Here is a 72,089-nt window from a genome sequence, read left to right on the forward strand (position 1 = left end):
CTGATGCATTGGTTCGGCCCCTTTATCCAACTCATCTTCTAACATGCACATGGTCTTCTTAGGAAAGGTTGAACTGGCAACACACTAATTCATAGTGTTCGTGTTGATCTTCAAGTGTGTGCTAGTGGTCATGCACATCAACTAGCTAAAGTACATGTTTAGCCCCAGTTGGACTTTCTTCTTGTCTTCGCCTTGGCGAGTGTCTTGAATGGGTTGTTTTGCATGTGTATGCACAATGACCTGCATGCTGTTGAATCCCTTGGATGCAATCAACTACACTCCTCACCATGTATTCTCTGTGTTAGCTCTTGGGATGGATATTTATCTTGTCCAGATGCAATTTCTTCTGTGAGTGCACGTTGTGTCAACTGCTATTCCTGATCCTGCTACAACTCATTCGTCTCTCTACATAGCTTCATGTTCTTCCTAAGTTGTTGCTTTAGGACATGAAACTCCTTATTTTTTACATCTTCTGCCTTCATACGATCTTGATGTCCTACCTTCACTCCATAATCAGAGTCTCCAAATTTTCTTTCATCATCAATGGACCTGCTTGAGCTTGCAAACTTGTGCCGCCTCCGTGTTGTCAACAACCCTCCTCTTGCATTCGTTGCATTTGGTATGTTGTCTTCAACTATTGTTCATGATGCTGCTCACTTTGATGCTGTCACTTGATGTCCTTATCTACAAACAACTTGATGTCTTCGTGAGTAGGCAAGCTCATAGACACTTGATCGACTACATCCCCAAGCATGCTCTGAACAATGTCCTCATCTCTGCTCTCCTGGAAATCATTGTACATGTAGTACTGAGAGATAGATGAAAACCTGTGATACCTAGAGACATGGAAACACTCATAGAAAGCAATCTGACAATTGAAAAACAAAATGAACATGAGAACTAACTTGCAACATACCTTGGTGGACCATCATGAAGGTTGTGCAATTTCAGCTGGGAGGTTAGGAGATTTACTGCCATGATTTCTCAAGGCACAGTCTAGGTTTTTGGGAGACTAGATGACTACTAGAACCACGCAATGCATAGTCTAGTCTGGCTGCTAACTTTTGGGATTGCGCAATGCGCAATTCTAGGTAGGAAGGACTATTGGCATAGGGACATATTTGTGCAATTTCTTCGGCCAAGTAGCTACTGCCTTCCAGAAATGCACAAAATAGTCCTGGAGGCTAGTGCTGGGTAGGAATGCCCAAATTTGGAGAGGAAGGTCAACCTTCCTTTCCCAAATTGTGTAATGCAGCCTTGGTGAAGGTAGAGCTCAGGCCAAGGTCATCCCGACCGATGAGCGACTGAAAGCAAGTAAGTAAGTAACTGCATAGTGACACTAAGTGATAGCAGAAGTGATTGACATTGCATGAAAAACATGAGTGAAAGATTCAACGAACATATCAACATGCATGTGGGCGAGGCAGTTCACTGGTTGGGCGAACGTCTATGAAAAATAGTTTCATGCATGCGATAGTAGTGAGATAGCAATGAAAATTGAAACAAAGTGAGTACAAGATATTATATATGTAAAGGACAACAATAATTCAAAGAGATCAAGCAAATAGTACTCCTACATGTGAAAATGAAAAAGGTGACAGAAATGCAACATAAGGCATGGGAAGCGGGCTTACCCTAAAACAACTGAGCTGAATGTGACGAGTGCTCCTAGATGTGATGTGGGATGTCAGAGCTGCAAGGTCGATGTGAGGAATGAGCTCTATAGAATCCAGTTGATGAGTTCGGATAACATCAAGGTTGTGACACACATGTCATGAATCTAGGGCAAGTAACACTTGGTGGGAGGTTTCAGAATTGATCCTTGCATGTAGCCTCCAACCACTAAACATAGATCTATGAAACAAGGGATGTCTTTGCATGTTGCCTTGGAAGAAGCAGCCCATGCATGCAAGTCTATTTTTCTCAGTCCCAGAGGGAAGCGATCAACTCAGCTGCACATGAAAGAGATTGCTTGATTGCTGGAGAGAAATGTGCATTTCTAGCTAGGAGTTAGGTTAGATGGCCAAGAGATTTGCGCAATTTCTAGGTAGAGCAGATGACTACTACCCAAGTTTACGCAATCCCTAGGTTGAACAACCTACTACTGGGAAAATTTGCACAAATCCCGCTGGGAAGTTTGGCTGGCAGGATTGCACAATCCTCGATCCCAACAGGCTATTAGAGAGGATTGTGCAATTTCTGGAGGTAAGGCTGGTTTCCCTCCAAAAATGTGCAATTTTCAAGGGGGAGCTTCTTAGCCTGCAGCTGGACTGATTCCAGGTGAGTAGCCTATGAGGGAAAAGTTCAAACTATGATCGATAGCGTGCCTTTGAACAAGAAAGACACGGAAGCTTGAGGACTTGACAAAGAAAGGAAATCTTCTATGAAGGTTGGTGGGGAGGCTCCAAACTAGGCTCTGGAAAAATTTTGGAGGGTGGTTGTAGCTGCTACAACAAGACCGACGGGTTATAGAATTGCACTTCAGCCAACACTAAAATTCCATGATGTTTTCCATGTTTCATTGCTTAAGAGATATGTGCAAGATTCTGATTATGTGATTGATTTGTCTGTATTGTAGGTGGAACGAGAGAGTGAGTTCTAGTGAGATCCACAATCCATATTGTAGTGGCAATAAGTTATGCTCTAGAACAAAGCAATAGAGCCGATTAAAGCGCAGTGGAAACACTTTAAGCCCGATGAAGCTACATGGGAGATGGCTGATCGGATGTGGTCATTATATCCTTCTTTATTTGTTGGTTGAAGCAAAGGAGTTTTTGATATGTATATGTATATATGCATGTATGTCATTGTAAATACTACATCGAGTTGTGTTATAATGCAACAATAAGAAGTATATTTTTTCATGTTTGTCATGGTCTTCAACAATTGTCATTGTAAATACTACATTGAGCTATATTATAAAGCTCCATAGGTAGTATTTTTTGTTGGTCATAAGTTTCATAGAACATTGAGGACAATGTTTCCCTAGGGTGGTGGGTTTGTAACAACTTTGAGTTGATTTTCTATGTAAATAAATATAAACCAAAGTCATGGGAAAAATATTCCAAGTTAAATGGAGGGAAAAGCACTATGGTGGGCATCACTTGTGGTTTATTAATGACTATGGAAATTGGAAGAGCCAAAGACGAAATAAATGAAAACTTAATATGAGCAATAAAGGAAAATAAGAGAAAAGGAATATGAACAGAAACAAATATGCATGCAAGGGAAATTAGAGAGAAATTAGAGGAAAATCAAAGAAAAAGGAAATAGGAGAAAGGAAAGGAAGAGACTATACATCAATGATAAAAAGGAATCAAAGAAACAATTTAGAACTTTTGACAACTTTTGGTTGATTCTAGCTTTGATCTCGTTAAGAATTAGAGATGTAAGAGAAGAGAGAGAGGAAGAACTTGGACCGAAGAAAGAAAAGAAAAGAAAGGGAACACAAGGAAAGGGTTGGAAAAGCAGTGACAACTATCTAAAATGTTGCATGTATGATTTCATTGCTTAGATTCAAATCCATGGTTCATGCATTTGGTTATTTGGTTTTTTTGTTGTCATTAGCATGGGATTTCCCTATACTAATAGTGGTTTTCAGCCTTGCCTTTCCATTTCCTTGATAGCCATGGTCTTGTGGGTTCAATTTTTTGGTTTGTCTTTGGATGTTTGGTACAATTTCGATCCTGGTGAGGTGGTATTGGGAAATTCCCAAGGGAGAAGGGTAAAGATGAGATTTCTCCTGGAACTCTTGATGAATGGGTGGATATAGGAAAATTCCTCTGGATGTGGCGATGAAAGTTGGAGGAATACAAGCTTGTTTGGTGTTGGTGATTTCTAGATTGGTTTAGGTGAAATCACTGTGGTTGAGGGTTGAGGTGGTTTCGCCACCAGAAACTCTATTTGGTTCTATTTTGTTTTAACACATATAATACCACATTCATGCTTGGAAGATGGCATGGGGTTGCTTGAATGAAAGAGATATTTGGTTCAGTGCAATCTATGGTTAGGTTGTACTTGGAAATCCCTAGGTTGGAATTTTCATATGTTAATATGAGTTATTTCCTTATTGTGATCAACAAGAACATGTATTAGTTATTTTGTTTATTTTATGGCTGACTTTTTATGGATTTATTCTATTTATATTTAGGTTATATGCATGGTTAAATGACGTGCTCTTATTACAAATTTTTCTTATGATTCAATAAGTTCATGAATGGTTATATGAATGCATGGGCTAACAAGTGTTGTTGTAGCTAGTTTGAGAGGGCATTAAGCCTTCTTGATGAAACCTTTGAGGAAGTTAAGGACACTTAAAAAAATATGCATTCATGACCTGTAGATTATCATGTTTACCATATGTTTGAAAAAAAAATTATGATATGTTTGGTTTGTTTGTGAAAGATCTGGCCTTATAATTCATCATATTGACTTTTCATCACCTTAGACTTAATTCTGAAAAGTTATAGGATGTTCTGGGTAGTGGCCTATAAGCTAGGCTTGAAAATGTGGCACTGGTTTCACGGTTGCAGGCATGGAACTAAGGAATTTTGATTGCAACTTAATGGAGGGAGTCTTGTGTGTGCCGGTGGATCTTTTCAACCACACTCATAATGGCTTATGCATGCATTCGTGATGTGAGCTTAGTTAAAAAGAAGTTCCAACTCAAGGTTTGAACACCAGGGGTTATGGTATGACACCTACGTGCTCTAAAGTCCTTGAGAGGTTTTAGTAAGTTTCTGGTTAGTAGAACCCACTTCGACAACTAGAACTTGGATGTTGGGTAATGTCATAGTAATTATGAACTCATGTTTACCTAGAGAGCTTGTAAAAGCAGGTAAATGTGGGATGGGTTTGTTACATAAAATAACCGATCCCATATGTTGATGGCATGTAATTGAATCCTAAGAATACAATATCAAAGTTTATATAGAATTATCAGACAATCTCTTGTATTCCTCAATTTTTTCAATAGATATCTAATCTTCTATATGTGGTATTCTCCTAGGATAAAGTAATTGAGAGATGTGGCACAAATAATGATACTACAATAATAGATTTTGTATTATTTTATCAGAGTTTAGAAAACATTTCACCTGACAAGACTCCCTCATTAATTCATACAACTCAGATAATGATGACATTATTAAAGATGTTGGTGATACCACTAAATATAATGGTCAATTTCATGAGATACTTGATGTTGGTTAGTTATGGTTGCATGTGGAGAGGTTTTTGATTAGGCATAAAAATATCGGCTAAGAAGCTGAATTAAGCTAACAAACACTAACCTTAAAAAATGATAGTATAGGTCTTGTTAAAGAGACTAATAATAATTAAGGTCAAAAGTTTTGAAGAAAAAAGTTGACTTTTAATCGTTTAAGGGCATGATTATAGTTGAGCTAATGCTAGTATGATAAATTAATTCTAATTAATACCCTTAAGATCATAAGCCTTAGTATAAAGACTGAATCTAAATTGTTGATTACTCTTGGTACAATAAGTTGGATGAAATGAATGATGGTGGTATGCGCATAATAACTAGTTTCTAACCATAGTTAAACTTGTTAAGGGAATTGAACTCTTTTGAGAGTTGGTATGTTCATATGCACGTAGAAATTTTGGTTTTCTTAAAATTTATGTTGAAAATAAATATGCTTATTTATGTCAATGGATATTGAGACATGTGGCTACTATGTAAATTGAGATATTTTTAAAGTTGCAAGGTAGCATGCTTGGTACAACTAGACTAGGCAAGTGGTATAATGTTTTCATTTATTAGTTCACTAACGGTTGAGTGTATGTGGAAGCACACTGCAAGGCTCAGTGGAAACAAAAGGAAATATCTATCGTGGTGTGGTGTAGGAGGATAGGCACCAATTCCTTCAAGAACAAAGAAGAGGGACAACACTCCAAAGGAAGAGAACCTTCAAGAATTTAGGTGTTGAGCTCAAGGTATTGGAATATGAACTAAAAATTTGTAGGGTAGAACTTAGAAAGATCACCAAGAAACAACAAGATCTGTCTTAGTGAAATTTTGAGTCGCAAAACCAGTTGCGAGAGATGGAATATCATACTCAATCCTTATGAAGGAAAACACGGTATTGGTAGGAAGAGGCCTCGTGAGGCTAAAATGGATAAGAAGATATTATCTTGTTGGCTTTATGGAGAAGAACATAAAAAAAAATATTGTCCCCACAAGAAGAAGAAGAAATAAATTAGCTCATGTGAGCCACAGGGACACAAATCAATGATGCAAGATACCGAGAGAGATGACGGTGAATTCCATAAAGCTCCTTGAAACATACATATATGTGTGGAAAATGCCCCTTGTGAAATTTTTGGGAATATAACATTTCAAGGTTGTTTCTAGCCTTGTAAATAAGTCTGGAACTAATTTCGTATATGGATCTACATATGTACATGTATGATGGTTGAAAGCGCCATGAAGACTTGAGTCACGAGGACAAAAATTGATTTTTGGAACTATTTTCTTTCAACGAATATGGTTGTGACTTTAAATTATTTCCTTTATGGATTTACCTCACTTTGCTTTTACAGAGCACATAACCTTGTTGTCTGGAAATTTTTTTATTTCTTTTGCTAATTGAATGCCATTTTTGTATTGATTGATCTCACCTTCCTTATTTATCACTCTTGGATTTCATGCTTGGGGTTGAGGAATTTTACTGAGTGTGGTAGTAAAGCCATGGAATTTTGGTAAACCAGACCAAGGGGGATTAAGTAAGGATACAAGGAAGAAAGGCCGTGCGGATAAATAGAGCTAAGGGATGAGGATAACCATGGCTGGAACATTACCTAGAAAATCGTTACACTTGAAACCAACAACATGGATTAAATAGAAAATGCTATGAAGGACAACATGGTTGGTTGGTCCATGAGAAATAATGCATAGTTAGATGGTAGCCATGAGGATGGTACAAGGGAATTTCTCTAATTGTAATTCAATGCACTTATATAAATCTATGATATAATCATGAATAGCCCAATGTTTATATATATATATATATATATATATATATATATATATATATATATATATATATATATATATATGTATATATATATATATATATATATATATATATATATATATATATATATATCTATCTATATATATATATATATTCCATTGTGATTGAAAAATATTGATAAGTTTCATTCTTTTAAAAGAATTAAGGTTTATGTTCATTTCATGTAAATATAGATGGTATGCAAGATTCCTGGTTAATGAGGAATGAAGTGAGAAAAGGTAGCTCTAATTAATCTACTATTTTAATAGTATGTGCATATGATTAATAAATTATTCCTATGTTATCTTATGAGAAGGAAATACTGAAGAATATATTTGAAGAATATATCAGCAAAAAGCTAGCAGTATGATCTATGACATCTGGGAAAGGCCACTAGAGATAGTATTGCCTAATGTCTGTGGATAGAGATGGAGATACCTGTGAATTTTCAATATTTTAGTATGCACATAGTATTTTTATATGCATGTTGTGCATATGTTGTGTTCTACATGTTTATTCGTTGTGTGTATTGCGTGTATGTGTATGTGTTGTGGTACATAGTGTATACATGCATGTGTTGTGTAATGTGTCGAGGAGGATAAGTATGGGACTCTCTGGGCCCTTTCATTGTGTAATGTGTAAGGAATAGGTAGGTATAATACGTATTGGGCCTATAAAAGTGTAGAATACACCTTTATTCTTGTTGACAAAATACTATTGGGTTGGTAGTAACTACCTGCTTTGGTAGTACCCGTATTCACGGGTAAGAGATTAGGATTATTTATATTTATTTGTTACTAAGTTCTCTCATTGGAGATGATGATTCATATAGTAAATTTGAAATCGAAGAGAAGAGAAGAGAATGCACTATCTTCTTATCAGGTTAGCAACCAATCCAGTGTCTGTACATGGTCAAAGGGAAGACAAGGCACTGTGTGCTTACCAGGATGGCAACTAATCCAATGTGTGTATGGGAAAAGAAAGGATATTTTATGCTTTCCAAGATGGACAACCGTCCAATGTGTGTAAAGGGAACGACAAAGGGAAGATCAAGAAAAGTATCAATATCTCATTTATTTTTGAATTTTGAATTATGAATCAAAATTCAATATTTTTATTTATGATGATTTGGGTTTTGAGCTAACCTGGTTTTGTTGTGATAGGAATTAAAGTAGAATTCCAATTTCACCTAATGAATAAAATGCTAATGAAGTATGATTTAAATTTATTATATTTTCCTCATGATGAATCTCATGAAATATGTGTGCCTATGATTCCTATGATGTAGGAATGAGTATGTGATTGCTCAGTTCGAAAAAATGAAGTTGATCGCAAGGTGATATGAAAACAATATGCTAAAGTTAGTGATTTCATAAACAAATCCATTTTGGGACACTAGCAATGGTGCTCGTTGATCACCATGTAGCATGTTTTGACCCATATGATAGTTTGGAGTTAGAGATACGCCTTGGGTTTGATTTCCTTTTGATGTGAGGAAGACTTGATAAGGGATGGATTGCCCAAGGGACTATGAAGCAGAGAAGGGGATGCCTAAACTTGGAAGGTGGGTGACTACATAGAAAGTTGATAACCAGATTTCTTGAGGGACTAAGAATCAGATAAGGGAAGGCCAAAAAATACTTGTGGTTTCTTGGTCATGAGCATAGCTTATTGGAATCAGAAGCACAATTTGGGGTGTGCCCAGAAACAATGAGTCGAGAACTATTCATTAAGGAAACAAAGAGCTCAAGATAACAACACTGAGAATTGGAGGTAGGCAACACTCTAAGGAAAAGAACAATCTAAATTGGTCTGAACACACCTAAATTATCCAAAGACTACAAAGAGGACCATTGAGAATTGGCTAAAATATAACTTAATGTCTATCATACTTTTATTTGATGGTTGAAGGAAATGCATAGAATATTGTAAATAATGTAAACAACTTAACATATAAAGCTCCATGAAACAGTACGACTGTTGTCAAGAGAAAAATGCAGGAGAAGAGGTAAAAGTTTGGCAGAGAGAATGGAAGAGGAAAGAAGTAGTAGAAAAGAAAAGGGAGAGAATTATAGCTGCAAAGGAAAGATGCAGAGGAAAATGCAAGGAATGAAAGGAATAGGTAGCCAGGAAAAAGGGAGAAGTTCTGAGTCGCTAGAAGAACACAACGAAGAAGGAACATAGGTTATTCAAAATGGGCTTGAAAAGACATTATGTCTATGTTATATATTTTTATATAATGAGAATTGTTCGATCAATGTCGATCTCTCCACCACCACACACACACACACATGTACTTATATTCTCACTCTTGTGTGGATAAAAAAATATGAGTTGTCAACACTCACGGACTTTATGTTTGGGAAGGTGAGATTGGAATGCATATGCATATGTATAATCTCACTTTGGTTAAAGATAACTATAGACTCTGTGCTATGTCAATAATAGCACCTATATATGTATTAACGAAGCACTTGTTCTACAACGTTATATCTATATATATATATATATATATATATATATATATATAAAATTAGGAGGCATGGTGAGTATTGAGATCATATATATATGTATATATATATATATACACACACACACACACACACACAATCATTGTGTAAATTAAACCCAAGTATAAGATACTACAGGGCTAATTCTATTATACTAAAGATCTCTATTATATTAAGGGTAGAATTTTGTGATGGAATTTGAGAATTCTCATTGAAGAGTATTGAGAATTTTACTAGATGTTTATTATAAGTTGCATGGTTGTCTCCAACATGTAAAGAATTGGTATTTTCCATTTGTTGTATCAAATATTCTTATTAATAAAGTTCAGTTTTTAGTTTTTTTTTTTTTTTGAAAAAAATAGGTAGTATCTAATCATTGTTGTAGGGTAAATTTCCTATTCGGAAATACTCTTATAGTCCTTGTATACGCATATGAGCATGTATTGTGTATTGGCTCTTGCATGAGGAATTAAACAACCTATAGGTTCATAGGCATTATATATCAAAATATTAATAGTAGGACCCCCAAATGATTGCGGTTCAGATCCTCTATAATAACATAGTAAACGGGGATTTTTTATAACAATGATAACTAGTTTTGTCTGCACACCACATCATAATGGATCATGATAACTAAGTGTTCCATGGTGTTGTAACAAAGATTGTTTTACTGTTTATAATTGACGGTAGATTGAGAATACTAAAGGTGGCACATAATGTTTACATTATTTTTTTTATCACAACAACATGATTTTAATACATTGGAGTAGGGGTCGGGGTCTAATCCCATCACCACATGGATGTACTGCAGAGAAAAGTAGTTGGACCTCTAAGTCAGGACACTGTGAACCATGTGTATTGCAACAATTGATTATAGCATATGAACATAACACAATACAATAAGTTATCATGGTCGGTGGTCAGGAGTCAGATTTTTAGTTGCCAAGTCAAAGTTTTGTGGAAGAATGTTGGTCAACCTCTGAATCGAGACTCCTTGAACCACATTTACCATTAAAATTACTTATGATATGGTTTGTAGACACGTTCCTCCATACACCATGGGTTATAAGTGCTAGTTTTTGGCGCCATGGTTGGAACGAAAAGCTTATATATATATATATATATATATATATATATATATATATATATATATATATATATATATATATATATATATATATCTATCTATATATCTATCTATCTATATATATATAGATAGATAGATAGATATATAGATAGATAGATATATATATATATATATATATATATATATATATATATATATATATGTAGATATATGTATATATATATATATATATCCAAGGTGCATTTCAACCATATGATGATGTGCAAAGGGTTGCAAGGCATTTTACGCATGGACAAATGCCTTTGGATACTCAGAGTTCGGCCATGGTGGTAGGGTGTTGTGTCATCTAGCAGAAAGGTGGAAATATAAATTTATGGTAGGGTGTTGTGTCACGTGGTAGAAAGGTAGGTAGGGTGTTGTGTCATGTGGTAGAAAGGTGGAAATATAAATTTTAATTAGTTATAGTTTTAAAAGAGGATAATTTAAGATGACAAAATTTTATATCACTGAAACATCTCACCAAAATGAAGGTGATGGTGATATCTACGTTGTGTTCTTGGAACGTGAATGAGAGACACAAAAAAGAAAAATTATCTTATTTGTCTAATTTTACAAGAGATATTGGATTAACAAGTGAACACTTCATTGAGGTTAGGGTGGGGTGTTTTCAAGAAGGGTCACAGAATCTAGACATTGTTTACTCCATTCCCTGATATACCCAAGGTTCGACACCTAGCAAGAAACCTCGTCCATGATCTCAAAATCATAGAAAGATTATCCCTATACCACATTGCCAATTTCCATATTCCTAGTTTCTCTTGAGGAACTACATTGAAATATGTGGCGATAGAGTCTTGAGTAAAGAGCCTAGGTGCTTGTTGACCCAACAGACTACTGCCACCACTCCTCCTTCTATACCACATGCATTGTCTAAGTGGCATGGAAAACAAGAGTAGATAACACTTGAAACAAAAACTAAAATGACCATTGTAAGGGAAGTGACAGGAGAAGATCCCAAATTAAACCCAATAAAGGACTAGGACTAACCAGACACCCCAACCATCACTGAAAATAGACCGCAAAGTCCCAGACTCAGAAACCTTGTGTGATTGTACTTCAGGACTAGAACAACTACCTAAAATACCAATAGTTTCCAAGGCTAGAAAACAGATCGTAAAACTCAAACCTTGCACCATACCCAACACATGCTAATTACACCAACTTGCATGAGTTATAAAAAACTTAAGAAAGTCAACCTAACACAAATTGATCATCCAATCTTTGTTTCCCAAAACTAATATTAAAACCTAATATATATAATTAATAGGCACTAACATTATATAATTATTCTTAAGCTTGTTTTAAAGTTTTTTTATTTATTTAAATAGTATGTTATTATTATTTTTTAAATAATTTTAATCACATATCATATTTGTGAGGTTTAAATCAAATGATTTAAACAACTGTGATGTCCCCAATAATTGTAAATATTTAATTACTGCAGTTAAACAAACAAGATATTACTATTTAAATTTACATATTTAATATTTTGATTGAGTTATGCATAAGGAAAATGTCTAGATGATAACAAATATTGTAACTCTCACACGTCAGGTAGTTATGACAGGTAGTTACCTATCCCTAACTACTTCCTTGAATATTTATTCTCAAGGAAGAGATCAAGAGGGTATTGGTACCTGAGATGAAGAAAGGAGAAATAAATGAGAGATTTCCATGTGGATATGTCAGACGGGTCCAAAAGCTAAGTCTGGTTAAGACCAGATAGTTGTGACATGATAAGACTGTTAGTCTTAAAGGAAAACATCCTGCATGTGAGTAACAACTCGGGGGAGACTTTGGCCTGAAAGCGAGTCTCAAGGTTGGGAGGAAATTCGGCAACTTATGGTTGAACTAGATTCAAACAGTCAACATTAATTACTACCGCAATCATATAAGTATTTGCAATTTTCTAAAAGTTAATTGTGTTGTCGAAAATAAAGGTAGCTATATTATTTGGAAAGGAATATACATATTGATTCAGTAAAGTCCTAATGACTACCAATAGAAGTATATAATCAACATGATAGCTATCTAACAGAACTATTAAGTTCTAAAGAAAACTCAGTAAGGTCTATAATCTAGAATAATAGTTTTCTTTTAAGGAAGTCCTTATTCTAGAGCTTTAATACATAAATCTTAAGTAAGCAGTAAACCTGAAAGAAAGAACCCTCAGAACTATTTAGAAAAGTTTCTAAAACAGAGGGATTACCTTTCCAGAACATAAATGTAAAAATACTACATACATACAACCTGCTACAAGAATAATAAATGATTTCTTTTTACACTTTTTGATACATAGTTGGCTAAATACAAGAAACAAATAAATAGATTAAATGCTAAGGCCAAAACAAGCATAATGAAACATTCTAAACTGAAAATCAAAAGAGTTTTCCTTAAGAAAAAGGGGAAACTGAAACTGTGAATAAGATACAATAGTAGGTTTTGTCATTCAGAAATTAGTTGAGTTTCAAACCCAGAACTCTAACCTTAAACAAGTATGGAATATCTCAATAATATCATAACAGGACTGCTGATGAATTACCCAAGATTATTATATAACTAACAAGTGTTTATCATGTTGGTACATAGGTAGAAACCCCAACTGTAAGAAAAAAAAAATGCTGGAACAACATCTATGGACCATATAATCTATACCTAAGAAAATGCAATGGGTAATGGGCCAATGCTCGCTTTAAAAATAGAGAAGGAAGAGCTAGTTCGATTAGATACCAGAGATATCTATAAAAAAAAATAGACCTGTGCTAGGGAGAACATGTCTCTTTCCAGTTATGCAAACCAAGAGAGTATTATAAATTCAAAGCTCAGAAAATTCATAAAGAGAGTTCTACATATGGTGAGGAAACTTGGATGCAAAAATTGCCGAGTTATAAATTAACACAAGTTTAGATATAGAATAATTTACAAAAATTATAACCCATCAGGAGTCGCAACCTTAATAGAATAAATGGTGGCAACATGCTTAGAACTTAAGATAAATATAGCCGCAAGGGATCTTTACACAGAGTCTAGGAGCGTAAAAGTGCTAACAGAGATAAAATCTATGAACAGTCTAAGAACTACACATTAAGCTGGCATGAAAAGCCATTAAACCTCTAAGATAGACCAACTCTTCAATCCTAGAGTTCCATGACAATCTATCAAATTACCAAGAGGTCGGAGGGAGTAATGAGACTGCAACTCATAGACTAGTTTGAAGAGGTAAGGTTTTGTCCCCATGCAACCATACTCTTGTAGAAGGAAACCCTCCAGCGAAATGTGGGTGAAACCTATCAGTAAACAAATGAATTACTTGTTAAAATAAAAATATTTAACGAATTTAACTCGCAAATGAAATACCAAGTGTAAACTTATAAACTAGATACCTAGCCTGGTTTGTTGTGACATAGTAAACCCATCAAGACAAAAAGCACTAGAACAATCTCTATGGACCTGAAAGCCCAGCACAAAGTCATAGAAAGATACGGTAGAATAGGAAGGACTTCATGACGAACACATAGAAGTAAGAGAAAACATGTGTAAACCCTAAAACCATGCACTGAAACTAGAGAACTATGCAAGACAGGAAGTGAAATGTCGAACAACATTCAACAACACAATTGACAAAAGAGATAAGGATTCAATCTTCGTCATTTGATGGAATAGCTTTATGGAGGGTCTTCGATGAAGAGATCTTCACAAGAAAATTCCAACAACTAGAAGGCAATCGGAAGGGCCCAGAACCCAGTTCCTGCCACCCCTTAGGAATCCAAGATCATCCCATTAGAATTTAGGCTTAAGAATCATTTATAAAATTATTTCTATAGGTATTGTAAAGTCACCAATGAATGCCACAAGCATGCGAATATCCATTATATTCATTATGTACATTCAGTGGAAGGATTGGTTTCAAGTCATTAATTTTGTGTAACAGATTTTATGTGACATGTGTATTAACTTGGTAATTATTACAAATTATATAGATATATATGAAATTCTTTTTTTTTAATATTTAGAGATGTGACAAGTTGTATTAGAGTGCTCAGGTTGCAAAAATGAGACCCTCTGGATCGAAATAATAATAGTGTTTGTGATGTGCATAGAGAAAGAGGAAAAAAACAACCAGCATGAGGAGGACTAGACTTACACCACACAGACCTGTGACAAGAACAGGACCAACATCCTTTCCAGAAAACAATCCCAAGGTATGGGTACAATTGGTAGAGGAGCTGCACAATACCAACGCTACCATTTTTGAAATTTTACAAGAACTAAAGGACGAAATGGCTAGGTTGTGGGAAGATAATGAAAGGGTGATACAAAAACAGGAGAAAAAAATCCAAAGTTTCTCTGACAAACAAAATAAGAGGCAACTGATTCCCATTCGGGAACATGAAAACATGATTTGAGAGTAGGAATTCATAACTAAAAACTCAAAAATAGAAGGGGGTGAAGATAATCGAGAGGAAGAATCTGATAATGTATCAAATCACAAAAAGAAAAAATGACAGACAATTGAGTTGCAAGGAGAGTTTTGAAATATCAAACCTCCCCTCTTTGATGGTGAACAAGAGGAAGTTGTTGAAGCCTGGATTATCAACATGAATAAGTATTTTTAGTTGTATGAATATGATCATAATCTGAAGGCTTGCTTAGCCATCTATCAATTGCAAGGAAAAGCCACCTTGTGGTGGGAGGAGGTGAAGATGGTACGTGGAGTTAATGAGCAAAACATAATGTGGGAAAAGTTTCAAAGGTATTTTAAGGAGAAATATTTAACTAAAATATTTTACGATGAGAAGGTGAAAGAGTTTCATGACCTTCGACTAGGTGAGTTGTCTATAGATGAGTTCATAACAAAATTCACATCTTTGCTGCGATATGTTCCCTACATACGGGAAGAGAAAGAAAAAGTGTAAAGATTTATCATCAGTTTTCTGCTATTCATGAAGGAACGCCTCAAACTTGACAACCCAGAGACCATGGAGGCAGTTATCCAAAAGATTCGTATATGCTATTAGCAAAATAGACCAAAGGGTGATGGAGGAAAGAGGTGGTCTGATAAAAATGGAATTAAATTTGCCTCTGGAAGAAAAGGAAATAATATTGTTGTCAACAAAGGACCCCATAAAGGTCAACAAATTTGAAAGAAGAATAGAAATCCTCCTAGATTTAAATTTCCAAGCGAGTCCAAAATAAATGAACAATATGGAAGAACTGAAGTGGAAGCAGTGGCTAGACCCCTAGTACAGTGCTGGGGATGTGGAGGAACACATTATGTTAAAAATTGTCCATACCGCAAGGGAACATATCAAGTGGCATATATTCAAGAAGCATCAATTGTTGGAGAAGTAGTGAGGAGTATTCCTAAAATTAATGTTTCCCTCGAATATCATCAAGCGAAGTACGAACCAATAATGGTCGAATTCGAAGGTAAGATCTTCAACCAAACTATATCTATTTTGATTGATCCAAGAGCTACTTTGAATTATGTAAGCCCAAAAGTGGTTGAGTAATGTCATTTACAGTCTGTTAAATTTAAAAACCCTTGGCTAGTACAACTCACCACAGGGGCAAAGAGAAGGGTGTTGGCTAAAGTCAGCAGTTGCCCTCTGAATCTAGCAGGCCAGCCTATTATGGAAGATTTGAATGTATTACCGTTAGGATCATATGATGTCTTAATAGGTATAGATTGGTTGGAGAAGCGTTAGTTCCTCGTTAATTGTAAAGATAAAAATATTAATTACATTGATGAAGTATGAGATAAGAAATTCAGGATATACAAACACCACTGAAAATAAGATCAGTAACATCCTCTCAATTAATGAAATGTATTTGAAAGGGATAGCAAATTTATGCCATAGAGGTGGGGTATATCCATTAAATAGAAAATTATGGTACTTTAGAAAATATACTTGTGGTACAGGATTTTCCAGACGTGTTTCCCAAGGAGATTCCAGGACTTCCTTGAAAGAGGAATATAGATTTTACTATTGAGTGGATCCCTAGAGATGCATCGATATCCCGAACCCCTTATCGTATGAGCGTACCAAAACTGACTGAATTAAAAATGCAGTTACAGGAACTACTTGATAAAAAGTATATACACCCTAGTGTCTCACCTTGCGGAGCTCCTGTACTCTTCATCAAAAAGAAAGACGAAACCTTATGGATGTGTATGGATTACCGACAACTAAACAAGCTGGCAGTTAAGAATAAATACCCTTTGCCTCGTATTGATGAATTGTTTGACCAAGTAAAGGGAGCGACCATATTTTCGAAGATTGATCTTCACTCAGGGTACCATCAAATTAGAACAAACCAGAAGATATAGCCAAAAAAACCTTTATAAGTCACTATAGGAATTACAAGTTCATTGTGTTACCGTTTGGGTTAACTAATGCTCCCGCAACTTTCATGTGTCTAATGAACAATGTTTTTCATCAATATTTGGATAAGTTTGTGCTAATATTTATTGATGATATATTGATCTATTCATGGAATATAGAAGAGCATAAGGAACATCTATGAATTGTCTTGCAAACCTCGAGGGAGAATCAGTTGTATGCCAATTACAGAAAATGTGATTTATTTAAAGAACAGATACAATATTTGGGGCACATCATTACCAAGGATGGGATTATTGTGGACCTAGAGAAAATAGAAACCATAATGCAATGGCGAGTACCAAAGAATGTAGCTAATATAAGATCATTCATGGGTCTGGGTGGATACTATAGGAGGTTTGTTGAAGGATTCACTAGGGTGGCATACCCCATTACCTCTTTGCAAAAGAAATCGAAAACCTTCACTTGGACCACAAACTATCAAAATTTTGACTAGCTAAAGAACTTGCTTACTACTGCACCTATTCTAAGTATTGCAGACCCAAATAAAGAATAAATTGTTTGTACAGATGCGAACAAGGAAGGAGTTGGCGATGTGCTAATGCAAAAGAGAAGATTTATTGCTTATGAAACTTGAAAACTTAAGGAGCATGAACAAAAGTATTCTAAATACGATTTTGACCTGACAGTAGTAATCCACGCATTAAATATCTGGTGACATTATTCATTGGGTAAGAAGTTTTTATTAATGAAAAATCATTATAGTTTACCTAACTATTTCAAGCAACCTAGTACGAATGCTAGGCAAGCCTGTTGGGTCGATTTCTTCAGTGAATTCGACTTTGACATCAAACACTTAAAGGGTAAATAAAGCCGAGTCGTAGGTGCCTTAAGTCAGAAAGTAAATTGTATTTATGAAATCTCTTTTAGTGAAGTGCATACCACTTTTAAAGAGCACATTAAAGGAGAAGCAATACAAGATCTTGAATATAATATTTTATGGTAGCAAGCTAAAAATCCGAACAACAACAAACAACAGCTGGGATATGAGGTAAACCAAGAAGGTATGTTGATTTATAGAGGGAGAATGTATGTACCAAACCAGAAAGATATTAAACAATTAATTTTGGACGAATACCATAAAATTCCTTATGCAGGCCATCCCGGATATCATAAATTAATCACTACACTCGGAAAAGAATATTTCTAGCCCAGTATGAAGAAAGAGGTGGTTGAATATTTGGCTCATTGTTTGTAGTGTCAAAAAGTGAAACCAAAACACCAACATCCAACTGGACTACTCCACCCATTGCCTATACTAGAAAGGAAATGGGAAACTATTTCCATTGATTTTATTACAGTACTACCTAAGTCTAAAAAGAAGAATGACTCAATAATGGTGGTGGTAGGCATGTTGAGAAATTTTGCTCACTTCATACCAATACAGTTTACTTTTAAGGCTGTTCAAATTGCTAACATATTCATGCAAAGTATTTTTAGATTACATGGAATACCAAGGGTTATAATTTTTGATAGTGATTTAAAATTAACATCAACTTTTTGGAAAGCCTTATTTGAAGGCTTAGGCACACAGCTACATTTTAGAATTTCCTATCACCCTCAAAAGGATGGCCAGACTGAGTGGGTGAATCAAATAGTAGAAGATATGTTACTTATGTAATGCAACAAACTTCTAAATGGGAGGATTATATACATTTGGTGGAGTTTGCTTACAATAACAATTACCATACATCTTTTCAAATGAGTATGTTTGAAGTATTATATGGACGCAGGTGTAGGACACCCTCAAGTTGGGGTGGTCTAGGGGATAAGCTAATGTTGGGTCCTAACATGTTAAAAGAGATGGAATATATGGTTAAAAAGGTGCACTTCAATTTAAAGACTACCCAAGATCAACATTAAAAAAAATTGACCGGAAGAGAAGTTTTCAGGAGTTTTAATTCAGAGATCATGTTTATGTTCGTGTACAAGCTAAGAAGAGTACTCTACATTGGGGTGGGTGTGCTAAGTTAGCACCCTGATTTTGTGGTCCCTTTCAAATCCTGGCCCACATTGGACATGTGGCTTATCAGCTTGCTTTTCCGAGCCACATATGTGTGCATAATGTTTTTCATGTTTCTGTGATAAAATATATATATATATATATGATCCCAGCCATATAATCAATTGGGAGGATATATAGGGAGAATTGGAAGGAAAATTCTTGGTAAAAACCCTAGGTATCCTCGATTAGATAGAAGTAATGTTGCGGAGAAAAGTTATCACCCAAGTTAAAGTAAAATGGAAGCACTTTGGGCTAGAGGAGGCCACCTGGGAGGACGAATGGGTCATGAGGGAGACTTTTCCAAATCTATTTGCAGCAGAGAAACATCAGGATGATGTTTAATCTTAGGGGGGGAAGATGTGATGTCTCTAGCAATTGCAAAAAGTTATTTACTACAGTTAAACGAATTGGATATTACTATATTACTATCTAAATTTATATATTTAATATTTTGATTAAGTTATGCATAAAGAAAATGTATGGATGATAACAAATCATGTAACTCTCACATGTCAGGTAGTTAGGATAGGTAGTTACCTATCCCTAACTACTTCCTTGAAGATTTATTCTCAAGGAAGAGATCAAGAGGGTATTAGTACCTAAGATGAAGAAAGGATAAATAAAGGAGAGGTTTCCATGTTGATATTTCAGACAGGTCCAAAATCTAAGTCTGGTTAAGATCGGATAGTTGTGACATGATAAGGTTGTTAGTTTTAAAGGAAAACATCTTGCATGTGAGTAACATCTCGATGGGAGAATTTGGCCTGAAAGCGAGTCTCAAAGTTTGGAAAGGAATATACGTATTGATTCAGTAAAGTCCTAATGACTAACAATAGAAGTATATAATCAGCATGCTAGCTATCTAACAAAACTATTAAGTTCTAAAGAAAATGCAGTAAGGTCTATAATTCAGGATAATAGTTTTCTTTTAAACAATTCCTTATTCTAGATATTTAATACATAAATCTTAAGAAGTAAACCTGAAAGAAAGAACCCTCAGAACTAGCTAGAAAACTTTCTAAAACAGAGGGATTACCTTTCCAGAATAGAAATGTAAAAATACTACATACAAACAACATGCTTCTGGAATAATAAATGAATTTTTTTTACCCTATTTGATACTTCATTGGCTAAATACAAGAAACAAATAAATAGATTAAATGCTAAGGTCAAAACAAGCATAACGAAACATTCTAAACTAAAAATCAAAATATTTTTTCTTAAGAAAAAAGGGAAGTTGAAACAATGCATAAGTTACAATAGTAGGTTCTTCCATTCCAAAATTAGTTGAGTTTCGAACCCAAAACTCTAACCTCAAACAAGTATGGAATATTTGAATAATATCATAACAGGATTATGCCACTGAAATACCCAAGATTATTATAAAACTAACAAGTGTTTATTATGTTGGTACACGGGTAGAAACCCCAACCGTATGCAAAAACAAATGCTAGAATGACATCTAAGAACCATATAATCTATATCTAAGAAAATGTAATGGGTAATCGACCAATGCTTCCTTTAAAAATAGAGAAGGAAGAGCCAATTCAGATACCATAGACCTCTATAAAAAAATAGACCTATGCCCGGGAGAACACATCTCTTTCCAGTTATGCAAACCAAGAGACTATCATAAATTCAAAGCTCAGAAAATTCATAAAGAGAGTTCTACATCTGGTGAGGAAACCTGGATACAAAAATTGCCATCTTATAAATTAACACAAGTTTAGATAGAGATTAATTTACAAAAATTATAACCCATCACAAGCTGCATTCTTAATAGGAGAAATGAGGACACCATGTTTAGAACTTAAGATAGATATAGCCAAAATGCATCCTTACACAAAGTCTAGGAGCATAAAAGCCCTAACAGAGATAAAATCTATGAATAGTTTAAGAACTATACATTAAGTTGGCATAAAAAGCAATTAAACCTCTAAGACAACCCAACTCTTCAATCTTAGAGTCCGAGGACAATCTATCACATTACCCAGAGGCCAGAGGGAGTAATAAGATTGCTACCCGTAGACTAGTTTGAAGAGGTAAAGTTTTGTCCCCATGCAACCATACTCTTGCAGAAGGAAACCCTCCGACGAAACCTACTAATAAATATATGAACAACTTGTTAAAACAAAGAAATTTAATGAATTTAACTTGCAAATGAGATGCCAAGTGTAAATGTATCAACTAGATACCTAGCCTAGTTTGGTGTGATAGAGTAAACCCTTCAAGACAGAAAGTGCCGGAACAATCTTTGCGGACCTCACGGCCAAGCACACAATCACGACAAAGATACAGTAGAACAAGAAGGACTTCATCAACATCACAGAGAAGTAAGAGTGAACCTATGTAAACTCTAAAGCCATGGGCCAAAACCAGAGAGCTCTACCTGACATGAAGTGAAATGTCGAACAACATTCAACAACACAATTGACAAAAGAGATAAGGATTCAATCTTCGCCATTGGATGGAATCTCTTTATGGAGGGTTGTTGATGTGGAGATATTCCCGAGAAAATGCCAATAGTTGAAAGGTAGTCGGAAGGGCCCAGAACCTTGTTCCTGCCAACCCTAGGGAATCTAGGATCCTCGCATTAGACTTTAGGCTTAAGAATAATTTATAAGATTATTTCGGTAGGTACAGTAAAATCACCAATAAATGTCACAAGTATACGAATATCCATTATATTCATTATGTATATTTAGTGAAAAGCTTGATTTCAGGTCATTAATTTATTCATTATGTACATTTAGTGAAAGGCTTGGTTTCAAGTCATTAATTTTATGTGACAGGTGTATTAACTTGGTAATTATTACAATGTATATATATGAAATTCATTTTTTTATTTTATTTTATTATCTAGAAATGTAACAACTCTAGTATTAAAAAATAGCATGTGATACCACCACCTCATAATTTCTTTGCTATCATTTTATAATATAGGAGTCTTCTGATTTTGTAATTAAATTTGTATTTTTTCATAATCGATTTGAATAATAAATTGCATATCAAAATTTAAAATAAAAATTAATTATATATAATAATTTTTAGTTATAAGAATTATTATATTGAATTATTATCTAATAATAAAAATAACAATCATTACATACTTTTACAAATATAAAATAATCTATATTATTTTATTTTTGAAACTATTATATATATTTTAATTATATATTTTATATATTTAATTTATTTTTTTAAATTTGACCCATCGGGTTCGATCGCAAAACCTCATGGGAACTAACTCCTTACTATCAAGGCTACGCTAATCCAACTAACCAATAGGCATTAAATTTAAAGTTTTTAAATGATGTTTAGACATATTAATTTCAACTCATATAGCTCATATAAGTATCATATTTGTATTTTAAATAATGTTTGACTTTAAAATTGCTTATACTTTATATGCATATTTATATTTATATTTTTAATAAATAATTAGCATGTATACATGTATTTTATGCTTTATATTTTTAGATGTGTTAATTTATATTTTATTATTGCATTTAAAATTTGGCATCTATTTTTGAATAATTGAGTATAATTTGGTAGAGTTTATTTTGTTTTCGTGCTTGTGTTTATCTTTATGATCAGTATGGATGTTCTTTGTGAATTTTAATTTTAATTTTAATTATATATAATTTGTATGTGTAATTAATTGTATGGGTAATTTTTTTATATATTTGTATATTATATATTATTTTCTGAATTCAGGTTTTTGTGATACATAATGAATTAAGAAAAGTTTTTTTTTTAATAGAAATCATATAAGAGATTTTTAGCGGAGACATGTTTTGAATCAATATTTTGAACCAATACATTTATTACTTTAAAACACATCAACCAAAAATTTCTATTATATAATTTATACAGAGAAAGATCATATAAAATCATATATTATGCTAATGTTTTTTTTATAGATTCTATTTCTATGTTTATTTAAATAATTTATTTATTTTCTATTTATACCCTTGACGTTTGATATTATATATATATTTTTAAATATGTATATATTTTTTATATACATCTTTAATAATAAGAATATTTTTTTTGTATGAATACTTTTTGTAAACTTTATATGTTTATTTTAATATTGATTTACATTTATATTTGCGTCTTTGATATTAAATTGTGGGTACTGTATATATGTATTTATATTTCATTTCCCAAATTTTTTATATATAATTGTATTTTATATTTTGTATATATAATTATATGTTATATTTGTATTCATAATATCTTTTCTTCCACATTATAATTATAATTATTATTATATATAAATAAATATAATTTATATGTGTTTTTATTTATATTTTGTACAAGTATTTATACTTTCCAGATTGCAGTTGTATTGAATGTGCATTCATGTTTTACATGGAAATTAACTTTGATTTGTTTTATGTTTATATTTATATTTTAGATGTATATTTGTAATTTTTAAATATATAGGTTTGAGCTATGTTTCTATGTTTTCAATGATGGGGAATAAACCTCTTTGTATTGGTCAATCAATTTCTCTTTATGCTTTCTATCTAATATTGTATTGGTTATAATTTTTAATATATAATTTAAATGTTTAATATTAGATGTAATTAACGAGTATATTAGTGTTTTGATTTTGTATTTATATTTATATTTTATGTATGTTTTGTTTGTATATTTATATTTTTATTGATTATATATTTTTGTTTTAAAATTTTGATGATGAGATTGTCTATATTTAATATCTATCTTTATATTTTATACCTTGTGTTTTTTTAATTGTGTTTGTGAGTTTTTTTAATATTTGATAATAACGTTTTTCATATTTTGCATGTATATATGGGTATTTATATATTTTCTTTTAATATTTACTTTCTATATGTATCAATTATGGATTTAGATTTTATATATTTAATATTAGAATGGTTTATAATTTTTATTTTTTTAGTTTTTAATTATTTATTTAAATATATTTAAGTATATAATAAATTTTTAGTCGATAATATAACAAAATATATTTTTCATGTAAATATATATTATTAAAATTTAATATAAATCTATTTTAATATTGGATCTATCAAGTGTTTAGAGAACTAAATCTCTCAAAGTCTAAACTTATAATGCTTGAGAAAAATTTTGAATATCAAGAAATTTCATGAGCTAAGATGGATCTATGCTAGTTTTGAACACATTAATAAAATGTTCTATATATAAAGAGCTTTTAATTTTTACTTGTTTTTTATATTGTTACATGTAAATTTTGTTTTATAGTTGGTTATTTTTGTAAGGTATATACTTATAAAACCCCATTTTTTATTTTTCAGTCTAGAGTTTCTCTGGAAAAAGACTGTAATTTTGGTGAATAAGAGGGTTCATGAATTTTTTGTTTTAAGATATAACTATGTACTACCTAATGTAATTTCCATCAACACTTGCATATAAGTACAACTTTTTCATTCTAGTTAAAATAAAAAGATATTATTTTTACATTTCATTTTGAATCCCATATTAAGTTGCCAAAGAATTTCATCTCTTTCTTTCTAAAAAAAATAAATTATTTTTCTTTTACTTGCAATTACTTTGTTTCTCTATATAAATTTTGATGTAAAATTAAATTGGAAATTGAATTATTTTATTCGTGGCAGACATGTTTTTTTCTATTATTAGTATTTTTTAATTCATTAGTGTAAGTATTATTTTATTATTTTTAAATATAACGTTATGTGACAACATCTCCCTCATATTGGTTTTAGAGCACTTCTCTAGGAAAAAATATAAATTTCATCATGATTAATCTATGTCAAATAATAAATCTATTACTTGTGGCTGTTTATTTTTGACAATTTTCTCAATTAAATGCAAAAATTGGTTTAAAAATATATAATATATAAAAATATTTTATATTTGATAATGTGTCATGAATACTTAATAAGAGATTTTAGGGTAAATAATATAGATTATTTTAAAAATGGGTGTCCAAATTGTTTTTTGTTTTACTTCATTAAAAAAGATTAAAATGACAATTAAATACTATTACATTGGTCAACATAAAAATATTGAAATTCTAGCATGCTAAATTATAAAATTGCCTCTCAACTAAATTCAATATAAATGATCATATTATAAACTTATTTATAAGTAAAATATATATATATATATATATATATATATATATATATATATATAGTGGTACATTCATATATTTGACATTACCTAATAATCATTGGAATCAATATATATGCTTCTTAATATCTATAGTTTATTTTGAACCTTTTTAAGTTTATGGGACACACTTAACTTCCTAGATGATTTTAAGAAGACAAATTTATAAAAAATTTCATGCTTCACTAAACCTAACCTAAATCTCCTAACCTAAATCTCCATGTCAGAGGTTTCCATTATCTTCAATTCATCATCAATATGAATGAATTGCTGACATGTGCTATTGGAAATGACACCCTAGGTTCATGTTTCATCCCATGATAATGTATTTCCAAAATCTGAAACTATTTAATTTTACAATATCATTCTTTAATGTATATTTGAATTATCTTTATATTATCAATTTAGTCATGAATACAACTAGTGAACCCATTATAATACGAACACCTTTAATCATAATATAAATTATTTACTTTGTTATTAATATCATACTATTATTATCAATTTTAACCCATTATGATAACAATACATGTAATCATGATATAAACTATTTATTAAAATATTTATATTAATATCATAATATTATTATCAATTATTATATTAAACACAATTCTTTTTATTCAAATCAATTTTTTATCGCTTCCTCAAACAACAATTTTTTTTCACCTTTTATTAAAATATTTAATTTCATATTAATATCATACTATTATTATTAATTAATATATTAAACACAACTCTTTTTATTCAAAGCGATTTTCTATCGGTTCCTCGAAAATCATTTTTTTTTTTGCCTCTTGCACATAACTTTATTTTATTCAAATAAAATTATTGGTCCAATTTCCAAAACCAATGAGTTTACTATCATAATTTAGGACCCATATAACTTCACCTATTACTCTACCCTATTGAGTTTTTTGCAATCGCACATTCCACAAGAATGTGTAATCGAGAAAGTATCTCGTAAAGTCATCACACGGGGAATCCATCCTTCCCAACTGGATTCCCATATTAATTATCCCATGAGAGACTTTGTCAATATTCCATCCTTGGGTGCTTTCCCATATTCATTATCCCATGAGATTTGGACTTTGTCAATATTCCATTCTTGGGTGCCCATGCGAAGGTATAACATTTTGTCATTATCTTATCTTGTATAGTCTTATTCTCTTGCATTTTACATCATCCAACAAATACAATATAATAAATGCGGATGCAGCGAAAACCTCCCACGAGATCATCGGAGGTGAACTCCTATCCTCCGATGCGTACATTCGTGCGTTGGTCATCCCCATGCGTTTTGTACCTACTCTATATTTCATTGTCCCTGGATACACACAGAGAGGTATAGGACTCAATCGATCTCCCCCTTTCTAGACATAGTCTTCTGCCTGGATGATCCCATCACCATTGTAGTAAGTAAATCGAATAGTCAATAACAAATAACAAAGAAAATATGAGTAGTTTTTAGATTTTTTTAGAGTTTTTAATGGATTTTTTGCTAAGAATTTCTCTAAAAAATTTGATGTTAAATCTTTATTTGTGTTGTCTAAAATAGTTTTTTCACTGTATATATAGATTCAGCACTCAAAAAAACTTTTGGAGAACTTTGATTGTGAAGAGTTTATCTATCAAACTTGTGATTTCAATAAATCCCTACTAGATTCTAGAAAAAATAGAACTATTTTTTTCCTGGTCTAATTTGTCTAGAATCCTGCAAAAATTCATTGAAATCTAAATCGACTCTTCACAATCAAAATGCTCCAGGGTTTTCTAAATATGCTAAATCCATATATACAATAAAAAAACAAAATACAAATCCAAATTTAAAATATTCTTACCAGATTCGAACCAAAACTCTGGCACTTAAATACTAACTTTATTAGTAGTATCTGCACACATGTCGATTGAAAAATCACAATAACCCTAACCCTAAATAGTATTAGATGTTTTCACGAACATTTACGTTATTAGATGTTTTCACGAACATTTACGTTCAGATCAAAACATTGACCAGGCACTTACCATAGGGATCCGATGAAGAACCACTCAAACATTTTCTCATGGTTAATTCAGCGCAGATTTTCGGGACAAAGAAAAAAGCCAGATGCATTTCAACATACACGCGTGGTACCTGTGTACATATTTCGATTTAAAAATCCCATGATACAACTCTTACTAGATATGTTTCCACGAAACATCAAAACTTTGAGCAGGCACTCACCATAGGGATACGATGAGAACTCATTTTAAGATAGTTATGCCGTACATCTCAACGGTTAGGATCTTTCCCCACAGGAAGACTACAACTGTCCCTTTGTGCAGACATGGATGGCATCCACAGCTGCAAATGCAAAAAAGTCTTCCCCCTTGAATCCGCGTATCTAGGGCGATTTTGTTTTGATAACTTCTAAAATACCAAACTCCATATAGGTGGCTTTCATATTCTAAATTGTATGACGCAATTTCTAAATGCCTTGTGGGATGACTGGCGGCTTGTGGGAACGAAGAAAGAGTAGAGCATACGCTCCTGCCCATCATTGGACCTTTCAACACAGGCAGGCAGTGATGGGGCTAAGATACACTGGCAAATGCCCGATTGACTCATTAGGGAGCTCATAGATAACTAATCAAGGTACAATAGGCCAGGTCTACGTGACGTTGTAGATACGAGGAGCAACATCGCTCCCTTCATCTCATCACTCTTCTGCAGCTTCACACCTTGCCCTAAGGGCAGGGATTAATTGTTGTGGTTGCACTCGCATGTAGATTTGATCATGAGGTGTATTCGAATAAATTCTTGATTTTACTCTGTGTCGAGGTTTACGGACATAGGTGGTTTCCTCCTCTAATATCATAGTGATTAGCTGAGGGCAATATAACATAAGTATTTAAGTATTTTATTCATTTAAATCGCAATTTTTTATTATTTTTTTCTATGTTGGGTGAGTTTTTAGAAAGTTGAAATGTTGGGAACTTCAGGTACTGGTGTCGAGAACAACTAGAGGTTTCCCCAAAATTTAAAGGAAATAATATTATTATATAATAATCAAAATTAATATTAAAACAAAATATTAAAATATTAAAATCAATTTAAATATATAATCTTTCTTATATATAAATATATTCTCCGGGTGTATCTTTTCCTGAGTCTCTCCCCTTTATATATATATATATAATATTAAAATGTCAAGTTCATTATCAATTCTATGATACATGATTAGTAATTGAAACAATCTACTTTAAAAATACAGAGGAACAATTTTACCTATGTTTTTCTAGTTATTCTTATGAGAAAAAGTAAAGCCACTCTAATGGTTATGGTTAAGCATTGACTACCACAAACAATATGCACACAATCTTCTGCGATACATATGCATAAACAAAAATATAAATACTCAACAGCATGACATCCCAGTGTCCCGCTTACATTGAGGTCACACGCTTCCTTAACACATCAAGTGATTGCTCTAGTTTCTCAATTAAGGGTATTGGTGTTAAGAATGTCTTTGGCCTTTTTACAAGCTTTATATTCCCCAACCCCGAAAAACATGAGAACTGTAAAAAAAAAAGTCTTCAAAATTCCGAGAACTTTGCATAGCTCCCATTGCAGCTCCCACAAAAAAGAAAATATTTTCATACAGTTCCAAAGATCCGAGCACAAGAACCACCTCTAAAGAACAGTTCCGTGTAAGAGAAATTATTTTTCATTCTCTTCCTTTCCTAATATTAAAGTTTATCATATCCTACTAAATCTTACTCGGCACAGATATTAAACTTATTTCATGGCATATTAAAGATCATACATGTCGTTTTTACGAATGATGGGTGATATGTTAAAACCACATCCTTTCTAACCGAATGCATATGTAGTTCAACTTATTCAAAACTGAAGAACATAAAAGATTTTAAAATACTTAGTTTTTAAAACTTTTTATTAATGAATGAATTGGTTTTATATATTTAACAGAATAATATATTTTCAAAGTTTTACTGACTATCAATATAATTAATATATATTATTAAACACAAACTATTTATTATTTATTATAATTAAGATGTATTTTAAAATATTTGTATTGTAATTAAAATATATTTCTGAATATTTTTAATAAATCAAATGTTGTTTTAAATAGCAAATTACAAAAATATGAAGTGCATTTGTTTTTCTTTAGCACAGCTTGAACTCAATCTATATATATATTTATTTATTTATTTATTGTTTATAAATGGATTTAACATTTTGAAAAAAATGAACACTTAGATTGTGTAGACTAAGCACCTTAATTCAATTAACTTTTTTCTGATTTAAAAAGAATAACTGAAAATAACTATGAAAATAGACCAGTAAAAATGCTTGAAATATTTTAACTACAATTTTTCTCTTCAATTTCCATATATAATATATAAATAGTTTTGTTTTTAAAACCATATAAAACATATACATAATTTACATTGGAATGTAATAACTAAAATATTTTATTCATTATTTACTTTATTTTTAAAATTTTATTATTATTTTAAAAAATTTACATATTAATTTTACATTAAAATTTAAATGAATCATTTTCTTAACTTAACTGATTATTTTTACTTTCAACTAATTCTTTTCTTTTCTTTTCTTTGAGCATTGACATATTTTATTATGTTAATATTATTTATTTTTTATTTTTTCTCAAATTATACATATTCTGTAAAAATATAAGATTTTTTTTACATATAACTATTTTAGCTGGGTAAAGTTCATATAAAATTAAGTTATTTCACATGAATATGGAAATGTTTTATTTATGGCTACAAAATGAGTGAAATATTTTTTTACTACATCTTCATATTGCATTGCAAGATCAACAATGAACTATGTGAATGGAATTATTAAATTTTTGTAATTTTTTTAATTAAAAATGATTAAACATATATCTTAATGTTTGTTATTTTATTATAATAGACATTATTTTTATTTAGATAATATTTTATTTTTGCTTTAATTTTTTTAAATGTCAACTCTAAATTGGACACCAAAAAATTTACACACTTCATACTAAATTATAAAATACATCTTTTTAATATAATTATCAAAATAAATTAAAAATTAACTTTAAATAAAATATTTTGTAATTATCAATATCAAATAATTAATAAAAACACCCATAACGTTAATTTTGATCTCCAACATTTATATTTCCCTTACACAGACTTTTTAAAATTCAAAACCCATTACCTATTTCATATCTCCTTTCCCAAATTTATTACCATAAATATTCTTAATCTAGCCCTAAAACTTTTACTAAATATTAAGAACATGTTCCCTTTTACACGGCACTGTTATGACACGCATAATTCGCAAGTAACTAATAATGACTTTTTCTTCAATTGTCACGACCTTTCATATTCACAAAAATATTAGACATGGATTGGATGCCTCTGCAATATTCTTGAACAGTGCCTTGTTGTCACTCTGGTTAGCGTCTCATTTTTCCATTTTCATGATACGGTAATTCTATCGATTATTAAACCTTTATTTTACAATGTTTAAAATATATTTAAAATTAAAGTTATAAAAAATATTAAAAAATTATTTATTATTATAGAAATAAAATTAAAATAAATTTAAGTTCTATATATAAACTAAATTTGTGCGAAGAACAGGCGAGGGAGGTTACAATATCAATTTTCAATGCTACCAACTATATATTTTTTCCTATAGGTCTTATTATTATTCATTTAGATTTCATGATTTTTTTTATGTTTCCATTTATAGATTTTATGTTCTTTTATTATTGTTCACTTGGATCTCATGATTTTCTTATGTTTCTATTTATAGATTTTATGTGTTTATTTTATTTATCAATTTTTGTTAGAGATATAAGTTAGATGTTACACTATCTTCAATGCTACTATATATATATATTATAGGTTATATATATATATATAAATTATAGGTGTTGCTAACTTGGATCTCATGATTTTCTTATGTTTCTACATATAGATTTTAGGTCTTTTTATCATTGCTCACTTGGATCTTATGATTTTCTTATATTTTTACATGTGTTTACTTTATTTTTATGCAATATAAGAAACTTTTTATATTTCAATTTTATATTAATATAGTTGTACTTAAAAGTTTTATAATTTTAATTTTGTAATTTTATATTAAACATTAATATAATTGTTGATGATTTTCTTATATTTTTACATGTGTTTACCTTATTTTTATGCAATATAAGAAACTTTTAATATTTCAATTTTATATTAATATAGTTGTACTTAAAAGTTTTATAATTTTAATTTTGTAATTTTATATTAAACATTAATATAATTGTCTTATTTTACTTTAGTGTAAATACTCTAAATAATTAGTTTTTTTTTAATAACATCCCTTATATATTTAAGATCATTAAAACCAATCATAATACTATAAACCTATATTCTTTAATCTCTCTATGACATAAATATATTGAAAATAAATTTAAATATTTATAATAATTTATAAGATTACCCATCATCTCTAACCATTACAAAGAAATACACTTAGATACAAATGTCTATATTAACTAATTGAAATTTAAAGCCACTATCAATATCTTGTAAAGTGAAGGTGTGCGAAAATCAAATAAAGGAAGATCAAGAAATTTTGTCCTTAACAATATTACCGTTTACTCATCACCGAAAAGGCGTAAGTGAGATTGATAAAGTAATATTTCACTCACTCATAAACCTTAAGTGACATTGATAGATTAATATTTCATTCACTAGCTGACGAAAACACTAATGTAGAAACTTATAACTTTGATCACAGTCTTTCATGTTTTTTTTTCAAATTTAAATTTTACAGAGAGATTGATAATAAAAGTTATATTTAAAGGAATTTAAATAAAGATAATTAGACTTAACTATTACACTAGAAATTAATTTTCATAATAGCATTTTAAATTATTCTATTGTTTGTGCTCTTATTCAAGAGAGTAGGAAACTTAGAAAGGAGGAAAAAAAAAGTAAGTCACCATTGTTGTGGTATAATTCTACCATCCAGCGATTGTCGTCTAGTAGCATTGAAACAACGAATTTACGTCAAGCAAGTAGTGCTCAACGTTAGGTATGTAGAGTTTTTTTCTAATGTTCTGCCTGTGACAGATGAGAGCAACCACGTATTGCAAAAGTCGTAACCACGAAGTTGTCGTGCTTATTTTTACCATTAGAATGAGAGAAACCACGTGGTGAGGGCCGCAATCATGATATAGTGCAAGAATTTTAGCGTTAGGTGAGAAACTATGTGGTGAGGGCACAAACATATGGTTAGTGTGTCAGGTGAGAAACTAGGTGGTGAGGGCACAAACATATGGTTAGTGTGGTATGTAACCGTTGGGCCAAATCGCAACCACTGGATGGCACCGACGTTGGAGGACCTAGCCCCACAATCTTAGCATCTAATTTAGGAAGATGTAGTGCATGATGTTCCCCGTTACACCGAGAGAAACCACATTGATGGCGCCGACGATGGAGGACCTAGCCCCACAATGTTGGCATCAAATTTAGGAAGATGTAGTGCATGACATTTACTATTACACTGAGACAAACCGACGTTGGAGGACCTAGCCCCACAATCTTGGCATCTAATTCAGGAAGAAGTAGTGCATGATGTTTACCATTACACTAGATAAACCACGTGATGAGGGTGCCAAAGGCATGTGCTTGGAGTGTGGTATGGTTTGGAAATAATCAAAGTATCAAATTAAATGTGCCAATGTGAGCATATTAATTTCTTACAACGAATTTCATAGCTCAACCATATTTGTAAATAGGGTTGATATATATTAATAAGTATCATTTTTGGTTGATATATATTAATAAGTATCATTTTTCACTTTATAATTTAAAATTTTAAGTATTTTATTTTTAAATTAATATTAATTCTAGATTTATAATATTTAAAAAAAATATTAATAATTAAATTATATATATATAAATGCAAAAATAGAATAATATAAATTATTTTTTTAAATAAAAATATCTTTTTTTGAAGTGTACAATTAGCAGAATGATATTTTCAAAACTGAAATATTATAAAACGGAAGATTTTATTATGTCATCAAAAGACTTTGTGATGTGTTAAGGTTTATGAAATGGTTAAAAGGTTAAAAACTGAAATATTATGAAATGGAAGATTTTATCATGTCATCAAAATATTTTGTGATGCTTTAAGGTTTATGAAATGGTTAAAAGGTTAAAAAAAAATATGCAAATTTTTATTTTGTACATATTTTGATATTAAAAAGTCATGTGTTAAGGTTTATGAAATGGTTAAAAGGTTAAAATAAAATCTGGTCAAATTATAATATATTCAAATTAAATTTGATATGTCTTTTCATTGTCAAATGGTTTTAAGTCATTGTCAAGGTGTTATTGCTACTCCCTTCACTTATTCAAGGTCACGAATCATCCATCATGGTCATTGCCATCATTTCTTGTTATAAGTCATCAATTGAGTTAGTTGGTCATCATTTAGGTCATGGTCTAGAATATGTATATGATGTTCATCATTATCTCAGTCATTATTCTAAAAAAGGGAGCCTTGTCATCCATTTTGGTCATTAAAAAGTTTCAGCATGGGAGTTAAAAATTAGGAAAGTAAATCATTTGAAAGAGAATCAAAGTATATATACATCACATGGAGATGTAACACTTCCTATTGAAGAATCATAGCTGCAATACAAATCACATCATTAGTCACTTTGTCAAAGTACACACGATGTTATTCCACTATGAAAGCCAAAACTCGATTTTCCAAGTTATAAAGAATATCAAACATTTCAAAAATTCATTGTATCCTTCAAAAAGTTCCAAGAGATCCTCTCTACCACTTTGATACTCACCATAGCCATCAGATATTTAAATTTTTCACCATTGCCCTTTTCATCTGTTTGTTGCGTTTCTGGAGAAAGGTCGCTATGTTTTTCATTTGGAGATCAAAGAAAGGAAGAACAGGTTCAATTGTAGTTTCAAATTCTTCAGAGCTTCTGTAAACAAGTAAGTCAATCTTCATAAACCCTTTATGTAGTCTCTCTTTCCTTAGAGATAAACTAAAAATCCATTTCTAGGGTTTTGTTGTGTTTTTGCTGTGTTTTCTCCTTTCATGGTCTCTAGCTTCTTTTGAGAGGAAATATCCTTGTTTCTAAGTCTACATATCCTTTACTACCCTCATTAAAAATTCCCCACCATTCCCTTACTTATTTTCCCACATTTCACCATTTCCCCCAAAAAACCTAGCTTTTTGTTGCGTTTTTTCCCTAAGTCTGCGTTTCGCTCATTTCACCCCTTTTTGTTCACTATTTTTGAGAAATTACACTTCCATTATCTTTTTAATATCTATCCCTAACCCACATGTTTTTTTTAGAATTTTTCCTACCTCCCTTTCCCCTCATTCCCTTCCCTCAAGTTGTTGTGCTTTTAGCTCTGTTTTGCTAATCAGAACTCGTGCCCTTTTCTTGTTTGAGACTAGGGTTTTATTAAAGTGAAGCTTAAAAACATGGTGAAGACCAGGGATAGAAGGAAGTATAAGGGAGGAGAGATCTCTAGGTATGAGCCAACTCATATGCAAGAGGTCAATTCATCAGATTTCATCTGAGAATCATTTGAGCAAGCAGATTGTCTAGGGTTTTGTCAAAAAGTGCAAGAGGTGGGCTATCATCATGATTTAACAAGCCTATTTGCCATTAAATTCAAGAAGAACAAGGCCACTATAGTAGGGGTGAACTTTCCAGTATCAGAAGAGGTCATAACTCAAGCAACTACTATCCCTAATCAAGGTGAAATCTGGTTCAAAGGAATGGACTTGGATCTAGAGAACTATAAAATGTATTTGAAGCCACAGTATAAGGATTCTCCTTCACACATATTTCCTAGTAGGTATTTGTTAGATAAGTACAACCCTTTAATGAATGGAATCCAAACTTACTTCACTTGCGAAGGCAGGTTTAGTTGGCTTTACTAATATCACATCAAGTTACTAATGCACTTCACCTCTAAGAAGCCTCTAAACCTCCCTAACTATCTTTTCAGGAGCTTGTTGAAGATGACAGAAAAGGTGCAGTCTAAAGGAAGAGATCATCAAGCTAGCCTCTTTCATCATGCCTTAGTGAAAATGATAGTCCTACATCAACTAGCTCAAAACAACATGTCATGGGAAAGCTTCTTAGAGGCAATTGTTCTTCTAACTGTCTCAAGCCAATCAAAAAGTGAAAAAAATCCTTCATTATCCTCTAGACCACAGGGAGCTGAATTATCAAGTAGACCATCAATAACAAATTCTCATTCTAAAGCAGATATCTTAAAGTCGGACAAAAAGGGTAAGAAATTGGTTTTTTCTCCTAAGCCAGAAAAATAGATGCCTAGATCTAAACCTAAAACTAAGTCTAAGACAAAAAGGTTACCTAAGGAGATTTTCAGTGAAGAAGCAGTTCACGCTGAAACAATGGAAGAGGAATCACCTATGAGAAGATGTGATTTACCCTTGCAAAATGAAGAAGAGGTGCATCCAAAATTTGAAATGGCTGACCAGTAAAGAAAAACATGGAAATAAGGTAGAATATGACATAATCAAAGAGAAAAATACACATATTAGAGAGTTGAAGGATGACCTAGCCAAAGCCAATTTCATGGTGGCTTTCATATAGTAAGAGAATAGATAGTTGAAACAAACCCTAATGCAGCAAAGCAAGTTATAGGAAGACCCTCCCTTAGTAAGCAAAGCAGGTGTTTTGACAACAGAAGATAAAGGGAAAACAATCTTTGATGTAGAGAAGCTAAAAGACAAGGATATTCAAAGACAACCTAGGAGACCTAAGACAAAGGCAATGGCTAGAAAGTTTTAAAATGTAGAAGATCTATCTCCTCCTCAAGCCCAAAATTTCACAGATGACAGCATAAGTGCTGAAATTGAGAAAAACAAAGATTATTGGCTTGGGAGAGTGAATGATCACTTGGAGAAGCTACTACACAAAGCAAACGGGGATATCAAACTTTAAAGACATCTAGCAAGAGACTATTGTGCTAGGAATATGGTCTGCAAGATTAGAGTGAAAATAATGAAGAGGAATCTAAAAAAGACTCTAAGAAGACTCAAGACACTCCAAAAGAGGGACATCTTAGACCTATTGGGTGATGCATCATTGTTGGTTTAAAGGAAAGACAGAAAGGCAAAGAAAAAGAGAAACACAATTTTGAAATTTTGAAAAAGCTATTCTACAGAAACTCAACAACAATTTGTTGCGCTTTTTCTCAGGAGGTGAGAAACCAAATTTTCAAGCATGTCTAGATATCTCATGGTAGGAGGTAAGAAAAAAGGTACTTGAGGATACTTGTGGAGTTACAAATTTTCAAAGAATGATTAAAAAGTGCCTTTTTGACACCTCAGTGCCCACCTTTTGGCACCGTCGTTGTGCTTCTGGGTAGTTTCTTTTGGAATCAATATTGGAGGGGTCAAATTGCTATTTTTTCATGGTTTAAAGGTTCAAGGTTCATTTTGTCACCCCGGTGTAGTCTAGTTGACAATCCTAGTGAGAGGTAGTACGACACATCTTGCATGACAAGCTTGTCCATGGAAAAAGTCGGCAAAACATGTAGAGGCTTCTCTGTGTTGTACATATGTATGAAGGTGCCAAAAGATGAGGCATACCAATCTGCTATGTCGATCAGTGCCTCCATTGCTGCCTTTGACATGCAAGGTGGATCTTGCTCAAATATCATCTTATACACCAGGGTGACAAAATGATCTGGTAACTGTGTGATGACCCCGCAGAAGTTGCAGTAGGAAAAAAGTTTACAATAAGTGTTCACAGAGGTTTTCATTGATTCCCATGCCCACTTCAAGCCCGGAAACTACTGACGTGCTCAAATTGAATCCAAGATGTATGCAAACATGTATATTTCTTCTTATTGACCTTTGGGTGATTGTCGAGCTCCTGTTACATGTTCGTTCAGTCTATGAGCCAACATGTCAGACCAGTTTTATGCTTTGCCTTCACTACCAAGTTGGTCCAACGTGATCACCTAACTCCACGGGAAGGTCTTCGTGCTCTCTTGGCCATACAAGCGACATGAAAAGATGACCAAGTACCAATATGCCTTTCGTAATATCTTTGTGTTGTAAATCTAGTTGGGTTTCATCCTGAATTTAGCTGGCTCCTTCACCCAGTTCTTCAAGATATCCATGGAGTTGGCATTGCTACTAGGTATGTTGAAGGGTGTCTGCATGGTGATCACTGGCTTCGGCAAGTGGTACATCTGCTGATAATCCTATTCCTTGAAGGTAGAAATCTATGTCTCGTTGACACTGCTTAACACCGTCGTCTCGGGATCAGTGTGCGATACGATCTAATGTATCATGTCCATGCATGGGAACAGATGATATCTACATGCAATTTGGTACAAGCTGGACTTGTGGATGTCCACATAGACTTTGCGGTCTTCAAGATCTTCACTAAATGTGTCTGAGAATGCATCAATGAGCTCCTGCAATTTCATCTTGATGTCTTTGTCTACAATTAGCTTGGTGTCTCCGTATATCTTAAAACTCGTAGACACTAGCTCAACTACATCTCCAGTTGCACTTTCATTGGTGTCCTTTGACCCTCCTCTCTTGGAGGCCATTGATCCTAAACTATTGAGAGATGGATGAACACATGCTATATCTGGAGACATGATGACATGCATGGCATGGAATCTATCAGTTAAAAACAAAGAAAATTTGAGCACTGACATGAAACATACCTGGGAGACATCTGGCAAGGGTTGTGTAATTTTCACCAGGAGGCCTGGAGACTAACTGCTGGAACTGTGAAAAAGGTAGTACAGGTTGTCGGGAGGTTGGTTGAATGTTGGAATTGCACAATGCGCAATATAGACTAGCTAGTTGGGTTCTAAGATTATGCAATGTTCAATTTTAATAGGCAGCTCATGCAGGCCCAGGGACTGCAATGCGCAATTTTATGGGCCAGCAGACACTGCCTCTCAAAAATGCACAAAGAAAGACTAGATGACACTGTCTAGCCAGATTTGTGCATTTTCCATCTGGAGGACACTACGATGTTGATTTGCATGTTGTTTCATTCGATTCTGCACTAAAGTGAGGTTATCCTTCAAGAGTTGGAGAACATGTTGTTGATGTTTGATGTGATCTTCCACTGCTTGAACCTTAGAATTTTCTCTTAAAGATGATGCAATGGATGGTGGATGATATCCATACTGTACCAATGCATTACATGATATAGTAGGATTCTTTTCTTCTTTCTCTAGGGTTGGTTCCTAGTGTATATCCTCTTCTTTTGAAATTTATTGATCATTTTCTTCCTCCTTTTCACAATCTATGTAAATTAATTTCTTCTGAGTACACTTATGACCTTCAGTGTATTTGCTATCACAACTATAACAAAATTCTATTTCTATTTTTTCTTCTAATTGTTTTGGTGTCAACCTTGTAGGTTGTGGAAGGATAGGAGCAACAACACTTCCATCTTTATAGTTATGAGTGGTAGGGTTCCTTGTTGCCATAATTTTGCTTTTAATTTTTCATGCCAACTTAAATACCTTCTCCAATGAATCAGGTTCCCAAAGACAAACTTCGTGTTGGATTTTATCCTTTAAAGTCACCATGAAGACATCAATCCTATGCTCCTATGGAATATAATTTACCCTTATATTCAATTTTTTGAAGTCCTCAATGTGCTCCACCATTGAACCCTTTTGTTTGAGATTTATCAATTGGCTAAAGAAGGTGTTGCTCTTTGTATCCTCATAATGTGCTATCATTTCCTCCATAAAAATTGACTAAGTGACAATTTGTTTACGAGAGAAAAGCCATCGATACCATAAAAATTGTTTGGGTTCCAGATATAAGTTGCAATGCATACCTTTTGTGTGTTTTGCACATTATGGAGCTCAAAATATTGCTCCATTTGTAGTATCCATGTTATGGGATCCTTTCCATAAAACTTCCTCATATCAGTCTTTGGCACATGGTGTGTCTTCAATCCAATGTTAGATTCTATGATATCGTGATTAACATTTATTTTGTTCTCATCATGACTTTCCGCTACTAAATTTTCACAATTAGGAAGCATTTCTTGTAGTAATTTTGCCAAACCTCCCTTCAAACCTTCCATGTCTTTCTTCAAATCTTCAATGTTGCATTTCAATTTTATTTTTATACCATTGATGTCATTCTTCAAAACATCCATCTTAACTTCCATGCCTTTCTTCAAACCATCCATCGTAGCTTTTGTTATGTTTTGTGAGAGTGAAATTTATTGTACTTAGTCTCGTAATTTTGATACATCATGTTGCATTTCTTCCTCTTTTTGATGAGTCATAGTAGATCTTTCGTATTTCTTACTAGGTGTTTCCATTTTATTTCTTTGGGGCATCAATTAAGGATAAGTATGCTTCACTATGCCCTTTGAATCACTTCAAACTAATTTTTCAAACACAACTTATACAAATTTTTATAAAGACTACACACTTTTTTTTCACTTTGTAGGAGCTCGAAATTGAACCTATTGTATCTTTGTAATTTCATATCTCCAAGGTATGCAATTTCATCCTATGGTAGCCTTCTGAGTCCTATTTCCAACCCCACAAGTCTGATCAAGATTATATTTTCTAAGAAAGTGTTATGCCCAATCTCTCATGATGACCTGATTATAGACTAGTTCAGTAGAATGAACTTGTACGAAGTTCCATGTGTCACTGTTTTGACCTTCAGCCTTGAAAATGATACCCAACAAGCTAAATTCTATCCTCTTCTGTTACCTTTTACGAAATTTGAACCTAATTCTCAGAGAGAAAGTTATGACGATTTTCCCAAGGTCGTTTGTTTGAGCTGGAAATTGGGAGCCTGCAATGGGTTTTAATTTTAGCTTTTGAAGCTTCGTAGAAGAAAATTATAGCGAAAATTCCATGATGGCTTGTTTGAAGCAACAAAATCCTAGAATACAATGCTTTGATACCAAATGTTATGCAAACAACTCACAAGCTAGAAGAAATAGATCAACGACTTCAAAATTAGCCTCTTCGAGGGGGAAACTTCATTTACATTACACAAATGAACAATTCTTGGGTGATACAAATGACAAGACCTCCTTTCTATATATAGGAGTCTAAGGAGTCATAATATAATTAGAGCCTACATAGCAATAATATTGTAAGGGCACAAAATAACAATAGTGGGCTTCTATGGAGCACAATAATACAACAAGGGGGTTGCACTAATAACAATAAGGGGCTACACTAGTAATATAGGGACCTAACAATGCATTTGCACTTCGGGACTGGAACAACTGCCTAAAGGACCAACAATTACCAAGGCTCAAAGAAAAATAGTAAAACTCAAACCTCCCACCATACCCAACATACTCTAATTTGACCAACTTACAAGAGTTCTTAAGGGCGTAAAAAAGTTAACCTAACACAAATTGATCATCCAATCTCCTTTGCCCAAAACTAATATAAAGAATAAATATATATAATTAATAGAAACTAAAATTATATAATTATTTTTAGACTTGTTTTAAATTTTTATTTTTGTAATAATTTTAATCATTTATGTATTCAAGCTTCTGTGATCCACAATGAATTAAATAAAGTCTTTCGGTAGAAATCACATGAGAGAATTTTTTGGCCAACGCATTTCGAAGCAACAAATGTGGTTCATCATCAGGACCAGATGAAGAGGCAGACCACGACGAAGGCTTAAATAGAGAGCAATGTAAATGACTAGTTTTTGAAAAAAATATTTAAATAATGATATTATTTCATTAATTTATTGAAAATATTAATAGGTAACGACTATATTAAACAGCTAGTTTTTGAAAAATAATATTTGAATAATGATATTAGTTTATTAATTTATTAAAATATTAATATGTAATGGCTATATTAAACTACGAAAAACAATACTTAAATAATGATATTATTTCATTAATTTATTAAAAATATTAATAGGTAACAGCTATATTAAACGGCTAGTTTTTAAAAGTAATATTTAAACTAATTTATTAACCAAATATTACTAGTTCTTGAAAAATAATATTTAAATAATGATATTAATTTATTAATTTATTAAAATATTTATATGTAACGGCTATATTAAATGGCTATTTTTTAAAAAATAATATTTAAATTAATTTATTAAAACCAAATATTACTAGTTTTTGAAAAATAATATTTAAACAGTGATATTAGTTTATTAATTTATTAAAAACAAATATTAATAAGTAACCGCTACATTAAACAGCCAGTTTTTAATATAAATAAAGAAATAATCAAAGTCAAACTTTAAAGGAGGGAAGTCAAAAATTATAAAAACTAGTGAAGACACTAATCGAGACAAGATCATTTGATAAATAAAATAAGTAATGGAAATAAAATAAAATAAATTAAAAATAATTAATGGAAAATCCCGTTTTATTTTATTTATTTTTGCATTAATTAATTTTAATTAATTTTATTTTATTTCTATTAATTATTTTATTTATTAAATGATCTTGTCCCGATTAGGGTCTTCACTCGTTTTTATAATTTTTGACTCCCCTCCTTTAAAGTTTGACTTTGATTATTTATTTATTTATTTTAAAAACTAGCTTTTTAATATAGCCGTTACATATTAATATTTTAATAAATTAATAAACGAATATCATTATTTAAATATTATTTTTCAAGAACTAGTAATATTTGGTTTTAATAAATTAATTTAAATATTATTTTTAAAAAAACTAGCCATTTAATATAGCTTTTACCTCTTAATATTTTTAATAAATTAATGAAATAATATTATTATTTAAATATATTTTTTGAAAACTAGCCCTTTAATATAGCCGTTACATATTAATATTTTAATAAATTAATAATTCAATATCATTATTTAAATATTATTTTTCAATAACTAATAATATTTGGTTTTAATAAATTAATTTAAATATTACTTTTCTAGTCATTTAATAGCAGTTACCTATTAATATTTTTAATAGATTAATGAAATAATATCATTATTTAAATATTTTTTTCAAAAACTAGCCATTTAATATAGCTGTTACTTAATAATATTTGTTTTTAATATATTAATAAATTAATATTATAATTTAAATATTATTGTTCAAATATAACGGTTACTTGAAATTATGTCTCTACATTGCTCTCTATTTAAGACCTTTTCATGGTGTGCCTCTTCATATGGTCCTGATGATGAATCACACCTATTGGTTCGAAAAGTGTAAGCCAAAAAATTTTCTCGTATCATTTCTACCGAAAAACTTTGTTTAATTTTAATTATATATCATATTTTTTTAATGAAGTTTAAAACAAATGATTTCTACAACTTTAGTATCACTTGTATCATCTTATATTTAAAAATAGCATGTGATACCACCAGCACGTAATTTCTTGCTATCATTTTATAATATGGATGTCATGTTCCCAACAAAATGTCTATATAAAATAAATTAAATAACAGAAATTAAAGATAATATAAAACTTTACAGCCACACTCCTAACCACACATGAATACACGAGTGAGACCACAACTAAGCGGTTCAAATCGCTCAGCACGATGGCACAACACTAACATTAAATATATATATTGAGTTTATTCCTTGGCATATACACGACGGCACTCGCTGAAGCTTAATACCATATATGTCTAACCCTTGTCATGACACTATAGTTGTTACGTATATGTTTGAACTCTGGCTTATGAGATTTAATGTTTAAGTCAATGCTCGCCGTGAATGGTTCATCCGTCGGAAAGTTTATCCGGACTCCGCTCCGGCGCCAGGTGGGTGACGGAGGTTTAATGGCTCATACCAACTCCTTGCCAGGTGGCCTGGCGCAGCTGTGAGGCCACGTGATTCCTTGGGTGCTACGCTGTTGGTCTTCGCGCCCAGGACTCCCGCTCGATTCAACGGTGGGGATTTGCTGCCCACATCCAAGGGCTCAAATGCATTCAAGGGTTTGAGGGTTTATCCATATTCCATCGGGTCACTCTTTTGGTTCATTTGGGTATGCGAGACAGTCTCGCGGCGCCGATTCCTCCATCGCTCGGCCGGTTCCTCCTCTGCACCGAATGATAAGGTTCTGCAACCACGGTTGATCAGGTATATGCTTGTATTTGCCGCCTGCCGCGCATACCTGTCTTGCTCCGCCGTTGTATAGATGTATACTATGCGTTTTGTTTCAGCTCAGGGTTTGACTGTTTTACTTTGTATGTTCATGTGCTAACTTCTGGTTTATCTGTGGGTGTGCAGGCGGGTCACGGCTACAGCCTTTCTACTGTTCGCGGAATGACCGAGCCGTCCCCATTGAATCCTCAGGTATGATACCATCTCTTAACCGGAAGCGAGACTTGGGGTTTACTCCGAATGGTAAAGTGTTCTGTTCATATGAGTGTCGAGTGGAAATTTTCCAGAGGAGTTCCTCATGGCGCTCGTTTCACTTGTCTTCAGGGTTTCTACGTTCGACCAATACCACTAGGTTATGGTTCGCAGCCGTCCAATCCATGCTGGAACCTGTGCAGCATTTTTGGTTTATTAAGGCTTTTGTTTAATGCAGTTCCTGGCATTTTCTTGGTCAGGTAAATCCCCTCTGCGGACAGAGGCGATCCCACTAGTCTAAAGCAGAACTAGCCACAATCAAACCACGCTGCCACGCAAGTTCCTAGTTATGCATCAAAGGTGGATTAAAAAGACCAACCTGGAGTCCAACGCTATGTTTGAGGTAGAGCTGATATTCTCGCTCCCTCGCTCCAGCAGATTATAAACGAACACCTGCACATGCAAAGGGAGAGACAGATACCAACATAAAATCTACCAAAGCATAACTATATTTCAGTCAGAAAGGAAATAAATCAACACCATAATAGACGATGAGATTGGAACTATAATAGCAGTCGCTCATTAATTAATAATAAACAGGAAAAGTTACAACCATGGTTCTGACGTTGAACCTCTCCTGGCTGGGCGAGTAACTATATGTGTCTTGCACTGCATCTCCACTCCGGCAGCATAACCTCCCTAGCTCTCATTAGCATTCCTCCAAAAACTCAAGAACTCAACATCTAACACTCCATAACTCTGACTCTTAGTACTAGCGACTAGCTTGTCAAATGCATAAGGACAAGCTTATATAGATGAAGAAGGGAGGAGGATACGACGAACCGGGACACCTTTTGTGGATTAACATCTTTTCCCCGAAAGCCACTAAAGATGGAGATAGGATAGAGCTCGGCGTAAGACTGATTTTTTATCTTCAAAAAGCTCCATGTAATGAAGGAAACAACAGTCGGACGTGCATTAAGGCAAAAAGCACGACTAAACTCGGTTGGCGCGACTGCTGCTCTAAGACAGAGCGCCAATGGTCGCGCCCTCTTTTGAGGATCTCCATGATTGGCGCGGGTAAAATACTGTGGACTTGCGCCAATGGAAAAGGGACACTTTTCAGGGATAATCTGTAGGAGGTGTCTTCAGGGAACATGAAGTACATGCCCAAGGGAACATAATGCAAGTGTTTTTAAACTTTGTCACTCCTTATAACTCCCGGGATGAGTCCTCCAAGGTGCGACAAGAGGAGTAACAGGGATGGTGACAAATTACTGTGTAACAGATGCCCCCTAAAGCATGAAGTCCGAGAGGTGGAGAGGGGTGAAATGCTTTACAAGAACACACATAAGAACACATATAGTTACCGCCGCCGAGGATCTGTATTAAGAGACCTGACTGATAGTTCAATTACATGATGTACGTGGTATGGTCGCAGCCATCCATAAAAGAGTACATAAATAATCTAGATCCATAGCATGGACGCAGCCATCAAGTTAGGATCAATGAATTGACTCAGGTATGGTCGCAGCCATCCAGTGAATGAGTCAAGTATCAAGAATTACGCCTGGATTACAACAGAAACAATCCAGGGTCTTGCGCTCCATCTCGACCCGAACAAGAGTACAAGTTAAAGCATGTGAATATATGAGCTGATGTCGAACATGCATGAACATCGTCTAATTACCAGTCAATAGTGGAAACTGTTAACAGACGCGAGAGGTACCACCAATAATGACGATGGCCCTCAAGGTACTATACGTACAATCTACGGTGTGTGAATAAATGATCTGAAGTCGAACACCCGTAGAGTCATTCGATCGGAGGCCAATGATGAAAACCTCACGTCGAACACGAAGAACCTGCCATTGAGGCATGCAGGCTCCAAGGCACCGGAAGGGAGTCTCTAGATCAACTTCCTGGATAATGAGTTGAAGTCGACAGGGAGTGACCTTGATCGAAGCTGGGCCATAATGTTTCCCACATCATCGACATGAGACAGAGAGACGATATTGTGAATCAAGATTGTACAAACTATCAGAGGGATGTTGTTCCTTTTCAGAGGTCAACTTCTCTTGAACATATCGGCGGCACATTAATGGAATTGGCAGTATTTGACATCAATGTATCAAAGGTCATGATGACGAGGCAATGAATGAATGAGAGGTCAAATCAGGTACCCAAGTCCATGGAAGCAAGTGAAAAATGTGAGATGAGATATCCCCACCCTGGACACGAAAGCAGAAAAGTGCCATGTTCAAGAGCGACATACTGCCGTCACGGTAATAATGATGGGTCAAAAATATTCTTTTCCCCCCGCCATTTCTGGCGGGTACCCCAGTTATTTTTAACAATCTTGATGGGGATAGCATGTGCTTGTGGTGTGACAAAATCTGATGTCATCAAATTTTAACGAGTCTGACAAAGGAAGAACTCGGCGTCTTTTCATGTTTAGAGAGTTTGAAAAGACAGCAGAAAAGAAAACTCCAGGGGTGTCCTTTTTCGTAAAGTTGTGTTTCTCGGGCCCGAAAAAGTATAAAATAATACCCGAGAGAACCGCCGGATCATTACGATCGAGGAGTACTTTTCATAATTAGTGATTTCGACCTGAAAAGGTAAAAAAGTGGTCAAAGCCATGTCGTTTCGGAACCATTAACGAGTTTGAAACGACAAAAACCCAGTAATCTTTTTATGTTTTAACAGTCGACAAAAAGAAACTTAAAACGACTACCCCTTATTAACATTTAACGAGTCAAGAGGGAGAACTCGGCAATCTTTTCTTTAAATGGTCAGAAAAGAGCTGAAAGCAGACCTTCATTTTTATTTTCTTTAACGAGTCAAAAAGGAAAAATACTCGACAATCTTTTCATTTTTTACGAGTCAGAAAAGAGCGTAAAGGCGACTCGTCCTGAAGGAACGAGTGGTATAAAGGGTAGCAACTGATTCCAGGTACAGGTTGGAATTGCTCAAAACATGTAATGGTCAAGAGGCTGGCTAATAAAACCACTCATCGCTGCGGTTCCTCAGGAAAGGATAAACAACCAAGTGAAAGCATATGATCGGCCAAAGAGATGGTGGCGATGGAATGAAACAACCAAGGCTCATCTAGCAGAATTTAGCAGATAAAAGGCAATCACGGGATGTAAATCAGGTATGGGTTCATTTTTACACAAGCTTGAACCATGGAGAACTCTGCTTGGATTCAATTTCATTTTTACGCAAGCTTGAAACGAAAAACTATGCTTATCAAATTTTTGCATGCCCCCAGCAAATCGAGGTATATGCCCCCCAAGCTTTATGGCATTCACGGAGTGGGTGGAATGAAGGTTCACTTGGAAAGACTCAATGTTGAAGGAGGATGCATGCCCCCCGGGCTTCAGTCACGCGCCCGGGTCAGCTGCCGTCATCAGAATGACGGAGCGGGCGTTGAGGCATTTCCTGTGGAAATAAGACCGTTTAGAAAGGGTAAATGACTATATGTGAAGTGTGAACCAGGGAACGAAAGTTGATCTACGATCCTGATCGTCCTCCCTTCGTGCGGAAAACACATCACTCTGAAGAGTGAGGACACAATCGCACGTATGCGATAAATATAGTCTCGTCCAAGGAGTAAATTGTAATCTAGCGGACCTTGGACGACCATGAGACCCATTTGAACATTCTTCCCCTCTAGGGTGATAGGCACATTGGGAAGAACTCCTAAAGGTCGAGTAGTTTCTCGATGGAAACCTGTAAGGTTTCGCATCTCAGGCAGAAGCAGTGGCGAACCAAGTGCGTCCCAAGATGTTGAAGAAAGGATACTCACAGGAGATCCCTCATCAATAATTGTACCAGCCATAACCATTCGGTAGACTTGGACTATAATTCGAAATGGTACGACGGCTGGTAACCGAGGATTGACTAGTTGATCCCAATTAAAGGAAACAACTAGGTTGCTTGGAGGTGGGACCGGATAAACGGCCGGATAAGATTCTGGTGGACTTTCTTCCTGTTGCGAAGGAATAAGAGGGATGCTCACTTGATCATTAGAGTCTATGTTGATAAATAGAATTTGGACGGTGGGGTCTTCATCGTTTGTAGTGAGAATATTATCTGAGGAAGTAACTTCTGAAGGCAAAACCGGGTCACTTGTAAGCTGGACCTTTTGACTTGTGTCAGGTTTGGATTCAGGTGTAAGATCTTCTAAGAACAGAACTTCTGTAAGCAGCATTGGGTCACTTGTAATCTGGACCTTTTGACTGTTGTCTAGTTCGGATTCAGATGTAGGATCATCAAAGGATGGAACCGCGGTAGGCAAAACCGGGTCACTTGTAAGCTGGACCTTTTGAAAGACCGGGTCACTTGTGAGCTGGACCTTTGGACTTTCATTTGGTTTAGACTCGGGTGGTTCATCTTTGATGATAAAGTGGCGCAGAGATGATGAAGGTAAATCAACATTCGTTCCGACCAGGGACTGGTCTGGAATCGGCGGAGCACAGGTAGGTTCAGGAAGAGAAGGTTGGACCAGAGGGGAATTATGCTTGAGCACTTGGTTAGCAGAGTGACTTGCCAAAAGACGCTGATATCGAGCGGGTAGTTGGGGTAAGGGAGGTGACAGACTTTCCAAAAGACGGGAGGCTTCATCCATAAGTGGACAAAGGCGAAGGAGATGATTACCTTCACAAAGTCGACAAGGGAAACGAACCTTCCCTTTTCTCCTACCAACTAATGAGGTATCGTCGATTGGCGACGATAAGGGACGAGGCAGATCACGGGACCATACATCTAGGATCCTGGGGATACCAGGACAATCAGAAAGAAAATGGTCCGCCTTGCATAACCGACAAGGAGAGCTGGCCTTCCGCGGAAGAGCAGAAGGTGGTTCTACTTCAGATATTCTTGCGGTAGATGTGACCTTTCCCTTAGGGGACTTCTTCTTTTTGGTCTTCTTCTTCTTCTTAGCCACCTGGTTACTGAAACCCGAGGTTTCACCAGGCGAAGTAGAAGATGAGGACGCAGCATTGGGCGAAGAAGGGGAGGGCTCCACCTTAGAATCATCATGGTGTTGTTCGGGTGGAGGAGGTGGTGGCGGAACAGAAGTTATCACACTCGAAACCACCGAGTTCGAAAACAACCATACGGGTAAACCAATGGTCAACCCAGGCAAAGACAATGTTGCGATATACTGGACACCGACATTTCCAACAGGAGGAAAGGGACGAGGGTTCCCATCAGGGGGAATACCTTGGCCGGTGGGCGCCGGGAAGGCTGCCATCGAACGAGAAATAATCCTACTCAGTGTAATGCAATCACAATCTAATTGGGTAGATGTTATCGTGGCCAATAAATTTTAAGACATTGAACTTAACCTTTTCATTTTTTAAGAGTCGAGAAAAGGATAAAAGATGACTCTAGTCTCCTTCGAATGTTTAATGAGCACGAAGTGACAAGACGCTCACAGGCACCTTTTCGTTTAGGGAGTCCGAAAAGGATCAAAAGTGACTGCTATGGAATTCTAGGTAAAGGGTGTGCCAAACTTTTCGCAAAACCACAGAATACTTTTTAGGGTACGGGTGGTCGATCTTCGTGAATGCTGTGTTCACTGCATTGCGAATCGTAGGGCGGCAGACTCGGCTTCCTATGGATAAAGGATAATAGCCTAGTGGGGTCTCCCGTATATACGCGACGGTACGTGGGAGCTCAGTCCGTATTGGCACTTATCGTTTCACCGTGGAGGAATCACCCAACCACTCGACGATAAACTACCAGGTTTAAAGACGCCGGAACACGTCTTCTAACCTAGACCTCTAGAGTATTTGCGTTATGTTCCAATGCGTTGTTATGTTCATTGAGTTTATTTTAAAGTTTATCTTCAATTATGTTTCAGTTTTTTGGTCCTACCGTATGTGGTCTCTCCAAACTTCCTAGATGCAATCTATATGCCAAAAGTATATCGTTTCATTCGATGAATTCTACCTACAGAAGAGTAGAGATATATTTTTTCACACGAATAAAATGATCATCAAGCAAGTAACAAAGATCCTAATGCAGCTAATAACAAGAAATAAAAACTTTTTCCTTTTCTTTTTAAAAGCGACAAATAACAATAGATGCTAACGAATATAATGCAAAAAAGCTCGTTTGTTTTTATTTTATTTTTAAGATATCATAATGCATGTAAACAAACCTGAAGAGATATCCACAAGTACAAACACAATCACTCAAAGGACATAGAACCAATTCAAAAACATGAAGATGAACTATCAAAGCAAAGGAAAACGCAAAGACGTTCAATGAACCAAATGAAGTCAAGCAAGAACCAAGCAAGCTAGAAGTGAATCACTAGATGAGTGCGGAAAACAATCAAGAAGCTGACTGGATGATCAAACCACTACGTCCCACAGAAGGCTCGACATGCACAGCCACTAGGTACTCTAGGGCTGGGATACAAAATCGATAGAAATAAGAAAAAAACTGAAGGATGAAAGTAACAACCAGTCACAGAGGTCCAACACACTTCCAGAAACAGGCAAAAGATATGGAAAACAAAAAATCTGAGTTTAAGGAGCTTTGAGCTATCAAACTGGAAAAATTCACAGAGATGGCGCGACTGTGAAACTGAAACTCGCGCTAACAATGAATTGGCGCGGGTATCTATGGAGAAACATGCGCCAACTGGTGCGACTGTAAGATCAAAAAACGCGCCAGCCGCGTTTACTAACTCAAAAAGAAAATTAACTGCCCAGGGTCTGACTGACAGTGCCCAAAAGAACCAAACAGCAGATAGCAATCTCAGAACTGACTCAGAAAGTTCATTAACTCAGGCAAGCGAGAGAAAAACAATCATGCAAGACAAACTCAATAGCTTCTCCCCAGCGGAGTCGCCAAATTGTTGGTCAGGTAAATCCCCTCTGCGGACAGAGGCGATCCCACTAGTCTAAAGCAGAACTAGCCACAATCAAACCACGCTGCCACGCAAGTTCCTAGTTATGCATCAAAGGTGGATTAAAAAGACCAACCTGGAGTCCAACGCTATGTTTGAGGTAGAGCTGATATTCCCGCTCCCTCGCTCCAGCAGATTATAAACGAACACCTGCACATGCAAAGGGAGAGACAGATACCAACATAAAATCTACCAAAGCATAACTATATTTCAGTCAGAAAGGAAATAAATCAACACCATAATAGACGATGAGATTGGAACTATAATAGCAGTCGCTCATTAATTAATAATAAACAGGAAAAGTTACAACCATGGTTCTGACGTTGAACCTCTCTTGGCTGGGCGAGTAACTATATGTGTCTTGCACTGCATCTCCACTCCGGCAGCATAACCTCCCTAGCTCTCATTAGAATTCCTCCAAGAACTCAAGAACTCAACATCTAACACTCCATAACTCCGACTCTTAGTACTAGCGACTAGCTTGTCAAATGCATAAGGACAAGCTTATATAGATGAAGAAGGGAGGTGGATACGACGAACCGGGACACCTTTTGTGGATTAACATCTTTTCCTCGAAAGCCACTAAAGATGGAGATAGGATAGAGCTCGGCGTAAGACTGATTTTTTATCTTCAAAAAGCTCCATGTAATGAAGGAAACAACAGTCGGACATGCATTAAGGCAAAAAGCACGACTAAACTCGGTTGGCGCGACTGCTGCTCTAAGACAGAGCGCCAATGGTCGCGCCCTCTTTTGAGGATCTCCATGATTGGCACGGGTAAAATACTGTGGACTTGCGCCAATGGAAAAGGGACACTTTTCAGGGATAATCTATAGGAGGTGTCTTCAGGGAACATGAAGTACATGCCCAAGGGAACATAATGCAAGTGTTTTTAAACTTTGTCACTCCTTATAACTCCCGGGATGAGTCCTCCAAGGTGCGACAAGAGGAGTAACAGGGATGGTGACAAATTACTGTGTAACACATTTTATGCCCGGTTGTGCTGTATATACACTTGAACAGTGGTTTCTCGGCCTCCAAGCCGGCCTGACTGAACTGGGTTTAACTTTGGCGATTGAACGCTCGCCCTTTGTTTCTCATGTTTATATAATGTTTAAGAGTTACTTTACAGACCTTCATCTTTGCTTTTAGAGAACTGTAATATATTTACCGGTCCACCGGACATTTACAATGCATTGTTTTCACTTTATGTGCTAATGGTTATAGCGACTGTTACGAGTTAGTCATATAATTCTGTTTAATATGCTTTTCCCCATATACTGTGAATATGTTACTTCGTTTTCTACAGTCAGTTGGGTCTGTTCCATTAATGGTCGACTTCTATTCTAATGGGCCATTATTCTTGCTTACAGTGTTATGGTTTATTGTTTCCAACAGTTACAGAGTTGAACTAAATCTGATATAGGGTTTTATCAATATAGTATATGCATATATTTTGCTTCACGATGTTTGTCTGTACCTACAGCGAGGTATGCGGCCGTATACCAACGGCTAGGTGCGTTCGCTCTGATATGGTATATTGTTCAGCTATCTGTGGTGTTTGTAACTGTTTCATCGTGTGCCTTAGCCGGATTAACCCTGGCGCAGCGTTACACGATACATCTTGTGAATCGCTGTAATGCATGGTACATGATGCGAATCTAGCATCTGAACCCTCGATGCAGGGGTTCGCTGTGTATTTATATTACTGTTTTCATTGTTTAATCCCTCTTCTGAGCTTAGAATAAAACTAGTTTTCTTTTCAATGAGTACTGATTCATGGCACTGGAATGAATAATGTATCTCTCAAATTGTTCCTTTCTTTCTTGCTGGGTGCTAAGCCCTTTAGATACTCGCTATAGTGTACTGTTCTAAATAACTTTCTAATGTTCTGAACGAAATTCTATTGGTCTCTCAGGACTGCATTGGTATCTTCGTGTTTATATATATTGCTGCTTGTTTACAACAGATAGTCTCTGAACATTTACTATTTATAACAGGTAGTCTTTAGGTATTTACTTAACCTATGTCGTACTGCCTTTTATTCACAGATATTCTACTGTCATAATTTTCTTAAGAATTTAACCGCTAAAAGAGATTCAGACTCAGGCTATATCTACTGTCCATACCATTCTGTATACAGTTTATTTTTGGTTAATCTTTGTGATAAACTCGTACCTGGTCTGCCAGTTACAGGAATTGGTGCTCCAGAAGTTCACCTGCATTTCATGCTTGCTCTTGACCACCCAACCTTGAGATCCATCATCACTTTGGATTCTCCCCCCGAGCTATCTTGCAGGCCTACAGCCCTCAACAAGATTCATGCACTGAGTGCTTGGGTTATCTGGTCCTTACCAGACTTAACCCGTTTTCTTGTTTTCTTTCCTTTTCTTTGGAATTCCTCCTGTCTGTCCCAACAGCCCAGGGGTTTCCCTTCCCAGGACTTTTCCTGTGTGAAAGGGTAGTTTCTTCAGTTTCATAACTGATTTCTTTTCTTTTAAAAATCCTCCACCCAGAGGCTGCCAGCATTTCAAAAATATATATTTCCAATATATTTAATTTTATCAATAAGATAATGTCATTTTAGTTTCTTTTTTAAAAAAAATAAATGAACAACAACTTCACATCAGTTTCTTACCACAGTAACATTTCCACATTTACATTTTTCCCGGGGTCATCACATCTCCCCCTCCTGGGATTGGACATCGTCCCGATGTCTATTTCCCTTAAATAAGTCCGGGTAGACTTTTCTAATGAGTTCCTCGTCCTCCCAAGTAGCCTCATCAGGCCCGTAGTGCTGCCATAGCACTTTAACTTGGGTAATAACTCGCTTCCTTAGCCGCACTTCTCTCCGGTCGAGAATGCTCTGTGGTTCGACCAGAACCTCGCCTTCCGGCTCGACCTGCAGACAACAACACCTTCAGTCAGTTTCTGTTGAGCATAACTGCTTAACCAAAACAACCAGATTAATTCTTACCCGAACATCTTGCCATCTGATCACATGTTTAGGATCGTACACATATTTTTTTAGAACAGAAACGTGGAAAACATTGTGAATCTTAATATGACTTGGCAGGGCGAGTTGGTAAGCCACCGGCCCCACTCTTGCCAAGATCTGGAAAGGCCCAAAATACCGAGGAGCCAGCTTGGCGCAGCCACTCCATTGCAGTGTGCTTCTTCTGGCTTGGATCCTCACAAACACATGGTCACCAACCTGATATTCTTTGAATCTTCTTCTTCGGTCCGCAAAACTTTTCTGTCTATCCTGCGCAGCCTTTAAATTGGCACGCACTCTTTTCACCATGTCTTCCATTTCTTTAAGCATTTCCGGACCCAAACTCAGCTTATCCTCAGGTCCACCCCAACTTGAGGGCGTGCGGCATTTCCGCCCATACAAGACCTCAAAGGGACTTAGCTGTGTCGACGTATGATATCCATTATTATATGCGAATTCAACCAGGTGTAAATACTCTTCCCATTGGTTTGGTTTCAGCATCACATATGCTCTCAACATATCTTCCACCACCTGATTCACTCGTTCAGTTTGACCATCGATCTGCGGGTGATAGGCCGTGCTAAAGTTCAGTTGTGTTCCTAACTCAGCAAACAACATTCTCCAAAAAGTGGACGTGAACTTTACATCATGATCTGATATGATTATTTTCGGCAGTCCATGCAGTCTGAACACATTCTGCATGAAAAGGTGAGCAATTTGCACAGCCTTATAAGTGGACTGCATGGGTATGAAGTGTGCCGCCTTACTCAACTTATCAACCACCACCATAATGGAATCATTGTTTTTCTTTGTCCGTGGCAAACCGGTTATAAAATCCATGGAAATGGTTTCCCATTTCCACTCCGGAATAGGTAAAGGTTGTAACAGCCCGGCCGGATGCAAATGTTCTGCTTTAATCTGCTGGCACTCCAAGCACCGCGCCAAATACTCGGCTACATTCTTCTTCATTCCTGGCCAATAATATTCTTTCCTAAGTGCAGTGACCATCTTTTGGTATCCTGGGTGGCCAGTGTAGTGGCTGATGTGAAATTCGTCCAAAATCAGATTCTTAAGGTCATTCTGGTCAGGTACATACAGTCTTTTATTAAAATACAGCATTCCGGCACCATCTAATGTATATCCTTGCTGTACTTTTCCATTAACTGATTGTTGTACCTGCTGTTTTATTTGTTGGTATTCAGCATCTTGATCTGCTGCTATTTTTATTTGCTCAAACAGAGAATTCCACCACTTGCTGATTGAAAGTTCACACAAGCAGTGTACCTTTCGACTTAACGCATCAGCCACCCGGTTCTCTTTACCTTTTAAGTGTTTAATCTCGAAATCGAATCCACTTAGGAAATTTGCCCAACGGGCTTGTCTTGTATTCAGGGTAGGTTGGCTGAAGTAATTTGTCAAGCTGTGATGATCCGTTAATAACAGAAATCTTCTCCCCAGGAGATAATGTCGCCACATTTTCAGCGCATGAATAACAAATGTTAACTCTAAGTCGTAAGCAGAGTATTTCTGCTCATGATCTTTTAGTTTTCTTGATTCATACGCAATTACTTTCCCTTCCTGCATCAATACTCCTCCCACACCCTCCTTACTTGTGTCAGTACATACCACGTAATCCTTATTAGGATCAGCTATACTCAAAATGGGTGCGGTGGTAAGTAAGTGTTTCAACCGTTCAAAGCTCTGCTGACACTCTGGTGTCCACCTAAATACCTTCCCTTTTTTCTGTAAGGAAGTGATAGGGTATGCTATCCTCGAGAAACCCTCCACAAATCTTCTATAATAGCCAGCTAGTCCCATAAAGGACCTGATATCAGCTACATCTTTGGGTATGGGCCATTCCATGATAGTCTTTATCTTCTCAGGGTCCACTGCAATCCCTTCTTTGGTAATTACATGGCCTAAATATTGGATTTCTTCCTTGAAGAAGTCACACTTACTAAACTTAGCGTATAGCTGGTGTTCTCGGAGAGTTTGCAGCACTACCCTAAGGTGCTCCTCGTGTTCCTCCCGGGAACGAGAATATATCAGAATATCATCGATAAATATCAGCACGAATTTGTCCAAAAACCTGTGAAACACGTTGTTCATCAAACACATAAAGGTGGCAGGTGCATTGGTCAAACCAAAAGGCAGCACCACAAATTCGTAGTGCCCGTAGCATGTTCTAAAAGCGGTTTTGGCAATGTCCTCTTCTTTAATCCTAATCTGATGATAACCAGATCGCAAATCGATCTTAGAGAACACTTTTGCCCCCTTCACTTGATCAAAAAGTTCATCAATCCGAGGCAAGGGGTATTTATTTTTGATCGTGAGTTTGTTCAGCTGACGATAGTCTATGCACATCCAGAGAGTTCCATCTTTATTTTTAACAAATAATACTGGAGCTCCCCATGGTGATACACTGGTGCGGATATAATTCTTATCCAACAGCTCTTGCAATTGCATTTTTAACTCTGTTAATTCTGGTACGCTCATTCGGTATGGTGCCCGCGACACTGGTGCTGCCCCTGGTGTTAGCTCTATAGTAAAATCTATATCCCTTTTAGGGGGCAGCCCCGGTACCTCTTCTGGAAAAACATCCGCAAATTCCTGTACCACCGGAATATTGTCCAGTGCAGATGTTTTGTCTTTCTGGTTTGCATAGCCGACTTGAATAGCGTAAATTTGACATTTCTTTCTGAGGCATCTAGCTAGCTGGGATGCCGTAATGGGTCGGATCTGCACAGGGTGCTTGATCCCCTGCAACTCCTGCTGCTTTCCAAGGTCATCTTTGTAGTAGATGGTTTTGGTCTTGCAATTTACTAATGACCAATGTTTTTCCAGCCAATCCATACCAATCAGGATGTCGTATGAACCCAATGGGAGTACATTCAGGTCTGCTGTTATTGGCTGTCCTGCTACGGTTAAAGAGCAGTTATTAATTTTTGCCAAGACTCGTCTCTTGGCTCCCGTAGCTAGTTGTACCAGCCATGGATTTCTGAACTTTTCAGATTGTAGCTTACACTGTTCTACTATCTTTGGGCTAACATAACTTAAAGTAGCTCCTGGATCAATAAGAACAACTATAGAAAGATTTGAAATTTTACCTTCAAACTCCACCATGGTCGGCTGGTATTCCGCTTGACGATCATCCAAGGCTGCGTTAATCCTTGGTACACTGCGTGCCACCTCCCCAACGGTCGATGCTTCGTGAATCTGAGATATCTGGTCCACTCCTTTCCGCTGCGGGCAGTTCTTAACATAGTGCGGTCCTCCACAACCCCAACATTGGACTGGAGGTCTGGCCATCCCTTCAATATCCGGCCTGGCAGGCTGTTCGCTTACCCTGCTCTCACTGGCTGGCTTAGCCCGGAAGGTACTTTTTGTTACATTTCTGCTAATCTGTCCTTTGCCAACACCCTTACTGCCATTACCGCGACTCCCTTTGTTATTACCAGCAGTTCTGTTACCCCTTCTTTCATTCCATCTTTTATTTGAAATGTCTCCTTTTTGTTTGTTCTGTTGGTAACAGATTCTCGCTTTACAGATAGCCTCATCCATTGTTCTAGGATTGTCAAACTCAATTCGTTCTCTTATATAGACAGGTAAGCTGCTCACAAATCTCTGCACCTTGGCCTTCTCCTCCTTAATATATGGCACATAGCGAAGCAGGGAAGTGAAGCGGTTAATGAACTCGTCCATAGACTGCTGTCCTAGTCGTAAATCATGGAATTCTCGTGCTTTCTCATCATAGAAATGCTCGGTTAGATATCTCTCCTTGAAGTATTTCTGAAACTTTTCCCACGTTATGATCTGCTCACTCACTCCTTTAACAATCTTAATTTCTTCCCACCACAGGGTTGCTTTGCCCTGTAGCTGGAAGATGGCCAGCCGTGCCTTCAAATTATGATCATACTCATACAGCTGGAAATATTTGTTCATGTTAATTAACCATGCCTCCGCCGCTTCTTCCTGTTCCCCATCGAAATATGGAGGTTTAATTTTTTGAAATTCCCCCTGCAATTCCATCTTCTGTCGTTTTGAGGTCTGTTGTTCTAGTACATTATCAGAATGGTCCTCCTTTCCCTCTGAATTTTCAGGTGCAGTTTGATAATTTCGTTCTTCTGTTGCCCTCTGCTGTTCCGCACTGGGATTAGCTAACGGTGGGTTTTGTCTGTCCGACAAACTCTTCAGAATTCTTTCCTGCTCCACCATCAATCGCGCATTATCTTCTCGTAGACGTGCCATCTCATTCTTCATCTCTTGAACAGTTTCTAATATCGCCAGGTTGGTATTGCGTGTCTCTTCACCAAGTTGTACCCACAGCTCTGGGTTTTCCCGAAGAATGCTGCCAGCTCCCCGCATTTCTTCTACTTTCTATTGTTGACTGTTAGCTGATTATTGTTTCTGTATTACCTCCTAATTAATAGAACAAGAGAGTCAGTCAGTTGAATTAATTCTCCCTCATATGTATATAAGATAATCATCCATACAACTGAATCTTACTGCTCCAGAGGCCACAGTATTGGAGCCTCGCTCTGATACCACATTGTCATGTTCCCAACAAAATGTCTATATAAATAAATTAAATAAAAGAAATTAAAGATAATATAAAACTTTACAGCCACACTCCTAACCACACATGAATACACGAGTGAGACCACAACTAAGCGGTTCAAATCGCTCAGCATGATGGCACAACACTAACATTAAATATATATATTGAGTTTATTCCTTGGCATATACACGACGGGACTCGCTGAAGCTTAATACCATATATGTCTAACCCTTGTCATGACACTATAGTTGTTACGTATATGTTTGAACTCTGGCTTATGAGTTTTAATGTTTAAGTCAATGCTCGCCGTGAATGGTTCATCCGTCAAAAAGTTTATCCGGACTCCGCTCCAGCGCCAGGTGGGTGACGGAGGTTTAATGGCTCATACCAACTCCTTGCCAGGTGGCCTGGCGCAGCTGTGAGGCCACGTGATTCCTTGGGTGCTACGCTGTTGGTCTTCGCGCCCAGGACTCCCGCTCGATTCAACGGTGGGGATTTGCTGCCCACATCCAAGGGCTCAAATGCATTCAAGCGTTTGAGGGTTTATCCATATTCCATCGGGTCACTCTTTTGGTTCATTTGGGTATGCGAGACAGTCTCGCGGCGCTGATTCCTCCATTGCTCGGCCGGTTCCTCCTCTGCACCAAATGATAAGGTTCTACAACCATGGTTGATAAGGTATATGCTTGTATTTGCCGTCTGCCGCGCATACCTGTCTTGCTCCGCCGTTGTATAGATGTATACTATGCGTTTGTTTCAGCTCAGGGTTTGACTGTTTTACTTTGTATGTTCATGTGCTAACTTCCGGTTTATCTGTGGGTGTGCAGGCGGGTCACGGCTACAGCCTTTCTACTGTTCGCGGAATGACCGAGCCGTCCCCATTGAATCCTCAGGTATGACACCCTCTTAACCGGAAGCGAGACTTGGGGTTTACTCCGAATGGTAAAGTGTTCTGTTCATATGAGTGTCGAATGGAAATTTGCCAGAGGAGTTCCTCATGGCGCTCGTTTCACTTGTCTTCAGGGTTTCTGCGTTCGACCCATACCACTGGGTTATGGTTCGCGGCCGTCCAATCCATGCTGGAACCTGTGCAGCGTTTTTGGTTTATTAAGGCTATTGTTTAATGCAGTTCCTGGCATTTTATGCCCGGTCGTGTTGTATATACACTTGAACAGTGGTTTCTCGGCCTCCAAGCCGGCCTGACTGAACTGGGTTTAACTTTGGCGATTGAACGCTCGCCCTTTGTTTCTCATGTTTATATAATGTTTAAGAGTTACATTACAGACCTTCATCTTTGCTTTTAGAGAACTGTAATATATTTACCGGTCCACCGGACATTTACAATGCATTGTTTTCGCTTTATGTGCTAATGGTTATAGCGACCGTTACGAGTTAGTCATATAGTTCTGTTTAATATGCTTTTCCCCGTATACTGTGAATATGTTACTTCGTTTTCTACAGTCAGTTGGGTCTGTTCCATTAATGGTCGACTTCCGTTCTAATGTGCCATTATTCTTGCTTACAGTGTTATGGTTTATTGTTTCCAACAGTTACAGAGTTGAACTAAATCTGATATAGGGTTTTATCAATATAGTATATGCATATATTTTGCTTCACCATGTTTGTCTGTACCTACAGCGAGGTATGCGGCCGTATACCAACGGCTAGGTGTGTTCGCTCTGATATGGTATATTGTTCAGCTATCTGTGGTGTTTGTAACTGTTTCATCGTGTGCCTTAGCCGGATTAACCCTAGCGCAGCGTTACACGATACATCTTGTGAATCGCTGTAATGCATGGTACATGATGCGAATCTAGCATCTGAACCCTCGATGCAGGGGTTCGCTGTGTATTTATATTACTGTTTTCATTGTTTAAGCCCTCTTCTGAGCTTAGAATAAAACTAGTTTTCTTTTCAACGAGTACTGATTCACGGCACTGGAATGAATAATGTATCTCTCAAATTGTTCCTTTCTTTCTTGCTGGGCGCTAAGCCCTTTAGATACTCGCTATGTTGTACTATTCTAAATAAATTTCTAATGTTCTGAACGAAATTCTATTGGTCTCTCAGGACCGCATTGGTATCTTCGTGCTTATATATATTGCTGCTTGTTTACAACAGATAGTCTCTGAGCATTTACTTATTTATAACAGGTAGTCTCTAGGTATTTACTTAACCTATGTCGTACTGCCTTTTCTTCACAGATATTCTACTGTCATAATTTTCTTAAGCATTTAACCGCTAAAAGAGATTCAGACTTAGGCTATATCTACTGTCCATACCATTCTGTATACAGTTTATTTTTGGTTAATCTTTGTGATAAACTCGTACCTGGTCTGCCAGTTACAGGAATTGGTGCTCCAGAAGTTCACCTGCATTTCATGCTTGCTCTTGACCACCCAACCTTGAGATCCATCATCACTTTGGATTCTCCCCCTGAGCTATCTTGCAGGCCTACAGCCCTCAACAAGATTCATGCACTGAGTGCTTGGGTTATCTGGTCCTTACCAGACTTAACCCATTTTTCTTGTTTTCTTCCCTTTTCTTTGGAATTCCTCCTGTCTGTCCCAACAGCCCAGGGGTTTCCCTTCCGAGGACTTTTCCTGTGTGAAAGGGTAGTTTCTTCAGTTTCATAACTGATTTCTTTTCTTTTAAAAATCCTCCACCCAGAGGCTGCATTTCAAAAATATATATTTCCAATATATTTAATTTTATCAATAAGATAATGTCATTTTAGTTTCTTTTTTAAAAAAAATAAATGAACAGCAACTTCACATCAGTTTCTTACCATAGTAACATTTCCACATTTACATTTTTCCCGGGGTCATCACAATGGAGTTTTCTGATTTTGTAATTAAATTTGTATTTGTAATCTTTAATTTCAAGCTTATCCAACCTCACTTATTTTTAGAATCGCATCATTACATTGTTATATAAAAAATAATATATTTTATTTTTAAATAGAAAAAATTATATATAATAATTTTTAATTATAAAATTTATTATATTAAATTATTATGTAATAATAAAAATAATCATTATTACCTTCCAATTAGAAATACAAAATAATATATATTATTTTATTTTATTTTTCAAACTAAAAATATTTTTTTAATTATATATATTTTAATTATAAATTTTATATCATCTTATATTTAAAAATAGCATGTGATACCACCAGCACGTAATTTCTTGCTATCATTTTATAATATGGAGTTTGCTGATTTTGTAATTAAATTTGTATTTGTAATCTTTAATTTCAAGCTTATCCGACCTCACTTATTTTTAGAATCGCATCATTACATTGTATTATAAAAAATAATATATTTTATTTTTAAATAGGAAAAATTATATATAATAATTTTTAATTATAAAATTTATTATATTAAATTATTATGCAATAACAAAAATAACCATTATTACCTTCCAATTAGAAATACAAAATAATCTATATTATTTTATTTTATTTTTCAAACTAAAAATATTTTTTTTTAAATATTTTTTTAATTATATATATTATTTATTTAAAGATATTTTTTAAGCCTTACCCATCCGGTTTGATCCCAAAACATCGTGGGAACTAACTCCTTCCTATCTAGGCTATCGCTGACCAAGATAACCAGTGGCCCATTGGGGTTCAGTTTAAAGTTTTAAATGTTGTTTAGACATATTAATTTCAACCGATATGAGTATTTTAAATATTGTTTGACTTTAAAAGTGCTTATACTTTATAAGCATATTTCTATTTCTACTTTTAATAAATAATTTGTACGAATACATGTATTTTATGTTTTATATTTGTAGGTGTGTCAATTTATACTTTATTATTGCATTTAAAATTTTGTGTTTATTTTTGCGTTTATTTTTGAATATTTGATAAGATAATTGGGCTTGAGTTTTATTTTGCTTTTCTGTTTATGATTGGAATGGGGAGCGATTGTGATTTTCAGCCTTTTATATATATATATATATGCTTAAAATCTGTATGGATTATTAATTGTATGGGTAGTTTTTATGTATATTTGTATATCATATATTATGTTAGTGTTTTTATTCTATATATTCTATTTATATTTATATGTGAATAGTCTTTGTTTATATTAATTTTCTATTTATATTTTTTTTTATGTTTGATATTGTATTTTTTTTAAATATGTTTATATTTGTGTCGTAAATCTTTAATATTAAGAATATTTATGTTCTGTATGAATATTTATTTTGATATTGATTTACATTTCTATTTTGCGTGTTTGATATTAAATTGTTTGTACTTTGTATATATAATCATATGTTATATTTGTATTCATAATGTGTTTTTTTCAACGTTGATATATGTTTATAATTTATATGTATTTTTTATTTATATTTTTTACAACTCTTTTGTACCCGTATTTTCACTTTTTAGTTTGTAATTGTATTGAATTCGCTTTCATGTTCTACATGCTTAACATGAAAAATAATTTTGGTTTGTTTTATGTTTATATTTATACTTTAAATGCATATTTGTAATTTCTAATTTAACATGTATGAGCTATGTGTTTGTGTTTTGAATGTTTGAGAATAAAACTATGTGTATTGGTAAATACATTTGTTTTTATGTTTTCTATTTAGCAATATTTGTATTGGTTATGCATTTTTTTTTTATATATATAATTTATATGTTTAATGTTAAAATTGATGTATTTAGTGACTATATTAGTGTTTGAATTTTGTATATATGTATTTATATTTTATGTGTATTTTGTTTATATATTTATATATGTATTGCTTATATATTTTTGTTTTAAAAAATTGATACTGAGATTATCTATATTTAATATCTATCTTTATATTTTATACATTGAATTTTTTTGCGTTTGTGTTTTTCTCCAATATTTGATAATAACGTCTTCCATATTTTGTAGGTATATATATATATATATATATATATATATATATATATATATATATATATATATATATATATATATATATATATATTTTTTTTTGATAATAACGTCTTCCACATATATATATATAATATCTATTTTTTATTTGTATTAATTATGGATTTATGTTTTATATATTTAACATTAAAGTAGTTTACAATTTTCAACTTATGTATAATTTTTAATTATTTATTTAAATATATATAAATATATAATAAATTTTTATTCGGTAATATAATAAAATACAATTTCTATATAAATATGCATCACTAAAATTTAAAATAAATTTTCCTTAATACTGAATCTATCTAGTGTTAAGAGAGATTAAATCTCTAAATATTCAAACATCTAAAATTTGAGAAAAGTTTGCACATCAAGAAATATGATTCCTCTCCAATCTTGATAGATGAGTTAAGATGGATCTATGCTCGTTTTGAAGATACTAATAAAATGTTTTATATATAAGGAGCTTTAATTTTTACTTGTTTTGTATAGTGTTAGATGTAAATTTTGTTTTATGGTTGGTTATTTTTGTAAGGTATATACTTATAAAAATCCGTTTTTTGTTTTCCAGTTCGCAAAAAAAAAAAATTATAATTTTCGTGGATAAGAGTGTTCATGAATATTTTTTTAAGATATAACTATGTACTACCTCATATAATTTCCATGAGCACACTTGTATACAAGTACAATTTTTTCATCCTAGTTAAAATAAAAAGATATTATTTTTACATGTCAATTTGAATTCCATATTAAATCGCCAAGGAATTACATATCTCCCTCACACTAAAAAGTAAATTAATTTTCTTCTACTTTCAATTACTCTATCTCTCTATATAAAGTTTGATGTAAAATTAAATTGGAATTTCAACTATTTTGTTTGTGGCAGAGATGATGTTTTTGTTATTAATATTTTTTAATTTGTTAGTGTAAGTATTATTTTATTATTTTTAAATGTAACATTATGTGACAACATTTCCCTCATATTGAGTTTTAGAGCACCTCTCAACCCTAAAAATAAATAAAAAAACCTTGAAACTCTAGCATACTAAATAATGCAATTGCCTCACAACAAAATTCAATATACACTATTATATAAGCTTATTTATAAATAAAATTGATTAAAAAGAAATATATATATATATATATATATATATATATATTATAAATTAAAAGTGCGTAGGGTGGTACATTCATAATCATTCCACATTATCCGATAATCATTGGAATTGATGCATGTGCTTCTTAATATCTATAGTTTTTTTTAACCTTTTTAAGTTTATGTGACACACTTGACCTCATATATTATTTTAAGAAAACAGATTTATAAAAACATTCATCTTTCACTAAACCTAAACCTCCATAACAGATTCTAGAAAAAATGGAACTACTCATTTTCCCTATCTAATTTGTCTAGAATCCTGCAGAGATTCATTGAAATCGAAAATTTGATAGGTGAACTCTTCACAATCAAAGTGTCCCGGGACACTTTGATTGTGCTAAATCCATATATGCAGTCAAAAACAACAACACAAATCAAGATTTAGACACACATATTCACCAGATTCCAGCCAAAAATTAACTTATATCATACTTATATAGTCATTAACGCATGATGAACTATGCACCGTAAGGAGGACATTGTACAATAAATATGTGAAATGGTTAACTATTTAATATGTAGTTTAACAGGTCGATTGCGCACAAGTCATATGACATATTGAATAGTATAAGAGTTCATTGTTTTCTGTCTATGAAATATAAGTTTTAGTTTTTCGCGTAAGTTGTGTGTCCAGAGAAAATATCGGTTTGCGAGTAAAGCTATTTTAACTTTGTAAAACAGAGTGTTCATAAACTTATGTAAATCTTTGTTTATTATGGCTGAAAGGAACTAAAGCCTTTGTTTTTATTATATTGTAAGATGTTTTTTCTTTCATAAGGTCATAATCCAAAGATATTTTCCTTGGGCGGTTCATTCTAGAGATTAAATTTTTAATTTTGATGTGTAATACTATGTTTTTACTCTGTCTTGTGTTATGTGCACAACTCTATGATTTTTATTGCGCATTCTTGCACATTTTCTGTCACTTGGTATCAGAGTAGGTTGTAGTTGCACAAAGAGCGAAAGTTTTGTTAAAATCAAACAAGGAGGCAAGGTTTTACGAGAGCAATGTCAACATTAAGCAGAAGTTTGACAAATCCATAGATTCTTCAAATTAATGGGAAGAACTCCAATTATTGGGAAACCATAATGGAGACATCAACATGGTCTCAGCATATATGACATTTGGTAGAAAATGGGTTCCAAGAACCAATTGATCCAGTGACATAATGCATAGACACAAGCAAAGAGAGATTTATTGAGAGATAATATAAAGAAGGAATTCAAAGCTCTCTTCTACATATTCCAGGCAGTGGATGAGATTATTTTTTGTAAGGATTGCAGCAGCAACAAAGTCAAATCAAGCATGAGACATTCTTTAGACATCATATCAAGATATGGCAGTGGTGAGGAAAAGAAATTGCAAATGTTAAGAAGGGATTTTGAAACAATATGTATAGAGGAGTTTGAGAAAAAAGATTCTTTTTTTACTCAAGTTATTAGACTGCTAAGTCAAATATAATCTCAACCTGAAGAAATAACAGTGGTTAAATGATTATAAGAAGTTTACCAACATTATTTGATTGTATTGTTATGGCCATAGAGGAGACAAATGATCTCTCACAATTTTTAGTGGATGAGATTGATGCCTCACTCATTTTGAGTGAACATAGGTTAAACAAGTCAACAAATACTTTAGTGGAACATGCCTTCAAGACAAAAGTCTGAATTGGACATGTTAGAGGTGGAGGAAGATCATATCCCAAAGGAGGAGGAAGTCCAGACAAAGGTGGAAAAAACATCTCTACAAGTTAAAGTGGAAGAGGCAAAACTCAAAATACAAGTCATAATCCAAGACAAAATTGGGCACAAGGTCAAAGGCATGACAAATATGAAGTTCAATGTAGTTATTGCAAGAAATATTGGAATCATGAAAGTGAATGTAGAAAGAAACAATATGATCTTAGTAAACCAAATGCAAATTTTACAAAGAAAAGCATGTATGGTTCTTAGACTTAGGTTGCAAGAATCACATGACAGGTAACATAGAAATATTTTCAAATTTGGATAAAGGTTTAAAATCGGAAGTTAAATTAGGGACTGATAACAAAGTGTTTGCCACGGGAAAAGGAAATGTCGATATTCTAACCAAGGGAGAGAAAAGTATATTTTTTATGTGTATTTTGTTCCTATTTTGAAAAATAATATTATAAGTATTGGATAACTTATGCAAGAGGAGTATAAAGTATTTTAAAAAAATGGAGAATGCACAATCATGGATAAATTTCCAATTAAACAAATGAGTGGAAAAGTCCAAATGACAAGTAATACGATGTTTCCTCTAAGGATAAAATTATATTTGAAGGTAGAGGTTGGGAAAGCACAACTCTCAATGAACTCGCAAGAGGAAAAAAAATTGGAGTTGTCACACAAACAACCTTTCAACCAGAGATTGAAGATGAAAATTGACTATGACATATGAGATTTGGGAACCTCAACTTTGGAGGTTTAAACTTGCTACAAAAGAAATGAATGGTAAAGGGTTTTCCACTTATAGAAAAACCAAACAACTTCTGTGAAAGATGCATTTTGGGAAAACAACATAGAGAATCATTTCCAGTAAGAAAGTTAATAAGGGAAAAGGAACATTTGGAAACTGTGCATTCATATTTGTGTGTACCAATGCATACACCATCAATTTGTGGAAGTTATTATTTCTCGACATCCATAGATGCATACAAAAGAATGACATGGGTCTAATTTTTAAGACATAAAAATGAAGTATGTGAGTTCTTTCAAAACTTCAAGGTTGTTGTTGAAAGACAAGGTGGGCACTACATCAAAGCTTTGACAACTAATAGAGGTTGTGAATACATGTCAAATGACTTCCTACATTTTTGTAGGGAGCATGGAATTCAAAAATTTACAACAAGGTTAAAACCTCAACAAAATGGTGTTGGTAAGAGGAAAAAATGAATAATTATGGAAATGACAAGGAGCCTGTTAAAATCAGGGCATTTGTCAAATGAATATTGGGTTGAAGTTGTACCTTGTGCGACTTATATTATAAATAAATGTCTAAACAAAAGTGTAAGCAACATGATTGTTGAAGAAGCATGGAGTGGAGGAATACATGGCGTTTCTCACATGAATGTTTTTGGATGTGCCTCTTATGCACATGTCGTATATGAGTTAAGAAAGAAGTTGGAGAACAAGGGTGAGAAATGCATATTTGTGGGTTATGGTGATGAATCCAAGGTATATAAACTCTACAATCCAATAACCAAAAAGGTCATAATAAATATAAATCTACAATCCATAAAAGAGGAAGCATGGGATGGAGGTTTGGAGAAGACAATTAATGTGGTAGTAACTTTAACATAAGAAAAAGTGGAATTAGTAACAATAGGTAATTCTTCAATGGTGGCTCCTCGTGCTAAACAAAGTAGCCCTCAGGTGACACCTTCAACAAGAAATAGGAAAGACTCATGTATTCAAGTAAATACTCCTCCAAGTGCACAACAAAGATCAACAGTTTGACATTCTTCTAGTTCAACTTCAAGTGACACATCAAATCTAATGTTCTCAAGCTTGAGAAGACAAAAATTCAGAAATTTGACTGATATTTATGAGAAAAATGAAGATAAAAGTAACAAAGGTATCAATTCTCTTTTCTCTCTGTTTTCTCATGCAGGTGATCCAATTAATTTCAAATATGCAATTAAGGAAGAAGAATTGGTTTAAAATTGGATAAAGAAATTGAGGCAATAGAAAATAAAGATACATGGGAGTTAGTGAATATTCCACAAGGAAAATAAGTCATAGGTGTAAAGTGGGTCTATAAGACCAAAAGAAATGTAGAAGGAAGGATTGAAAGTCATAAAGCAAGGTTGGATGTTAAGGGATGCAAACAACAACCTGAAAGAGATGATGTTGAAACTTATGTGCCATTTGCAAGAATTGAAACCATGAGGATAGTTTTGGAAATAGTAGCGCAACACAAGTGGAAGGTATATCAAATGGATGTGAAATTATCCTTCTTGAATGAAGTATTGAAATCAGAAGTGTATGTGGAGTAGGCAAATGGTTATGAGGTTCAAGGCCAAGAAGGCAAGTAAATAGACTAAGGAAAACCCTTTATGGGTTGAAGCAAGCACCACCTGCTTGGTATAGCAAAATATACTCATATTTGTTGAAAAATTCATTTAGAAAAAGTGATGGTTAGCCTACCCTCTACATCAAACAAAGTAATGGTAAACTTTTAATTGTGCTTTTATATCTAGATGATTTAATTTTCATAGGGAGTGATGGATCTCCTCATTCTTGATTTCAAATAAGTTATGAAAAGTGAGTTTAAAATGACATATTTGGGACTGTTAAGGAATTTTCTAGACATTGAAGTGCAGCAAATGAAAGATGTCATTTTTATTTCTCAAACAAAATATGCAATAGACATCACTAAACCATTGGCAACGAAATTTTTTGTTCATGTAAGATATTATTTGCACATTATGCATATCAATAATTGTGATTAAGAGAAAGTGTGGAAAATAATCCCAACTGCCAAACTAAATATTCTAACCGTGAAATATCCGGAAAGTATGAGCAAATCAGGTTTCATATTTTTTTTCTTACGGGCTAAAGCAATGAGAGTGTAAATGAACTTTTGACATGCTTATAAGTTTTCCATCTCTGCAAGACGTGCAACTGACAATCTATATTTGTCAATCCAAATCATTGTAAAATATTTTCACGCGGTTAGGATAGTCATTAATATACCGTGAAGCGTGCGTTGTAAAGAGGACCTACATAATAAATATGTGAAACGGTCAAGTATTTAATATGTAGTTTGATATGTTGCCTGTGTGCAAGTTATATGACATATTGAATACTTTAGTTGTTCATTGTACTTTTCAAAACATATAGGTTTTAGCTTTGTCAAGAAAATATCGATGTGCGCATAAAACTGGTTTTTACTGCGTGGAACATAGCGTTTCTAAACCTTTGTAAATCTTGGTTTATTGTGGGTGAAAGGAAGGTAAGCCTCCGTTTGTATGTTGTAGAATATATTTTTCTTTCATAAGATCATAATCCAAAGATATTTTCCCCGCACGGTTCATTCTGGAGATTAAAATTTTATTTGTTATGCGCAATTCTTTGTTTTTACTGTCTTGTGCTCTGCGTGTAAGTGTATGATTTTTAATGCGCATTCATCTAGATTTTCTATTAGTATGTAATTGTTGGGCCAAATCGCATACACCTTGATGTTGACTAGGTTATCATCCTCTGACTCATAAGTTTCTCTAGAGATTATCGTCTACAATATTGTAAGTGGATGCCAAATCAACATGATTTTCCAAACAAGACACAAATGCCCTCTAGTTATTTCACAAGTAAATGGAAATAAGGAAATATTTTTTTTATGGACTCTGAAAGAGAGAAATATTTTTATTATATGTTAGAAATATTTTATTTATTGATGTGAAAAAAAGCCAAATATTTTTACTATATCGTTTTCATATTGCATTGTAATATAAACAAATAACCTAGCTAACACAATGGCAGTTGGATTATTGAATTTTTTATAAGGTTCATTCATTTTTATTTCTATTATAGTATTATTTTTTATTTAAATAAAAGTTTTTTTTTATTTTAAAAGGATTAAGTGTTTAGGATGGCAGAAATTACACATCTCCCTCATATTGAACTATTAAATACATGTTTTAATGCAATTATTAAAACTAAATTGAAATCATAACTTTAAACAAAACACTTTATAATTATCAATATCAAATACTTAGCGTACAATGTTTATTTTGATTTCTATCCTTTATCCTTTCTATTGTACAAATTTTCAAAAATCACATAAGCCATAACTTTTTACTTATCTCCATTCCCATGTTTGTTACCATAAATATTCTTGAGTAAGCAATGAAATCACAAATATTTCAAGAGAAAATAACTTCCATATTTTAACAAATGTCAACAATAGGTGTCCCTTCTATATGGCACTATGTATGTATTGAATGACAAAGAGTGACTTGTATTTATAACTTCGAGATAATGTTCTTATGCGAAGATTAGAGTTGGTTTGGGATTTTGTTGAGAAAATATCTCAACCTCATATTCATATTTGGAATTAGTTTTATCTACTTCCGTATATGTGTGTTTGATAGAATGTGTGAAAAGAAATATTTTGTGGTGTGCAATTAAATTTCTTTGTTGCTATCAGAGCGCATATGGGCTTTGGCCTTGGACCTACAGACCAAGAAAATGGAAAGTATAATGTTGTTATGGAGGTCCAAGAAAATGGAACGTATAGTGTTGTTATGTTTTTTAGTAGCGTATTTAATTAGTGTTTGTCTTTGTCTCCTTTCATTTCGAGGGACTCTTCTCTTTTACCATCTCCTTTCATTTAGAGGAACTCTTATTTGACTCTCCCTTCATGGATTTTAAAGATTTAATTGAATAATGTGCTTCAATAGGGTGCTTTCTCTTGCATTCAACAACTGTCATAATGGATTGTAGTTTCTGAACAAGTTTGAATTGAGCTCATTCCTTCTTGATGCATGTTATTTACCTTGCTTTGTACTACTAGTACGAGATTTATACACATACCATTCAAACATTTTGACTCATTCATGAGATCCTACATCTAGAAATTCCAGACTAATTTGAACTGGATGATCTAGTGCACAAATATCAACAATTGGCCTCTTCTTCATGTTCTGTGTTCTTTGTGAGGTTCAAAGACGTGATCGTTGCTGAAGTGATTGTTTTACAAAGTGGGAATATTTGACAAATTGTTATTTCAAAGCGACTCTATTTTGGTTGCCTCATAAATCAGGTTATCAATTTATCTTTTCTAAGCATCGCATGACAAAGCATTTATCTCTGCTAAGCATCGCATTACAGTGCATGTGCTCGTGAGTGGTTCTTGATTTGAATTGGAAGAGCAGCTGCACAAATATCAAATTTTGGTCGCTTCTTTGGTGTCCTATTATTTTTAGATTTGCCACCAACGAGACGGAACATCTTCACAGAGAAGACAAAGTGCTAGAGTGCTTCACAGAGCGCTTGCTGAGACCCACAGAATGAGAATGTTGCAGAGTGCACTAGGTTGCGTTTGCGAGGAAGACTTAAAGCAAAGACACAATGGTTGTATCGGTGTAGAGCGTCCGCTAAATGTGGGTTCCCTCCAATGGATCCGAGTGCATATCCTCACTGGTGTAAAGGAGCTATAAGTATGCATGTGGAGAATCTTGGTCCGCGTGATTGGAGAGTAAATTCGCTGGTGGAGACTGGTGCTAGTGAAATTTATGTGGAAAGAGATATTTGGTAATAAATCTAGCAATGTGTAGGAATAGTTATCAATCTTGCATGTTTCAGTTATTTTTATATTTAAAAAAATAGGTGTAGATTTTATTATTGAACAAAGTAATATAATTAAATAAGTGGTTTTTCAGATTGTTTGTTGCCAAGAGAACACATTACTAATTTGATTATGTGAGTATGTTATATATTGATGGCTCTTGTTGTTATTTGATACTTCAAAAGAATCAGTTAGAGGTTATATTTATGTATATGTGTAGTTTTATGGCTAACGTTTGAACACATTCAGTACCCAGAAAACTATCCTAGATAACTCTTGTATACAATGAGATATGTCATTCGAGAGATGGGAGTTTGTCCATAGTATGGTTCAGTTACTTGGCTACCTCTTTCCGACAACTAAAGCAAGCTATGTAACTTGGCATAATAAAGTATGTCAATATTGCTAATCATTACAATTACATCAACCATGGTCAGAAACAATTGCACCGTAAATGATTCAAGTGAGAAGCTCGAAAATTATGGTGAAGAATGAACATGATCGATGAGCTTTTAGAGTTGGTAGAAGTGTCAGTGAAGACCATATCAGACAAATGTGACTTATATCTTTGTGATGTTAATTTTGACATGTAATCATTAAGAAAGC

Source organism: Pinus tabuliformis, chromosome 8 (assembly GCF_031772625.1).
Source record: "Pinus tabuliformis cultivar Carrire ecotype Pingquan chromosome 8, CPIR1, whole genome shotgun sequence".
Taxonomy (NCBI): Eukaryota; Viridiplantae; Streptophyta; class Pinopsida; order Pinales; family Pinaceae; genus Pinus; species Pinus tabuliformis.